This window comes from Rutidosis leptorrhynchoides, chromosome 2, assembly GCF_046630445.1.
Source record: "Rutidosis leptorrhynchoides isolate AG116_Rl617_1_P2 chromosome 2, CSIRO_AGI_Rlap_v1, whole genome shotgun sequence".
NCBI lineage: Eukaryota > Viridiplantae > Streptophyta > Magnoliopsida > Asterales > Asteraceae > Rutidosis > Rutidosis leptorrhynchoides.
In genome coordinates this window covers 24309828-24381916 of record NC_092334.1, presented here as the reverse complement: position 1 = coordinate 24381916, position 72089 = coordinate 24309828, and the positions used below count along the sequence as shown (strand labels likewise).

Below are 72089 nucleotides of genomic sequence, written 5' to 3'. Positions count from 1 at the left end.
GTACGATTAGGTACACTGCCTATAGTGTTGTAGCAATGTTTAGGTACATCCACTCTATAAATAAATAAATAACTTGTGTAAAATTGTATCGTATTTAATAGTATTTCGCAATAAAAATATAACTATTTCGTACCCCTCTGCTTTAACATCATTCTCACTACTCTATGCTACTATCTGCTTTTGATTACATGTTACTTCTGTTTGTTACTGTTAATATTGGCATGCTATGTACTGCTATAGATGATCTAGACTGCTGTAGTTTTTATGCCCGATTACATGTTTGCCATATGTCTTACTGACATGGAAAAAGTTATTTTTCCTTGTTCAGATGTCGGACATGCCTCCCATGACCATTGACTTCGAGAGTGATTCAGATACGTCCGCTACTTCGCCTACTATTGTTGCTGACTCATCGCTACCCTCCGGCGACTCTGGCAATTCTTCTTCTGGGGATAGTAGACACGCGCCAGACCTAATGGACATCTCAGACAGAGACGAGGATCCCGAGGAGATCCCAGCTCCACCCAGCCCTAGACTCCCGGGGCCACAGCATCATTCCGATGGTACTGTGGGAAACAGGGTCAGTCCCTTCTGTAACGAGCGTAGACATTGGGTTAGACGCACCGCTGACGGACGAGTTGTGCCGATTCCACCTGGCAGATACCGGGCCATGACCACCGGCCAGACGCTTTCTCCCGCCCATGATGTACCTGCACTACCTTCAAACGATTTAGACGGATCATCATCTGATGACACTAGCGAGGAGGATCCCGAGGAGGATTCTGAGGAGGACCCCGAGGAGGAGCCCATGTAGCCACCCTCTACCCCACCGAAGAAGCGGTACCGTTACGATGGTACTGTTATTCCAGGGGTTAATGGAGGTAAACCGTTCGTGAACGCACATGGGCAGTTGGTTAGAGTCACAGCCCGTAAGCGGGTTGTGCCGTATCCTGCTGATCCATTTGTGCGTAAGGTCGCCCGAACTGTGCCATCTACTTCTAGTACTACATCCGCACCATCTGCACCACCGGCACCACCGGCACCACCCACCATCGAGGAGCTGACGAGGGAAGTGCATACCTTACGTGCTCGGGTGACTGAGCTTGAGGACCAGGTGTCCCACATGATGGACATCATTTACCCACCCTCACCCTAGGACTGTTGTATTAGATTTCATTATGTATTTCCATTAGTAGTTTCATGTTTTTCATTCTTGTATTGTACGAACTTTATGAAGTTGTATGCAATTTTCTTACTATGAATGGAATTACTGTTGTTTGAATTATTGTACGACATTTTATTTAAGTTATTGCATGTTGGCTTTTGTGCTATCTGCTGCTTGTTTGCCATGCTTAGTTAACGTGTATTGTGTTGCTTCCATGTTGTTTACCTTATGCTATGATGTTGTTGGTTAATGGATTTTGACGTAAGTCGAAATTTTTGTTTGGAAGATCAATGGCAAACGGAAGAGGTCCACGAGAAATGCCCATCGCAGCACAAATTGAGGAGATGATAGATGCTCGAGTAGCCGCAGCTATGGTGAATGCCAACCCTGCACAAGCTCCAACGACGAACCGGATTGCTCAGAACGGGTGCACTTATAAGGAATTTTCAGAGTTGCAAGCCCCACAATTTCAGTGGAACAGAAGGGCCAGTTGGGCTGACGAGATGGTTTGAAAAGTTGGAATCTGTGTTCCGTGTGAGTAACTGCTTCGAAGTGAATAAGACCAAGTTCGCATCCTGCACGTTGTCAGACAGCGCTTTGACGTGGTGGAACACGTTTGCCCAGGCTCGGGGAATTGATGAAGCGTATGCAACACCCTGGGAGGATTTTAAGAGGACTATGATCGAGGAGTACTGCCCCAGAACTAAAATTCAGAAAATGGAAGCGGAGTTTTAGGAACTGAAAGTTGTAGGAAATGACCTTGATGGCTCTAACCGAAGGTACTTAGAGTTAGCCTTGATGTGCCCCACAATGGTTACTCCTGAGTTCAAACGAATGGAACGATATCTGTGGGGACTCCCCAAGGACATCCAAGGAACTGTCACTTCTTCGAAACCAGCGAATGTCCCGAAAGCTATGCGCATGGCGCACACCCTGATGAATCAAATTACACGCCAAGAGCCAGAGAAGGTGAAATCGGAATCGGGAGCTAGTAATGGGAAACGTAAGTGGGATGGAAGTAAGGGAAAAGGTTTTGATCAGAACCCAGTCAATAGGCATGAGAACTTTAAGGGAAACAACGACTGGAGGACCCCTAGCCCTAACCCTAACTACAAAGGTAGTCTTCCTCAGTGTAAGAGATGCTACAAGTATCATACTGGATACTGAAATGTAGTGTGTGAGAAGTGTAAAAGGAATGGACACATCGGCAATGATTGTAAGATCACCGCCCCAGCTGTTGTAGCGACCCGACAAAATCATCATTGACGGCGCCGTCTACTTAGGTCCTGTTACGTGGTCATAAGTCTTTAAAACAACGTTTGACCAAAATATGTCGCATTCATTTCATATGTAAAGATGTTTCAAAGTTTACAAAGTAGTTCAATGACCAATATGATACAACATTTTTAAGTACAAATGAAACTTATGCGACACGGTTTAATGTAAAGTCAAAAGACGCTCCATGTATGCAGTATACTTGACATCCAAGCAAGTATCAAAATAGAGTGCGGAAGCATGTAACACATATCGTTTAAGGACCTGAGAAAAACATAGAAAATCTGTCAATGAAAACGTTGGTGAAATCATAGGTTTAGTAAGTGAGTACGTAAGTAAGTAAGTTGAACCACAAGATTTATAACATTGAAGTAATAGTAAAATCATTCTAAAAATTGCTATCACGAGCACCCAATTATCAAGGCTTAACTAACGTTACCCCATCACATAGTGTTAGAACCTACACTTATTCTCGAAAATATATTTCATCCGCATAACGGTAGCGAACCGTCCGAATGAGGGTTTGTCAAACCTATATGGCCATACAACATAAGTTCTCGCTTACACCCGGCAAGTGTAACTAATGATAATCGAATTGAGGCATTTTTGTTCTAACTCGTACGTAGAATGTTTGTTTTCGTACTTGTGTTCACTTTGTAAAACGAAACGTTTATGTTTTCTCATCTCAAATATAAGTATAAAAGAGTAAAAGTGGGACTATGATCTCACCTTGAGTGTACGAGAATAAATATACTTCACAAGGTTAACGTGTGTAAGAACGGATGTTAGTCTTGACCTAAACAAATAGGTTGAATCAATATCGGTAAACACGGTCGGTCAAAGTTGTTCAATTAGTCCTATGGCTCGTTAGGACTCGATTATATATAGCATGTGAATCACGTTGTCAAGTTTCATGCAAGATATAAGTATAAAAGCACGTTAGAATGATTGCATAAGTGTATGGTTAAGTTTGACTAAAAGTCAAACTTTGGTCAAGTCAAAGTAAATGAAAAAGTCAACACATTCAGGTTGGGTCTCGGACAATTTTTCTGAGCTAATTAATCATATATAAGCATCTTAGAACAAGTTGCATGTTAATTGGAGGTGCGTAGCATAGTTAGAATTAAACGGTAAACTACCAAGCAAAGCAGAATTCTACAGTTCATCTGGACGGCGTCCAGATTAGCTGGACGGTGTCCAGAAATAAAGGGCAGGACGGTGTCCAAAGGTTGGGACGGCGTCCAAACACCTGGGCAGTTGCAGTTTGCTGAAATTTCACAAGTCTCGAACCAAAACTCAAACAAACATAAATTGTGAACCGAAAACACTTAAAACATGTATCTTATACCGTTGGAAAGGTATTTTGACAAGGAAAAAAACCAAGCACATTTCATCAATCAATCCATCATTTACAGCAACCAAAATTGCATTAAATGCTCATCATTTATTACATTCAAGTTCATTAAATGCATTTCATGATTCGGGCAACCAATTTACATGTATGATATGCCATTTCGAAGGTACTTAAACATACATTGCAACTAAACATTTACAAACAACTTTGCCAAGCATTTAATTGAAGACTACCAAAACCCTAACCAAAATCACAAACTCATTAGTCATGTTATTGAAGTTTTCTTAATCAACCTACACATCAAAATGAAGCTAGTGATGCTAGTAACACATTTAATACATGCACTTTTAACTTCTAACAAAATTAAATTAAACAAATCTCAAGATTAAGCAAGTCATCTTCAAGTTTAAGCTAGTTACATCAAAATAGCAAGAACAAGCAATTAAATCACATAATCATGTTAGACTTGAGCCATAGACACTAATTAACACACTTTTAAGTTTTAAAGATCAAGAACAAGAAATCTAGTATTTTTAGAAAGTTACCCAAATGAGATGAAGTTGGTATGGATTCAAAGAGAAAGATGCAAGGATTCCGAATATGTAATTTGTTTTGAAGAACGCTTGCTAAATCGGATTTAGATGATGAATTTGTGTTTGAGGGTTTGAGAGCAAAAGGAGTTGGAAGTATTAAGTTGGGAGGTGATGAAATGAATGGAGGAGGAAGGAGATGACTAGTTGACCTAGTCATCTCTCTGGTCACTTGGCAACTTTGGTCCCTCAAGTTTAATTGCGGGTGCGTGAATTAACCGAACGAACATTTTAAAAACGCTAGAGCAAACAAGAGATGTTATAATTAAATGACAAAAATATTAAGAATGTTAGCTAATGGAGGATACGAATTTAGATAGTGAAAGATATTATCAAAATAAAAAGACGGCGTTAAAATAATTTAACGAAAAAATGCGGGATGTTACAGCTGTGAGGACAAACCCGAATGGACCAAGGAAGTGTTTTGAGTGCGATCAGCAGGGCCACTTCAAGAATGAATGTCCTAACAAGAAGAAGGATGGCGGGCCAGCACGTGGAAGAGTCTTCAACATGAACGCCAGAGATGCCCGCGAAGATCCTGACTTGGTTATAGGTACATTCACTATCAATAAACTATTAGCTTCTGTCTTGTTCAATACTGATGCCGATAGGAGTTATGTATGTAGACAATTTTGCTCTAAGATAGATTGGTCATTAGTACCTTTGGATGAGAGTATTCTTGTTGAAGTAGCCAATGGAAAACTTGAGAAAGTTGACCAAATTGGCCGAGGAGGTATTATAAACTTAGCTGGTGTGGATTTTGAGATTGATTTTATACCCATTAAGTTGGGGAGCTTTGATGTGATAGTCAGAATGGACTGGCTGTCCAAGGTGAAAGCAGAAGTTATCTGTGGAGAGAAGATTCTTCGTATACCTCGCGAAGATGGTGAGCCACTAATTGTTTACGGGGATAGATGTTACCCAAAGCTGAACCTTATTAGTTGCATGAAGGCACAAAAGGTCATGTGAAAAGGGCATTTTGCTGTTTTGGCACACGTGAAGAAGTTGGAAACTGAGGAGAAGAGCGTGGATGATGTACGAATTGTGAACGAATTTCCCGACGTCTTTCCAGAAGAGTTTCCAGGATTACCCCCGCCGCGATCAGTGGAGTTCCAGATCGACCTAGTGCCGAGAGCTGCACATATAGCTCGCGCACCTTATCGACTTGCACCTTCCGAACAGCAAGATTTGCAGAGTTAACTACAGGAATTGCTAGACCGTGGATTTATTCGACCGAGTTCATCGCCTTGGGGCGCACCTATTTTATTCGTCAAGAAGAAGGATGGATCTTTACGCATGTGCATCGATTATCGTGAACTGAACAAGTTGACGATCAAGAATCGGTATCCCCTTCCCAGGATTGACAAACTTTTCAACCAGCTGCAAGGATCCAGCGTTTACTCCAAGGTCAATTTGCGATCAGGATATCACCAGTTAAAGGTGAAGGAGAGTGATGTACATAAGACGGCGTTCCAAACTTGTTATGGTCACTATGAGTTTCTGGTGATGCCATTCGGTTTAACTAACACACCTGCCATGTTTATGAATCTCTTGAATCGCGTATACAATCCATACCTAGACAAGTTCGTTATCGTCTTCATAGATGATATCCTAATCTATTCCAAAAGCGAAGAATAACACGAACGTCATCTTCGACTCATGCTTGAACTCTTGAGGCAGGAACAACTCTATGCCGAATTCTCTAAGTGTGAATTTTGGTTGAAGGAAGTTCAATTTCTTGGCCACGTTGTTAGTAGCCAAGGTATCAAAGTCGATCCTACAAAGATCGAAGCCATCAGCAAGTGGGAAACCCCCACTACTCCTACTCATATCCACCAATTTTTAGACCTCGTCGAATTATTACCGTAGATTCATCGAAGGTTTCTCTCTGATTGCACGTCCCTTGACCGCGTTAACTCACAAGGGGAAGAAGTTCGTTTGGGCAACCGAGCAAGGGTCGGCATTCCAAACCCTGAAGCAGAAGTTAACCAATGCACCTATCTTATCCCTTCTCGAAGGCAGTGATGACTTCGTTGTGTATTGTGATGCCTCCCGACAAGGTTTTGGGTGTGTATTGATGCAACGGAAGAAGGTTATTGCTTAAGCCTCCCAACAACTGAAGACTCACGGGCGAAATTACATGACTCACGATCTCGATCTTGGAGCTGTGGTCTTTGCACTCAAACTGTAGAGAAATTATCTGTATGGAACCAAGAGTACTATTTTCACCGACCACAAAAGCCTCCAACACATATTCGATCAGAAGCAACTGAACATGAGACAGCGACGGTGGATCGAGACGTTGAACGATTATGATTGTAAACTTCGTTACCACCCTGACAAGGTAAATGTAGTAGCTGATGCCTTGAGCTGAAAGGAAAGAATAGTACCTCTTCATGTCCGCGCCTTGAACATCACCATCCACACCAATCTCAATAGCCAAATCCGTGTAGCTCAAGAGGAAGCTCTCAAGGAGGAGAATATTTCTCATGAGCACTTGAATATTCTCGTCTCTCGATTCGAGGTTAAGGAAACTGGACTCCAATATTTTGCTGAAAGAATTTGGGTGCCTAGTTATGGGAATTTACGAAGCCTTATTCTTGACGAAGCCCACAAGTCAAGGTATTCGATTCATCCAGGAGCTGGTAAGATGTACCACGACCTCAAGGAGCACTATTGGTGGCCAAACCTTAAAAAGGATGTTGTTGTTTACGTTGGAAAGTGTTTAACTTGTTCCAAGATCAAAGCTGAACATCAGAGGCCATTCGGATTACTTCAGCAACCTGAAATCCCGTAATGGAAGTGGGAAGGAATAATGATGGACTTCATCACGAAGCTACCGAAGACGGTAGGAGGATATGATACCATCTAGGTTATTATTGACCTTCTTACCAAATCTGCTCACTTCCTAGCCATGAAGGAAACTGATACGATGGACAAACTCGCGCAATTATACATAAAGGAAATTGTATCTCGTCACGGTGTACCCTTATCGATTATTTTAGACCGAGATGCCCGTTTCGCTTCTAGATTTTGGCGTTCTTTGCAAGAAGCTTTGGGAACACGTTTGGACATGAGTACCGCGTATCACCCGCAAACCGATGGACAAAGCGAGCGCACGATTCAAACCTTGGAAGACATGTTACGAGCTTGTGTTATTGATTTCGGGAAAGCTTGGGAGAAGCATTTGCCTCTGGCAGAATTCTCCTACAACAATAGTTACCATTCAAGCATTAAGGCCGCACCTTTCGAAGCTTTGTATGGCCGCGAGTGCCGTTCTCCTATCTGTTTGGCTTAAGTAGGTGAAAAGCAAATCACCGGACCCGAACTCGTCCATGAAATAACCGAGAAGATTGTTCAAATTCAAGCGAGGCTCAAGACTGCCCGTGATCGCCAAAAGAGTTATGCCAACCTTAAATGTAAAGATCGCGAATTCCGAATACGTGACCGCGTAATGTTGAAAGTCGCACCATGGAAAGGTGTAATCCGTTTCAGAAAGTGTGGGAAGCTAAATCCACGATATATTGATCCTTTTGAAGTCCTGGATCGTGTTGGACCCGTTGCTTACCGTTTGGATCTTCCGACTCAGTTGACCTCAGTTCATCCCACTTTCCACGTGGTGAATCTGAAGAAATGTCTTGCAGAACTAGAACTTGTCATACCTCTTGAGGAGCTTACGATTGATGACAAACTCCACTTCGTGGAAGAACCTGTTGAAATTATGGACCGTGAGGTCAAAACCTTGAAACGCAACAAGATTCCTATTGTCCGAGTCCATTGGAATGCTAAACGAGGACCCGAGTTTACTTAGGAGCGAGAGGATCAGATGAAGCAGAAATATCTTCACCTCTTCACAACCTACCGTCTACCTCAGCTTAAAATTTCGGGAAGAAATTTTTCTTAACAGGTGGATAATGTAACGACCCGACTTTTTTGACTTTTATTTGTGCTTTATATTTTCACGAAACTGCGTATTTGTGCGTACTGTGTTAGATTATATTCTGGGATCTTATTTCATGTTGATTACTTTCGTTTATATTTTAGAACGTGTTATTAAGTACTTAGTTACTTAACTTGATCCTCGAATGCTTTTATGACCGTTAATGTCACTTGACGTTTAGAACGAGCTATGTATTTTGGTACACGTTTAACTTTTGTCATAATTGGAATATTAAGACTACGTAATACTAATTGTTATTTTCTAATGACAATTACTTGGCTTTTTGGTTGCTTAATTACGCTTAGTAATTTACTTATGCTCACTAGTTAGTTTTAGTGAACTTTCTACCTTATTGGACTTAAGCACACCCTACTCTAGTTAATGGACTCTTAAGTTAGCCCAAATTAAATGGATTAATGACCCATTAAGATGTAAGACAAAAACCCATTAAGATGAGCCAACATACTAGCATTTTTATTAACCATTGCCACATATATTGCATGGGATCCCAACAATAAGCACCACTTTTAGACCACCACTAAGCAAAAAGCAAAAAGTTGTCCCTTGCCCCCCCCCCATGTACCCACGGCCTAAACCACCCCACCACCACTATATATATCAAGCCTCATTCACCCATTTCACACATAATCTCATTCTCATTTTACACACACTTACTCTCTAATTCTCTCTCTAGTCTTTCTCACACTAAAAATTGTAAGTTTTAAATTTTCTTCTTCTTCTTCTTATAATCACGACATCATCATCATCTAAGATCAAGCTTTGTAGCTTTTTGATCTTGTTATATCTTGTAGATTCAAACTTTGATTTGAATCCTTCAAGAACATGAAAGATTCAATCTTTCTAGCTTTGAATCTTCATTACTTTTGTTGGATCTAAGTTTTCTAGCTTATGATCTCTTTATTTTGTTATAAAGATCAAAACTTGTGTTTATGATCTTCATGAAACTTGAAGATCTAGCCTTTTGCTTTAAGGATCTTTAAGAACATAAAAGATTCAAGCTTTCTAGCTTTGAATCTTCATTACTTTGATGGATCTAAGCTTTATAGCTTAAGATCACTTTGTTTTTGCTAAAAGATCAAAACTTGTGTTTATGATCTTCATGAAACTTGAAGATCTGGCCTTTTGCTTTAAAGATCTTCAAGAACATAAAAGATTCAAGCTTTCTAACTTTGAAATTGCATAATTATATGTTAAAGGATCCAAGCTCTCTAGCTTAGGGTTCCATTACTTTGATTGATCAAATTTATGTCTTGCTTGTTTGATTGAATCAAATTTTGTAGCTTTAATCTTGAATAGAACTTGTACTTGTGTTAAGACTAAGAACATGATGTAACATTGGTTCATCATCCTTCTAAAACTCTTAAGTGAGTTGTATTACTTCTTAGTCTTGACATTGTGTGTTGATGGTTGAAACTTGGTCAAAGTGATGCTAAAACATCAAAGACTTGTACACTTGAAGCTTACACGCATCAAGGATGAGAACCGTGATGAGCATCAAGCACCAAGAAACCCACTGGAGCACTTTTTTACTGTTTTTCGGGGTCTGATCAGACACCTGGGACTTCTGAAAAATTGATTTTCATATAGTTCGGTTCGAGTAGATGACTTTTTTTTTAAGACTCGCCTAAATCCGATATACGGTTTAGGATTTATAGCCTTCCGAAAATCACTACGCCTTCATAACGACGTGCTGAAAAATTCTGACCTACTCGCGCTTGAACCGTCTTCACGGTCAAACGACGTCGAGTTAGGATCTAAAAATTGGATAGCGGTACGAGGACTCACATACGGAACCTTGGGCACTGACCACGCTTCTTTTCGGTTTGTATAGAGGTCGTAGCAGCTGTCCGAAGTCAGCCTTTTGTTTCGATCTCTATTCTTGTTGAAAACTTACTTTATCTTTTACGAATGATGATGATGATGATGATGATGATACTTAAGATTTAATTTATTTACTTTAAAACCTTTTGGGACAATATACTGACTTAGTAACCTTTGACTTAGGTTGAGGACCTTTCGGACCGGCTTACTACTTGCATACTTTTCATATCGACTTTTACCGCATTTATCACTGTGAGTTATAGCTCCCTTTCTACTTTACTATTTTTGGGACTGAGAATACATGCGCTTTTTATGTTTTACTTACTTGACACGAGTACTTAAACTTTATAATGTGTGGGTTATATAACGGCATAAACTTTCCCCTTAGCACGGTAACGTTTAACTATTGGTTTTTGAACCGGAAGACTCGAATCTTAGATATGGATCCATAGGGTTTGACAACCCCACTAGGGCTAGTCGCGCTAGCATTTAATGGGTGTTTAATACTTCGATAACATACGCACTCGCCAAGTGTACTTTTAGGGGGTAATATATTATTTTTACGTTAAGTTAGTTACCGGGTGCCCATGGATAAGCATATACTTTTCATACTATTTTGAAAACGAAATCTCGTAGTCTACATTACATTGTTGTTTACAAAAACTATAGCTCACCAACATTCGTATTGAATTTTTAGCATGTTTTATTCTCAGGTAACTAAGACGCTTATTGCTTCCGCTGTAATAGACTGATGTGTTAGACTTCCGCTGCATTGTTTAGAGATGTCTCAATCATGGAACTTTTATCTTGCATTCACAACTTATGTTATTTTTGAATAATGGCTTTGTAACGACCTTTGAGTCACGTACTTATGTTTATGCTTTCTATTCGTAGAAACACGTTATCTTTTGTAAAACGTCATCTTTCCATGAATGCAAAACTCGTTTTTAAACAGCATATAGTGTTTGACCTTGTAATGATCCTGTTGTTGATGATCCGTACATGTTGATTTTGTACGGGGCGCCACAAATTCAGGAAGATGTTCCAGCTTGTGTCTTCTGCTGTAGAACTTCCTTCCCTCAGTAGGTACACCCAGAATTTCACCAAAGGTTTCGAGGGGGTATTCCCACCATTTCTTGTTAAGATGAAACCTCACAACCTTTGTTTCAGAGTTAAAACTGAAGTTGGCATAGAATTCTCGTATTAGCTCAGGATATATAGGTCCATTGATTAGCACAAAAGACGCTAGATTTCTTTGAAACAACTTGTCGATTATTTCAGGGAATGCTTCAAGGTTTACAATTCTTCCTTCTACGATTGTTCTAGTTTTGAGCGATTTTTTATTGTATAGTGTACGTTGTCATGCATCAGCTGGAGGATTATATCTTTCCTCACCGCCTCTTGATTGAGCATTCCTGGTTCTTGCCATTTTCTACACAATGATGAGTCAAATTAATTCAGAGTGTATGATCCAATTGTAGGAAACAAGTTTTACAAACTTTAATTATCATCAATACTTAGATGTTTTGATGTTAATGTTCTTCACATTTTCACTCTTCATTAGTGTTAATGAGTTTGCAACTAGATTTAGATTTTCACAAAGTTCATACATGTCTTAGACTTTTGAGATCATCATCAACACATGTTTTGACATCTAACATTATCACACTCAATTTGCAACAATGTTGTTTATATCATATGAACAATGATTCTATGAAAATCTAACCTAGATGTATAATGAACCCTAGAATTATCTCATGTTAAATCAATGCATAGATATATTACAATCATTACTACAATTGTTTCTAAATTGTTCTTCAAGAACAATTTTGATTGTTTGCATCAATTTGAGTTTTGAGTCATTCTAGTTAGGGTTTCTTCATAACCCAAATTCATTATACAAACACAATTGAATGCTAGGAAGGCAAGGATTAATCATACGGAAAGTAGGAATTGAGATGGAAGGAATGCGTGTTCTTCTTCGTGCGGTCGATCTCCTCAGCCGTGTGCAAGGTGTGTGTGTTTTGAAGTGGGTTTGAAAGAAATCAAAGTGAGGGTTTTATTTAAATTAAAGCAGATCAGACAACGCACGGTCGAAGCACGGTCGACTGTGGTGTTAGCCGTAAAAGAATTTCTAAACGTATAAAGCAGGGATCTGCAGTTGAGTATACGGTCAGCCGTGTTCCAGCCGTAGATTCTTCTGATCACCAATTTCTTCACTTCTTCTTTCTTTGAGCGCGTTTTGACGATTCTTAGATTCTATAGAATACTTGAGGACAAGTTTTATTTTCCTAACATTGAATGATTATATATATATATATATATATATATATATATATATATATATATATATATATATATATATATATAATATATATATATATATATATATATATATATATATATATATATATATATATATATATATATATATTCAATCATGCACATAGTATATACAAAACACATCAATCTTGTATTTAGCATGCAATACATAGTTTCACATAAGCACACAATCCTAATATAATTAAGCTTCCTTCAATAATCTTTTAAAATCATTTTTCCAAAAACATTTTGCATTTGTAAGAAAAACCTTTCATTAATACAAAGTCTTTTAAAAAAGTTATTCTCATTAGCATTTTGATCATTGGTTTTGATTGATTTTAAGATTACTCAATCCTTGACTTATCCCTACCATTGAATTGTTAGCTTGATCCATTTTCCCCATGTTCTCAGTTCTTCTAATAATTGACAATGAACTTTGATTACATGATTTGTGTTTGCTAGAGTCGTGACACACATTCATTACAAGTTTATCTTTTGATGAATCATAAATAGTTATCCTTTCAAGTTTTCTTTTCAAGGTGTTATTTTCATCAATTAATACTTTGTTAAGTTGTCTAACTTTGTGTAATTCTTTCTCCAAAAGTTTTACTTTGTCACGACTACTATCATACACAAATTTAATAGTCTTGCAATCATCTAACAATTCTTCATAATTAGAAGGACAGAATACATGTACCTCATTGCAATCCATGCTTGAGACATCATCTTCTTTGAAGGGAGATTCAACTTCTTCCTCACTTTGACCATCTTGATTTAGATCATCCCAAGAACTCATGAGGCAAAAGTCTTCATTCAAACCATTTGCTTGAGAATCACCAAGCTTCTCCAAATCCTTCCCTATTCCTTTACCCTTTAAACTCCCAGAGTTTTCTTCTTCTTGAGAACATAGTGAATCCCAACATTCCTTTGCGCTTTCACATGAAATTATCTTTATTCTTTCTTCACTAGGAAGAATTCCATGAAGTAGTAAAATTGCATCAAATTGTTTCAAAACATCATTGTTTTGAAATGCTGACTTCACTAGTCTTGAACTAGCTTGTGGAACAAAGTCTCCTAATTTGATTATTCTCCACAAATAGTAATCTTTGGATTTGAGATAAGCCTCAAATCTCAATTTCCACACATCAATATCCATCTTATCAAAGATTGGTGCTTCTTTCACCAAAATTTTTAAGTATCCCATAGTTTGAGTTGATCCGAGAATCGTTGACTCAAGTTTTTGCACGAAACGAATTTTGACACTTTCAAAAACATTTATAGAGCAATGATTTGAGCAACTGCAGGTACGAAGGATGCTAGGGGCAAGGGAGGGCCCCGGCCACCCCACATAATTTTGTCCTATATAGCAATTTTATAATGTATATGTGCTGAATATGAAAAAGTATATAGTTGGGCCATCCCATTTTTTATCCGACTCAGAGGGTTTTAGTTGTTTTTAATTTCACTTTCCTGCTCATGTACTGTTACATTTAATAACTACTGTACATCCAACATTTGTTATACCTGATATGTTTGTTTCTACTTTGAATTCAGTTATAGTCTTTAATTACTTTATTCTTTTATTAATTAATTTAAGTTTAAACTTTGGTTATAAATAATTTTATTATAATTTTGAATAGTTATACTTTTAATTAGAAACTTTATATTACAACATTTATACTTTGAATTAATATACTGATTAACTACATGTTTAATTTAAATAACAAGAATAATTATGTACTGATCTGTAGCGTATTTTTTTATTTAATGAATTTTATATATATGCATAAAAGTCGGCCACCCTCGTGTTTTGCTTCAAGCTCCGTCTGTAATGACCCGGACTTTTTCGATCAATTTATACTTATAAGATTAATATTTACATAAATTAAACCTTACCAACATGATAAGCAATCTAAATTGTTGAGATTTATGTTTTTGAAAAGAGTTTTACACAACGTTTGACCGTCCAATTTGACCGATGATATCACGAACTATATAACATACGATAATTATACGTTTATGTATATATATGTATTTATATATATTTAACATGATCTAAGGATGTTTAACATCTCATTGGGTACTAATAACAATGAGTTATAAGTATATTTTGAAACTACTAACTTAAGTTTTCAAAACGATAACTATACGTAACGTTCTTCGACATAAATACTTATAACCTATAATACTTATACATGCATCGTATAAATATGTATTTTATCACTTTTAAAGGGCTTACATACATAAAACAATATAAGTATATTTACAAAAGATAGCTATATTTGAATCCTCGTTCCGTTTTCTCAAAGATTTCTACACGTATATCTAGGGTATATGTACCCGTATCATACGCAGCTTCTAGATGTATTTACTATTGGTATATACCAATAAAAATCTGCTCCTTAGCAGCCTTAAATGATTAAGAAACATGTGGAACCAACCATTTGTCAAGTAGCATGAATTATTTAGCAAGAAAACAAAGTTAGGTATCTTTTTTTTTCCTTTATAACCTAAAAACGTTTTTATGCATGCACACCATTTCTTCACCCCATTTTCTCATACTTACACTCCCATTTCTCTCTCAAAATACTCTTAACTTCATACTTGATCATCTCCAAGCATTTTCCCCATCATTTAGCTTCAAAAACAACCCTTAATCATCATAAGAAAAACCATACAAGAACACTTCAATAATCCTTTCAAGAATACAAGTTTACTTCCAACCTTTCAATCCCACTCCACCAATCTTTTATCCCAAGATTATTTATTATATTTTCTAGTAGCCTTGTCCAAGTAACTTGAGGTAGTAACCTTGTTCATAATTTTATTCGATTCATACTTATATAGCTATCTTATTTTGTGATATAAAATTTTAATAACAAGAACATAGTTTGAATGATTTCAAACTTGTTTGCAAACTAAATAGATCCTTCTAACTTAACTTTTAAAACACTTTAATACCTGTAATATATCATAATGATATGCTAACTTAACAAGATACAACTTGTTTTTACAAAGAACACCTTAAAACTGAATCTACGGTGTCGGAGTGTAACCGGGGGCTGTTTTGGGTTGGATAATTAAAAACCATCTTGAACTTTGAATTAGAAGTTCATGTTCTGGAAAAATGATATTTCTTATAAATATGTTAACACATAAAAATTTCATGATTTAACTCAAAGTATAAGTATTTTTAGAAAAATAATCATTTAAGGTTGTTTACATGATGGAAAATGATTAACTTCATAAGTTTCACCAAAGTTTGACCTATGACCTGTGATTTCGAATACAAACTAAGGTATTTACAGTTCACATTCTTAAAGAAGGACTCGATCCAAGGAAGTGGCAAGTTGAACCAACGAAAACGGAGTTGTAACGAAGAAACTATGACCAAAACAAAATCGGATATCCAAGTCTAGTTTAGCCACGAAAATAATTGGAGAAAAATTAAATAAATCACATCTTTTTAAAATAACATGATATTTTATATATATGTACTCATAATTTAATTTTATATATTTCAGGACCACCCGTAAACAATACGAGAAGATTAATCATAAGATCCCATGATTGTACGCAACACGTCATTTGACAACACCGGTACTTTATGTACGCAACACGTCATTTGACAACACCGGTACCGTGGGTCAAGATTAATCCCGACCAATACAAATACGATGGGGTTTTATTTATTTCGATGGGGGTTTTATTTATTAAACACCTAAATATGAACCATTAAAATTGAATTACTAACATCGGACTGCTAACTACGGACTAAGAAATTATTAAAACTATTAAAAGTATAATAAGTATATATATGTGACGATTGTTTAAAATAGAAATATATTGATAAACTATATATGGATAGGTTCGTGATATCAATCGGAGACCAAGTCGAAATTACATATCTTCAAGACAAAAGTGAGTATATAGTCCCACTTTTAAACTCTAAGTATTTCGGGATGAGAATACATGTATTTTATGTTTTACGTTATGGACACAAGTAACTGAAAAATATATTCTACGTTGAGTTGTACCACTGGCATACTTCCCTGTAGCTTGGTAACTGTTATTTACAGCGGTATTGTAAACGCGAATCCTGTTGATAGATCTATCGGGCCTGACTACCCCAACCGGACTGGACGACCAGTATTCAACGGTTGCACAGTACTTCGTTTCGTAACTACACTTGGTACGGTGTAGTAAGATTTCATAATAAAGGGAATATGCGACGTGATTAAATGTTAAGTATGGTTACCAAGTGCTCAACCACTTAGAATATTTTTATTAAAATGTTTATATATGAAATCTTGTGGTCTATATATATATTGCTACCGGCATTAAACCTATATCTCACCAACTTTATGTTGACGTTTTAAGCATGTTCATTCTCAGGTGATAATTAGAAGCTTCCGCTGCAACATGTTGAATTTAAACAAGATCTTGAGTATGCATATTTGTGTCAAAAATAAAACTGCATATCGGAGGATTTGTAATGTAAAATATGCTAGAAATCGTATTGTTATCATCACATGTAAAGTTTGTAAGTCTAAGATTATCGCTAAACGATAATCATCTTTATATTGTCTAAAGCTTGTATTATCATAAGAGTTATGGTTTGTAATGTAAAATAAATGCAGTTGTTCTTTTAAAAATGTCGCATATAGAGGTCAATACCTCGCAATGAAATCATACGTTATCTAACACGTTCTTATGGTTAAGGACGGGTTATGACATGTGGTATCAGAGCGGTGGTCTTAGCGAACCAGGTTTGCATTAGTGTGTCTAACTGATAAGTCGTTAGGATACATTAGTAAGTCTGGACTTTGACCGGGTCTGATTTAAAAACTATTGCTTATCATTGTTGGTTAAAATTTATATGTAAATATTATGTAGTACTAATGGGTTAGTTGTTGTGTGATAGATGTCGGGCTCAAAACTTGTCATCACATTCAGCGACTCCGAACCAGAATCTTCAGATGGTGTTCCAGTCATTAACCTATCCGATGACGAAAATAATATCTTTGGGGAAGACTCACAAATTCCGGATGAACCGACTATAGAGAACCCGGAAAGTGAACCCGAGGAGGAAAGTGAACCCGAGGAGGAAAGTGAACCCGAGGAGGAAAATGAACCCGAGGAGGAAAGTGAACCCGAGGAGGAAAGTGAACCCGAGGAAGAAATACAGGAAATTACAAAAGACGAGTTCGAGATAGGAAAGAAACGAAAGGCTAATGAATTAGAAAATTCAAATCCCGAGTTTAGTAAGGATGATGTGGCACCAACTCCACTAGACACTACCACCCCTATTCCCGCTATTCCTATTCGTTCTATCCCGGCATCCAGTTCTTCAGTCCCACAGCCAAAATATAGGCAGACAGCCAGGATAAGCGTTAAGCGATTCTTTGAACCAAAACGTCCTAGAAAATAGACCAAACGATGCGCTGCCGTATTAAACTATGGGATCATATAATGTTTTATATAATATTATTAGTGTGGTTTGCTTAATGTTCGATGTAAGATAAGCATATGTAAAATAGTGAAGTGTGAAATGCAATAATTTTCCATGGTTAAGTATTATTTAGATGGTAGTAATTGATTCTGTACTAAGCTATTAAGTATGGACATTAACGGGTAGGTACTACCCTAGATATAATTATAAAACGCTAATAAGAAGAAAAGGCTTTTATAATAATACCTGGTTCATATTATTAATAAGCTATAATGTACTGTAAATATACACTACATCTATAATATTCCATGTGAATAATTATTTTCTTTTCATTCTTATAGAAGAATATGGCGCGATTGAACCGAATGACGGAACAAGAAATCCAGGAACTCATCAATCAGCGAGTGAACGACAGAATTTTATGGGTCGAGGCTGCAAGAGGTGCTGCAGTTAACCCAAATCCTCGTGTGGGGTGCACTTACAAAACTTTTCAAGCTTGCAAGCCCTCATCATTCAGTGGAACAGAAGGACCGATCGGTTTAACCCGATGGATAGAAAAGATGGAGACTGTGTTTAAAATCAGTGGTTGTGTTGAAAAGGACATGACCAAGTATGCATCATGCACTTTACAAGATAGTGCACTCACGTGGTGGAAAAATTATGTGAAGGCTGTAGGAGGAGATGTAGCTTATGATACTCCATGGGAAGAATTCAAAACAATGTTAATCAACGAATATTGTCCAAGGAACGAGGTTAGGAAGTTGGAAGATGAATTACGAAGTCTGAAGGTTGTTGGTACTGAAATCACCAACTACAATCAGCGATTCATGGAATTAGTTTTGCTATGTCCTGAATTGGTTCCAACCGAAGAACGGAAGATTGAAATGTACAAAGATGGTTTGCCCAAAAAGGTCAAGGCAAACGTTACAGCATCGAAACCTAAGACAATTCATGAAGCTATAACCATGGCAAACGAGCTAATGGATCAGGTCATCATGGATAAGAAAGCATCCAATACTGATGTGAAGGTATCAGGTAACAAAAGAAAGTGGAATGGAAATTATGATCGAGGTAACCAACAACAATCTTTTAAGAAACAAGAAACCATGCAAGGTGCAGGTAGTAGTTCAAGCTTTGGTTACAAAGGACAAAATCCTTTATGCAACCGATGCCACAAACATCACTCTGGCTACTGTAATGTGGTATGCAACAAATGTAATCGAAAGGGTCATCTTGCTGAAGATTGTAGGGCTCTCGTTACAAATACAAATGGTACCAAGACTCCTGCCACCAATGCAAATAGAACTGCTTTGGCTACCATTACTTGTTATGGGTGTGGAAAACAAGGTCACTATAAGAGCCAGTGCCCGAATCCAGAGAAAAATATCGGACCTGCACGAGGGAGAGCATTTGTTATTAATGCTAGAGAGGCGTGTGAAGACCCGGAGCTTGTTACGGGTACGTTTACCATTAATAACTTATCCGCATCTATTATATTTGATACTGGTGCTGATAGAAGTTACGTGTGTAGAGACTTTCACGCTAAATTGAATTGTTCATCATTACCTCTAGATGCTAAGTACATGATTGAGTTAGCTAATGGTAAACTAATTAAAGCCGATAAAATTTGCCGTGATTGTAAAATAAATTTAGCCGGAGAAACGTTTAAAATTGACTTAATACCCGTAGAATTAGGAAGTTTTGATGTAATAGTCGGCATGGACTGGATGTCCAAAATAGGAGCTGAAGTTGTGTGTGCCAAGAAGGCAATTCGCATTCCTCGTAAGGATAAAACGCCAGTAATGATTTATGGAGAGAAGGGTAACTCAAAGCTAAAACTCATTAGTTATTTGAAAGCTCAAAAGTGCTTGAAGAAAGGGTGCTATGCTATCTTAGCACATGTTAATAAAGTCGAAACGAAGGAAAAAGTGAAGAGCATCAATGACGTGCCTGTGGCAAGAGATTTTCCTGAAGTCTTTCCGGAAGAGTTGTCGGGATTACCTCCATTTAGATCTGTAGAATTTCAAATAGATTTAGTACCAGGAGCTGCACCAGTGGCTCGTGCTCCATATATACTTGCACCGTCCGAGTTAAAAGAACTTCAGAGTCAGTTAAAAGAATTACTGGATCATGGATTCATACAACCAAGTACTTCACCGTGGGGAGCTCCGATTCTATTTGTTAAAAAGAAAGATGGATCTTTTAGGATGTGTATAGATTATCGTGAATTAAATAAGTTAACTATCAAGAATCGGTATCCACTACCGAGAATTGACGACTTATTTGATCAACTCCAAGGATCATGTGTGTACTCAAAAATTGACCTAAGGTCGGGCTATCATCAATTACGTGTCAAAGAAGAGGACATTCCGAAAACTGCTTTTCGGACACGTTATGGTCATTACGAATTTTTGGTCATGCCGTTTGGGTTGACAAATGCGCCAGCTGTATTCATGGACCTCATGAATCGAGTTTGTAGTCCATATTTAGATAAGTTTGTTATCGTTTTCATTGATGATATTCTTATCTATTCAAAGAGTGAGCAAGAGCATGAGCAGCATTTAAGGTTGATATTAGAGTTGTTGAGAAAAGAACAGCTATATGCTAAATTTTCTAAATGTGCTTTCTGGTTGAAAGAAGTGCAATTTCTTGGCCACGTTGTTAGTAGCAAAGGAATTCAGGTTGATCCAGCAAAAATTGAAGCCATTGAAAAATGGGAGACTCCTAAGACACCAACGCAGATACGCCAATTTTTGGGTTTAGCCGGTTATTATAGAAGGTTTATTCAAGATTTTTCCCGAATAGCTAAGCCGTTGACAGCATTAACGCAAAAAGGGAAGAAATACGAATGGACCTCGGAGCAGGAGAACGCATTTCAATTACTGAAGAAGAAGTTAACTACGGCGCCTATTTTATCGTTACCTGAAGGGAACGATGATTTTGAAATATATTGTGACGCTTCGCGACAAGGTTTTGGTTGTGTTCTTATGCAACGAAAGAAAGTTATTGCATACGCATCTCGACAATTGAAGATTCACGAGCGGAATTATACGACGCATGATCTAGAACTGGGAGCAGTCGTGTTTGCGTTAAAGATATGGAGACACTACTTATATGGGGTTAGATGCACTGTGTTTACTGATCATAAAAGTCTTCAACATATTTTCGATCAGAAACAGCTAAACATGAGGCAACGTAGGTGGGTCGAGCTGATAAACGACTACGATTGTGAGATTCGCTATCATCCCGGGAAAGCGAATGTAGTGGCTGACGCATTAAGCAGAAAGGAACGAGAACCAATTCGAGTACGAGCGATGAACATAAAAATTCGCATGAATCTCAACTCACAAATCAAAGAAGTTCAACGAGAAGCACTTACTAAAGAAAATATAGGAAATGAAATAATGAAGAAGTATGAGAAGCAACTCGTTATGAGGGAAGATGGAATTCGATATTTTGCAAATCGTATTTGGGTACCGAAGTTGGGTGGATTAAGGAAGTTGATATTGAACGAGGCACATAAGACAAGATATTCGATACATCCTGGAGTTGGAAAGATGTACCAAGATCTTAAGACGCATTATTGGTGGCCTAATTTGAAGACAGACGTTGCAACATATGTTGGGGAATGTTTAACTTGTTCCAAAGTCAAAGCAGAACACCAGAAGCCGTCAGGGTTACTTCAACAACCAGAAATTCCAGAATGGAAATGGGACGGTATTACCATGGATTTCATCACGAAGTTACCAAAGACTGCCTGGGGATACGACACCATTTGGGTAATTGTTGATCGTCTTACCAAATCTGCACATTTCTTGCCTATAAAGGAAACAGATAGAATGGAGAAATTATTACGATTATATATAAAGGAAATAGTTTCAAGGCATGGAATACCTATTTCCATTATATCTGATCGTGATAGTAGATTTACCTCAAAGTTCTGGAAATCACTACAGGAGGCACTAGGAACTCGTTTGGATATGAGTACCGCATATCATCCGCAAACGGACGGGCAGAGTGAAAGAACAATTCAGACTCTTGAAGACATGCTCAGGGCATGTGTGATCGATTTTGGAAACGGATGGGATAAGTATCTACCATTAGCAGAATTCTCGTATAATAATAGTTATCATGCGAGCATTAAAGCTGCACCATTCGAAGCATTGTACGGAAGGAAGTGTAGATCTCCTATCTGTTGGAATGAAGTAGGAGATCGACAATTAACTGGTCCCGAGATCATACATGAAACTACTGAAAAGATAGTACAAATCAAGGAGAGATTGAAAACAGCCCGTAGTCGCCAAAAGAGCTACGCCGATGTTCGAAGGAAACCATTAGAGTTTCAGATCGGTGACATGGTTATGCTAAAGGTCTCACCTTGGAAAGGTGTAATACGTTTCGGTAAAAGAGGTAAACTGAACCCAAGATATGTAGGCCCGTTCAAGATCATCGAACGCATTGGACCGGTAGCTTATCGACTCGAGTTACCGCAACAACTCGCCGGAGTACATAATACATTTCACGTCTCGAACCTTAAGAAGTGTCTTGCAAAGGAAGACCTCACCATTCCTCTTGAAGAAATTCAAGTTGACGAGAAACTACAATTCATAGAAAAACCAATCGAGATCATGGATCGTGAAGTTAAACGGCTCAAGCAGAGCAACATACCGATCGTTAAAGTTCGTTGGAATGCACGAAGAGGTCCCGAGTTTACTTGGGAGTGAGAGGATCAAATGAAACAAAAATACCCGCATTTGTTTCCCGATGACGCAAAATAGGTACGATTTTAAAATTTCGGGACGAAATTTATTTAACGGGTAGGTACTGTAATGACCCGGACTTTTTCGATCAATTTATACTTATAAGATTAATATTTACATAAATTAAACCTTACCAACATGATAAGCAATCTAAATTGTTGAGATTTATGTTTTTGAAAAGAGTTTTACACAACGTTTGACCGTCCAATTTGACCGATGATATCACGAACTATATAACATACGATAATTATACGTTTATGTATATATATGTATTTATATATATTTAACATGATCTAAGGATGTTTAACATCTCATTGGGTACTAATAACAATGAGTTATAAGTATATTTTGAAACTACTAACTTAAGTTTTCAAAACGATAACTATACGTAACGTTCTTCGACATAAATACTTATAACCTATAATACTTATACATGCATCGTATAGATATGTATTTTATCACTTTTAAAGGGCTTACATACATAAAACAATATAAGTATATTTACAAAAGATAGCTATATTTGAATCCTCGTTCCGTTTTCTCAAAGATTTCTACACGTATATCTAGGGTATATGTACCCGTATCATACGCAGCTTCTAGATGTATTTACTATTGGTATATACCAATAAAAATCTGCTCCTTAGCAGCCTTAAATGATTAAGAAACATGTGGAACCAACCATTTGTCAAGTAGCATGAATTATTTAGCAAGAAAACAAAGTTAGGTATCTTTTTTTTCCTTTATAACCTAAAAACGTTTTTATGCATGCACACCATTTCTTCACCCCATTTTCTCATACTTACACTCCCATTTCTCTCTCAAAATACTCTTAACTTTATACTTGATCATCTCCAAGCATTTTCCCCATCATTTAGCTTCAAAAACAACCCTTAATCATCATAAGAAAAACCATACAAGAACACTTCAATAATCCTTTCAAGAATACAAGTTTACTTCCAACCTTTCAATCCCACTCCACCAATCTTTTATCCCAAGATTATTTATTATATTTTCCAGTAGCCTTGTCCAAGTAACTTGAGGTAGTAACCTTGTTCATAATTTTATTCGATTCATACTTATATAGCTATCTTATTTTGTGATATAAAATTTTAATAACAAGAACATAGTTTGAATGATTTCAAACTTATTTGCAAACTAAATAGATCCTTATAACTTAACTTTTAAAACACTTCAAGACCTGTAATATATCATAATGATATGCTAACTTAACAAGATACAACTTGTTTTTACAAAGAACACCTTAAAACTGAATCTACGGTGTCGGAGTGTAACCGGGGGCTGTTTTGGGTTGGATAATTAAAAACCATCTTGAACTTTGAATTAGAAGTTCATGTTCTGGAAAAATGATATTTCTTATAAATATGTTAACACATAAAAATTTCATGATTTAACTCAAAGTATAAGTATTTTTAGAAAAATAATCATTTAAGGTTGTTTACATGATGGAAAATGATTAACTTCATAAGTTTCACCAAAGTTTGACCTATGACCTGTGATTTTGAATACAAACTAAGGTATTTACAGTTCATATTCTTAAAGAAGGACTCGATCCAAGGAAGTGGCAAGTTGAACCAACGAAAACGGAGTTGTAACGAAGAAACTATGACCAAAACAAAATCGGATATCCAAGTCTAGTTTAGCCACGAAAATAATTGGAGAAAAATTAAATAAATCACATCTTTTTAAAATAACATGATATTTTATATATATGTACTCATAATTTAATTTTATATATTTCAGGACCACCCGTAAACAATACGAGAAGATTAATCATAAGATCCCATGATTGTACGCAACACGTCATTTGACAACACCGGTACTTTATGTACGCAACACGTCATTTGACAACACCGGTACCGTGGGTCAAGATTAATCCCGACCAATACAAATACGATGGGGTTTTATTTATTTCGATGGGGGTTTTATTTATTAAACACCTAAATATGAACCATTAAAATTGAATTACTAACATCGGACTGCTAACTACGGACTAAGAAATTATTAAAACTATTAAAAGTATAATAAGTATATATATGTGACGATTGTTTAAAATAGAAATATATTGATAAACTATATATGGATAGGTTCGTGATATCAATCGGAGACCAAGTCGAAATTACATATCTTCAAGACAAAAGTGAGTATATAGTCCCACTTTTAAACTCTAAGTATTTCGGGATGAGAATACATGTATTTTATGTTTTACGTTATGGACACAAGTAACTGAAAAATATATTCTACGTTGAGTTGTACCACTGGCATACTTCCCTGTAGCTTGGTAACTGTTATTTACAGCGGTATTGTAAACGCGAATCCTGTTGATAGATCTATCGGGCCTGACAACCCCAACCGGACTGGACGACCAGTATTCAACGGTTGCACAGTACTTCGTTTCGTAACTACACTTGGTACGGTGTAGTAAGATTTCATAATAAAGGGAATATGCGACGTGATTAAATGTTAAGTATGGTTACCAAGTGCTCAACCACTTAGAATATTTTTATTAAAATGTTTATATATGAAATCTTGTGGTCTATATATATATTGCTGCCGGCATTAAACCTATATCTCACCAACTTTATGTTGACGTTTTAAGCATGTTCATTCTCAGGTGATAATTAGAAGCTTCCGCTGCAACATGTTGAATTTAAACAAGATCTTGAGTATGCATATTTGTGTCAAAAATAAAACTGCATATCGGAGGATTTGTAATGTAAAATATGCTAGAAATCGTATTGTTATCATCACATGTAAAGTTTGTAAGTCTAAGATTATCGCTAAATGATAATCATCTTTATATTGTCTAAAGCTTGTATTATCATAAGAGTTATGGTTTGTAATGTAAAATAAATGCAGTTGTTCTTTTAAAAATGTCGCATATAGAGGTCAATACCTCGCAATGAAATCATACGTTATCTAACACGTTCTTATGGTTAAGGACGGGTTATGACACCGTCCCTGAGCAACTGCTCTGATACCAATTGTAAGTAACTAGAGAGGGGGTGATAGTTACTTAATACGTGTTTAACACTTTTTTGATTGATCACCAAATTCGATTAACTATGATCAACCAATTCAACTCAAACTTGATGTGTGTAGTGTATATGTTCAAAATTATGAATGAAGTAATGTAAAGAACATAGACACAAGGATTTATAGTGGTTCGGGTGGATGTTAACTAATCCACCTAAATCCACTCCCCGATTACACTAATCGGGATTTGTTGCTTCACTAAGCACTTTTCTCCAAACCCGGTGGAGATCTGATTTACAAGTCTTCAACTTCTTTGGTAGACAACAAACATAATCTTTCTATCCCTTTAAAAGATCAACTCCAACCTAGATCAACTTGTCTTCACCTTAAATAAGATTAATCAACTTCCTAAGTCCCTTTAAGGAAGTAGATCACTAAGCTAGCCTATGCTTCTACTAATTGAAGTTACAAGACTTATACACTTTGTAATGATGATCCTAAGACAATACTAGGACATACATTACACTAAGTAAACTTACAAGATTAATGATTTTGATTAGTAAGTTTACTATAACCAAATTCTATATCTATAAGATTATAGAATCTTCTCTTGCTTGATCACATTTGAGTAGTAATTTGAGCCCTTGTGATCTCTGGAATTAAGCTTTTGAAATATGCAAGAGGGTCAACTTCAGATGCTCTTAAATGCTTGCCTTTTATAGTAGGATTCAAAATATAGTCGTTGACACACGGTTGCCAGCACGGTCGACCGTGGTTCGACCGTGCGTGCTCCAGTCCAAAATTGGTATCTGATGTATAGCCGTTTGACTCAAATTTGAACACCACATTTTGGCACCTTTACTCCTTCTAGCACCTGCAAAAGAAACCAAACATCCTATACAAGTACCATATGCATTAAGTGTGTGAGATCTGTTCTTATTGCATGAAAGTGATATAACACTCCATTAGTGGTAAACCCAACATTCTTGGAGAAGTGTCTTGATTGATATTTTGAGAAATCTCAGATTGGTCAAGCCTTAGTTAGTCACTTTAATGCATTTGGTTCAATTCTAAAGACTAGTCAATATGTCATTAACTTCCTAGTTTCAATTAAGCACAAGTCATGTTTATTTTAAGCTTAGGTAGATTAATTGAATGATGTCTTTCTAAGATGATCATTAAGTATATAGAGACATCAAAGTTAAGTCATACTTGAACAAGCAATCACAATTTGTTACTTAGACAAGACCAAGTAAACAATTGATCATAATTTCATTGTGAATCAATTTACACTTAATTGTTGGAGTAGACTAGTTACTTGAATCCTAACTAGTAAGCACATAGCAATCATGTTAATCAAGTTGACAAATTTATGAGTATTAAACATATTAGCAAGTAGCAAGTAATACTCACACATAGCAAGAGATAGTTACTATAAGATCAATCATATAGATATTTGCACAACTTGTAATTTAAGCTTTTAGCAAGCTTACTTGCAATATAACATATTGCATGATTAATATGTAATCACACATTAATGTTCAACACATGCACAAGGGAAGAGCAATCTCTAGTTGGGACTTAGTGACCATCCTAAATGTATCTAAGTGTATTTTAGGATTACAAGTCTTTACTAGTTACACTTGAAAGCATTGTTCTTTGTTTTCCTTTAATTAATCACTAAGTCATCTTTAATAGTAATTATTGTTCTAGTGACATTGGCTTAAGTGTGTTGGTACTTGATAATCATACTAAGGATGTCTAGATAAGAATCAAGATCACAAGTTATTGATTAACACTTATGTATTATGCCTAATCTTGGTTAATTTGTCATTAAGATGTCCTTAGGCGTAATTAACCACGATTAGTGTTTTTATGACCAAAACATAATTGAGTATGGAGAAGGCATCTATTCTAAGCGTGTTGAGAAAGGTTTCATGAATTATAGATGTCGGGAACTAGTCAAACTTTATTTGGTCAAAATTGGTAACAAAGAAAACTGCATTCGCACTGCAGTTAACTGTGATGACGACCGTGCAACTTGTTTTCACAAAACTGCGTTGCAATTCAGTTTGGAGTTCTACGGCTGGCTATGCGGTCGACCTTACCTTGACCGTGTATTTAGCTGAACTTTAATTATATTCTTTAAGCTATGTTTGACTTGGTCATTTGCAAGATAAAGTATGGATTAGTGACCTTGCGTGTTTTATGTTAAGATGTCGGTCATTACTTATACATATGTATGTGTCATCATCAAAACATATTATGTGGTTAATCATACTTAAGTTTGTCGTTTAGTTCATTAACCAACATTCAACCAACACTTAGGATAGGGTATAGTTTAAGGATATAACGAAGCAAAATAAATAAACGAAGAGAAAGAAACGAGTTACTCCCCTTGGGTGCGGTTGTGAGCTGAGGATCTGAAGGTAGACTGAGTCAGAACCATCTTTCGCTGGATTCGAATCGGTCTTCTTGAAGTGTACTCGAGCTCATTAGGGTGTTCTCATCCTCTATACACCATCCACCAATAACTTGCAATGAAATAATCAACGGGTTTCCTTGTCATTTCATCATTATTCAAAGATCTCAATCACAGGCATCAATAACTGTCTATTACTTGTAAAAATGGAAAAGATTAATCCTAGACAGATGATTAAGCTTTAGGTCATAGACTCACTAATTTGCGTTTTAATGATAAATTTATTTGAAAACTTGAGGGTTTCAAAATTAGGTTTTTTGAAAATTCAACAAATCAGTGTATGACTAAAAAGCTTAATCCCACAATTAACGTGTTGATTGCCTTTAATTTTAAGACTTTTGAAATAATGTAGCAATTAATTCACTTAAGCCCAAGATAAGTAGGAGAACTGAATTCATCCTAAGAAACGTTGAAAATTTTATTTTAAGTTTCACTTTCTCATTTATTCAATTAACCTAATTATCCTAATCTAACTACTACTAAAGCTATAGAAAAATAAACACACGGGTTGCCTCCCGAGAAGCGCTTGTTTTTGTTCGAGTCACGAGCCTGACTCTAGCCTTATTTCTCAGGAAGTCTAGGCGGCTCCCTTACATCCATCGGTAACAAGAGGTAAGCCGTTTAGCAAGCCGTTTGCAGAGCCCGTTTGCCAGCCTTGCCCGTTTGCTTGAACCATGTGGCAGGACATTTGCCATAGTGGCAGGCCGTTTGGTAAGCCGTTTGGCAAGCCGTTTGTCCTGCACTATTTTGCTGAATTCACTAGATCGTAACTTGATTTCTGATCTTTCACCGTTTTCGCTCTAGAATCTTCATTTTAGCTCCGATTCTGACGACTCTTGCGCCCACGCGTTCGTAATTAAATATCCTACAACATGAGATTAAGTAAATAAACTTTTATAAAAATTATAATTTAAGTTATTTAAACGCGAGTTAATTGTCTTAGCCGATTTTGCTCGTTTTTCATTCGTTTTTAGTGATTCTTGAAACATAGCCTTCGTAATGACATAATCTACCAAATGAAGCAAATAAATGCTTATTTAGATGATAAAGTCAATTACTTTATCATAAATGGGCTAATATCGGGGGTAAAAACGTGACTTTTTAGCCGATATCACATCTTTTCTCGTATTACTTGGTTTAAAAGTACTTCGGTTTCTTTTAGCCAAAATACAAGTTTCACAATTTAAGGTAACATTTGATGAAAAAAGACTCGAAAATAAAGCATGCAAATATCCGGATGATGGGTGACCCAACCTCCTATGCCATAACCAAGCTTCCCTAGTAGGTGTTCCGTGAGCAAGCATCACAGTACCTTGTTGGGTAACTTCGTTCACATAGTACAACCCACCCCGTTCGGTACCACGCCCAATAATCACCCCAGTCTTGATATCTTGAAGGATACAAAAGGTAGGGTGTAATAAAACAGAACGATTCAGTTCTTTTGTAACGTGGCTAACCGATAACAATTTATGAGACAGGACAGGAATATACAAACAATTAGATAATTTCATAGTCGGAGTAATTTCAATTCTTCCATCCCCTTTCACTTGTACGATCCCTCCATTGGCAGTTTGGATGTTATTAACCCGGGGTTTTGATTCGGAACAAAAATCAGATTTTTCAAAACTCATGGTATGGGTAGCACCACAATCAAAAATCCATTCGTTACTTTTTATGGTATTTGAAATAATATTAGCTTTTCCGGTAAAACTTGGGTTTTTAATTAAATGTTTATTTTCGGAAAAATAGTTTTGAACCGGTTTAATATTTTGATTCTTATCATGTTTTCGGGTTTGGGCCTGAACAGAATAATAGTCCAAATTCTGATCTGAATCACTTTTATAAAGCCCACCAGTAATACCATTTTTCTCTGTTTGGGCCAAACCACTTTCCAGCCCATCCCCTTTTTCTTTATGGACTAAACCATTGCTAAGCCCACCCTTATTATTATTAATACCCTTATTATTATTATTATTATTATTATTATTATTATTATTATTATTATTATTATTATTATTATATGGGCTGAATAAGTTGGGCCAAGACACCAGGCCACATTTTTTCCCTTTTTCTTTATGTTTTGGCCGATTATCCTTGGTACCAGGTGTGCTCACCTTTTGGTCGTTCATCTTCCCAGACTGAAATCTAGGGTTCATAACCCTCTTTTCTCTTCTGGTCGATTGTTCAAAATTAGGGTTTAAACCCTCTTTTTCTATCAAGTTTTGTAAACACTGGAACCGACTAGGGTTAATCCATTATGTTTTTTCATCTATTGGTTTCGAATTCGGTCTTGGGGAATAGCAATTAACGATGGTCTTGGGTTTTGAGGATGTTACCCTCACCCATTTAATCGTTATTTCAGATGAATTAGAGTTTAAAGGGTTAGAAAGACCTGTATTCGTTTTTCTACTTGTTGTTGGTAGCCTCACGGATCTGGTGACCTCACGGTTGCCATCAGTGACTTCTGCTACCACTTTGCAAAGCTTTTGTTTGTGCCACCAGTTGGGGTACCCAATAAGTTTAAAGCAGTTAATTACTGTGTGTTCTTGCATTCTGCAATAAACACACCTCGGAGGTTGTGGTGGTCGATGGTGGTCTGTGGTGGCAGCCTTTGATTCAATACAAGGAGGTGTTTGACGTAACACATTCAGGTAAGTTACTTTGCTACCGTCTTTTCCTGACATGGCAGCTTGATTCGTAACTTCATCTTGATTCACGAAGCTAATATTTTGCTTCTTCAAAATTGAGCTACTGTCAATTATTGACATGGCAGCTTGATGTTGATCTTGGTACATGATTGAAGCTAAAAATCGGTTGTATTGATCCCTTGATCTACACCGTTAGCTCTGATACCATGTTAAATCAAAGATTAAAAAGGCTAAATGTATTTGTATTGATCTGTTTTGTATTTTGCATAAACTGAATTGATACACTAACAATTAAAGAGTGTAAATATATACACTTAGCTCCTAACGGCTATTTCTACAAAAGGAAGGATACAATAAACATTTTGGAACCCCTTTGATATAAAAGGAAATATGCAGAATGTTGGACCCGTTAACTTGGCAGCTAGTTGGTCCCGTGATATGTTCCAAATGGGAAAGGATGAAATGAACTTTCTGATCCCAAGAAGTCAAATTACCATATGAGGTAATTTGACTTTAGATTTGCTGCTATATTCTAACATGTTGTGTTATGTTCGCGTTTTGTTGATCGTTGCCTTGACCAGGGGCGGACCTATGAAGGGTCAGGGTGGGGCACCTGCCCCCAGTGAATTTGCAATTTTTAGTGTAAATTTTTTCGGTTTTTCGATTTTGACTCCGGTGGAATTTTTTTTTTTTGCCCCAAACCCTTCATAGTTTGTCCCAAAACCGCCATATATTGCCCCAAAATCTTCGTATTTTGTCCAAAAATCTCTAAATTTTGCTCAAAAAATTCTATATTTTGCCCAAAAACCTCCATATTTTGCAAAAAAAAAAAATCTCTACGTTTTAAAAAAAATTTTCGCCCCTGGTGAAAAAATTTCGTGGGGCCTTGACCTTGGTTGGTTTGTTTCTTTGTCGAACTCGTTTGTTACTCTCAATTTGTATGTTTTTAGAGGTTTCATCTTTGATGAAACCTATCTTTACTTAAAAAAATCAAACCATCTCTCTTAAAGATTTTCAATATAACATTTAAAGTAAAATACTACTCAGTATTACAAGGTAAAAATGACTTTCTTTTTAACTTATTGATGAAATGAAAAACATGATTGATTGATGGAATTTGTCATTATGATTGATTATGATTACTTTGTTGGTTTTATTACATTTGTCCTTTCTTCATCCATACAACTTTCATTGTACGTGCATGTATCATTCCCATCCATTCATTACGATCGATCAATGTTTTTAGAATTATCCTGTAACGTTTTGTATAAATATCGGTAAATATTAAGGTAATTAAAATTTACACGTATTCAGGGGCGGAGGGAGGTGCAACTGGGGTCAGGTGCCCCCTACGACTCAAATTTGTGTAGTGTATTCATATGCCGGGTTTAGTGAAATAACTGGTGGATTTGTTAATTTGCCCCCACTTCTCTTATCGTTAAGCTTTTCTTTGATTTAAATGGAGAACGAAAACATGAAATCATGAGAAAAATAGAAGAGAAAAGTGATGGTAAGCTAGCCATGAAGTTTCTGCTGAAAACTTTTTAGGTGAGATACATACAGGGAATAGGGTGAGGAAGACAATAAATTTGGTCCACTCATTTTTTTTTAACTTATTCTCATATGCACTGTTTACATTCTTAAGTTTTACAGTAGTTAACTAGTTGTGGAGCCCTCGCTTCGTGCCGGGGGCTCCGTTTTGAATGCGAGTTAAAAAAAAAAGTCTTGATCTATTTTGTAAAAAAGAATTTTTTTCGACATCTAACATTGAAGGGTTGTTCCTTTTGTGAAAGTTGCTTCTTTTAGCGTTCGGGTTTTATTTATAAAAAAAAAGTTAGTAAAGTGGGGGTTCATTTGTATTTTAATAAAAGTTAAGGGGTTAAGTTTGTGAAATTTGAAAAAAATATACGTATAAAGTGGGAGTTCGATTTCTATTTTAATAAAAGTTAGGGGGTTAAGTCTGTGAAAATTGAATATTAGTAAAAAAAAAAAAAAAGTTAGTAAAGTGGGGGTTCGATTTGTGTTCTAATAAAAGTTAGGGGGTTAAGTTTGTGAAATTTGGGGAAAAATATATGTATAAAGTGGGGGTGCGATTTGTATCTGAATAAAAGTTGAAGGGTTAAGTGTGTGAAAAGTGGAAAAGAGAATAGTACTATTCATTTGGGCTTTGTCTTTTAGATATAGGTATATAATAAAGTGGGGGTTCGATTTCTATTTTAATAAAAGTTAGGGGGTTAAGTCTGTGAAAATTGAATATTAGTAAAAAAAAAAAAAAAGTTAGTAAAGTGGGGGTTCGATTTGTATTCTAATAAAAGTTAGGGGGTTAAGTTTGTGAAATTTGGGGAAAAATATATGTATAAAGTGGGGGTGCGATTTGTATCTGAATAAAAGTTGAAGGGTTAAGTGTGTGAAAAGTGGAAAAGAGAATAGTACTATTCATTTGGGCTTTGTCTTTTAGATATAGGTATATAATATACATATTAACCCTTTTTTTTTTTTTTTTGAAAAGCAAATTATCTATTATTATAAATGAAATATGTACAAGATGGCGGGGTAGCCGAAATAGCTACCACCTCCGGACACGAGATTTACAAAGCAAGATACACGAGGAAAAACAAATACACGATACACGAAACATTACTACGAAAAGTAAGCTTTTCAACCCGGATCAAAAGTTGAATCTAATGCGTTTGTACCCATGAGCCATTGTTGCCACGTTGAAGCTGGTTTTCTCGAACGATTTAGTATCCACTCGAATGATTTCACTTGTATTTCGCAAATGATCTTCGGAGTCGCCCAAGAATCGTTTTTAAAAACTTTGAGGTTCCTATTTTTCCATATCATGTAGCATGTTACCCACATAATCGCTTGCCAAACTTTCCGTTTATTTGTATTCGATGTTGTAAAGCACGTTCCATTGATCAATTCGTCGATAGTGGCTCCCGAAGGGAAGGGAAGATTCCACCATTTAAAGATGCCAATCCATATATCTTTAGCGGATTTGCATGAGTAAATGGCGTGATCTACCGATTCAACCACATCATTACAAATGGGGCATAATAATGTGTCTAAATCGATCCCCCTCCGATCAAGTTCCACCCTAACCGCGATTCGTTTCCTAAGGACTCTCCAAACGAAGATTCCAACTTTAAGTGGAACCAGGTTATTCTTGATAGTTAGAGTACTTAACTATTAATTTTTTGAGCTGATTCTTAATTGTTGATTATTAACCTTATGAAATATACGAGTGCTGATTAGATTAATATTAAGGTTATGTCTTCTTGAATTTATTGGAGATAATAATAAAGACATTTATACCTAATAAAATTATATTTTTCACAAATAAATATGATTTATACAATAAACAAAACAAATTATTCGAATACGTTATAATGTCTAAGCGAATAAAACACTATAAAGTTTGTTGATTTAAGTTATTTTGTATGTGTATCAATGTTGATTGACATGGTGTTTTATCGTTCTTTTGTAAGTCACAATTTTACGTGATATTTTTCGCCCCCATTGTAAAATGTTTCTGGATCCGCCACTGCACGTATTAGCTCATATTTAGTATATTACCATTACCATTACCATTACTATTACCATTATTTTTTTTTTATCATACATACTAATGACGAAAAATCTATGAATAGTAAACTACATACGGAGTATATTACTTCTAAGTCACCATACATGCTAACGACGAAAACCCACGAACAATAGCTCACATATTTTCTTTTAAATCATGTCAAGTTGTCAACATATTACTTATTTACATTTACAATAACTCACATATATTTTCTTAAAATCATGCCTACATATTAATTATATTATATTATTATAATTATAATTATAATATTATACTAACAAAGACATAAGTGAATGTTGACCCTGACTGATCGGTGTACTATTCACGTCTTATTTTTTTTTTTTAATATTCACATTTTTTGTTATAATTCAGTCTTTTTTTTCATCAACCAAACGTATGCATTGTTCACGAATTCTTTTTTTTACTCTTCATATTTTTTTAAAACCTTTTTTTTGTTTCCTTAGTAGGTAGTACGTTTTTTATCTTTTAAGGAAGGTGGGTGAGATAACATTTTATCGTTTGAGAAAGTGAGTGAGATAACGTGTATGAACACATAGAACAACAACTCGTGAATTTTTTTTTCTGGTTCACGATTTTTCTAAATGTTCTTTTATGCTTCACATTTATTTTACTTTTTTTTTCTTTTTCTTAGTACGTCTTTCATACTTGGAGAAGGTATGTGAGATAGCATATATGAACAAATAGTATGCCTTTTATCACTTGGAGAAAGTGACTGAAATAACATTATATGAACACATACAACAACTTACTCCTGATTTTTTTTTGTTACAATTTTTTTAATTAAAATTATTCTAACAAAGCGGAACCCTCACAACTCTTGTTATTTATATTTACAACATATAATGAGGATAGCTTCAATGGTAATGGGTTGCTTTATGAGTTTGTTTCTATTAGTGACGAAAACAGGAAAAAAAAATCATCGGGGACCAAAAAATTTTAAAAGCATAGCAACATTTTTTTTATTAAAATATAGAGGTAAAATGTGAAGGCTTTGGGGCAAAATAATGAAAGTTTTTGAGCAAAATATGAAGGCTTTCGGCTAAATCTGAAGACTTTGTGGCAAAATATAGAGATTTTTGGACCAAACAAATTCCACAGGAACCAAAATGAAAAAATCCAAAATTTTCCGCTAAATAAAAAATCACTGGGGCAGGTGCCCCTGCCCCTACCTATTTCCGCTGGTTGCTACCTTGAAAACAAATAGAGCTAATATAATACTCCAATTTAGCTAAAGATAACTTAAGTTATAAATTAATTATTACTGTACCATACATACTAATGATGAAAATCCTATGAACAATAAATCACTCGTATTTTTTGCTTTAAGTCACCATACATACATACTAATGATGAAAAGCCATGAACAATAACTCGCATATATTTTTTTAAATCATATCCACATATTAATTATTTACATTTATAACATATAATTGAAGTGAGGATAGTTTAGATGTAGTGCCGGAACTAGGATTTTTTTTACCGTGAAAAAAAAAAAAAAAAAAAAAACCATAACAATTTTTTTGGACAAAATGTGGAGGTTTTGGGGCAAAAAATTGAGATTTTTGGGCAAATTATGAAGTTTTTTTTTTGGCAAAAGTTGAAGTTTTTGGGCGAAATTTGAAGGTTTTGGAGCAAAATTTGGAGAATTTTGGACAAATTCAAATGTTTTAGGGCAAAATATGTTGATTTTGGGGCAAAAAAAATTCACCGGGGGCAAAGTCGAAAAACTCAAAATTTTAACACTAAAAAAAAAAATTCACTGGAGGCGGACGCCCCCCTTGCCCCCATATATTTTCGCCACTGCTTGGATGATAATGGGTTGCTATATGTGTTTGTCGCTGCCCAAAGAGCTAAAAGCTGATAACCAGAACTTATGTTGAAAACAAAAAGATCTAATATATTACTCAAGTTGGCTAAAAATAACTTAATTTATAAATTAATCATTAGAGCTTATTTTTCAATAAGCTATTAATTAATTTATCGTTTGAATAATATTAGAAGTGGAACATATATAAAAATAGTCTTAAACTCCTATCCATGGCGCGTAACTAATAGTGACGATGCAACAAATAAAATGGTGGTATCATGTGACACCACTACTTTTGAGTTTTCTGCAAAATATTGTTTAAATTGTATAAAACAACATTAAATTTAATAATATGAACATATATGTTAGTTGTATTATTGATTTATTTTAAAGAAAACATTCATTAAATATAATTAGTACATATAATAACTATTTGAGTTTTAATTATACATTCACTGAGTGTAGACAATGTTGAAAAAGTCGTAAGACGGGGTCGAGACGGTTGTGACCTTAAAGGGTCGAGACACGGTCGAGATGAACATTAACTTACGTGACTTTAATATATATATATATATATATATATATATATATATATATATATATGTGTGTGTGTGTGTGTGTGTGTGTGTGTGTGTGTGTGTGTGTGTGTGTGTGTGTGTAAACACATAAAGTCAAAATTTTCGTTGACCAATTTGTATCTGGAATCGTTGTTACAACTAATATAATACAAAAAGTAACATTAAACTACGTCAATTTTGAATGATTTGACCGACTTTAATCGAATTTTTTTATTTTGACCGTTATTAACCCGACCTTTCCTGCCTTTGACCCGACTATTGACCGTTGGGTGACTTATTAAACGCTGAGACGGAGTAGAGACGGGGGCTAGTCATCAAAATGCTTCGACAGACACCATTTGTAACTATGAGTTTAGTTAACAACCATAATATTACTTACTGATCAAACATATTTTCGTTAAACGTTAATTGGATAGGTTGCCGTTAATAAGCTTGAGTGCAAAGATAACTTAGGTGAAGTTGGGGGTGACTAGGTGTTCGCTCTCCGGTCCGGATACCGTGAATAACCTAGTTGGAGATGAGGATCTCTGAGAGGTGGCGGACAGCTAGTTGATGTATAAGTGAGTTTGACTCGGTTTTGACCGAGTGCTGAGTTGATAAGCAAGTAATGAGGGGATATTTCTAGAGAGAGAAAGTATTTGGACTCATTATTAGTGATGTGACTTGACTTGCTTCAACATGTTGTTTTGGGAAATAACAGTAGCATAGGGTTTATGCTGTTCTTGGGCCTTGTTATGCCGACGTGTCATTCCTTATTGGGCTTTGGCTAACATTAGGAGTTGGGCCCAAGTCGTATTGTTTGTGTGAAGCTTACGTGGCACACGCATGCCCTGTGTGCGTACTGTCGTGTAGCTGAATTTGTACGTGCCAGTGTCCTTGTACCAGACAGATAGTGTCATTGCACTGACACGTGTACAGACTTTGTCGGGTGATGGGCTTACACATATACATCCCCATGAGATGGCCCGAAGTGTACAAGTTGCCTAATGACGATCTCACGTCTGTAGGTTGTGACGGCTCACGCATACGTACTATCGGATGCTTGGTCTTATGTGCACGCACTGCCTATAGGCGGGCTTATGTGTACTTACTGTCGGTTGGTGGGCTTACGTCAGTACACTGCCTTCGTCCAGGGCCGTTGACAGGTCATGTACGATAATTCTGGTCTTACGAATGGCTAGGTTGATGACGTTGTGTAAACGCCATCTAACTTTCATCTGCCATAAGTAGTGTACTTGTGTGATTTACGTCTAACGAATTGAGGTATTCGTTATGCGTATCATTATTGACTTGTCATATACTTAGAAAAAAGTAAATATATACCAAACAAACAATAAATATATTGGAGAGAGAGATGAGGGACCAAATATTTTTCCTTAAATACCAAACTTCTAAACCATTTCTTCTCTACTCTTAGTGTGTGATATAGAGTGTGTAGTGTGTGAGAGATATATAGATATATTATATATACATATATATACAATGGGTGCATGGAAAAAAGGGGTGGTGATTGGGCGGAGATCTGTCGGAAGAAGAAAAATGAAGGCGGCTTCATTGGTGGCATTAAACAAAAATGAAAGCCGCAAGTCCATGGAAAGAAAACTAAGGCAGCTACAGAGGATTATACCCGGTGGAGATGTTGGAGCTGCTGACGTGGACACCTTGTTTCACAGAATTGCTGCTCACATCATCCTACTTGAAGCTCGCGTGGATCTTCTCAATAATATTTACTCTGCTTTTAGCGACCTTTGATAAATTAAAAAAGTATTTAAGAGTCAAAGTCAACGCAGGTCCATGATGTCAAGTTTTTATGTATTTTAACGTATATTTATAATTATAATAATCTCATATATATGTTGTTTGGGTAATCAGATGACTATGGTATAAATGCATATATGTTGTTTGGGTAATCAGATGACTATGGTATGATTCGAAATTATGGTATAAATGCATTTTGTTGTTACTGGTATGTTAAATCCAATTATAATATAACTATTTATAGAATTTGTATAGTTGATGTTTATGAAATGTCAATGTGGCAAAACTTTACAGCTTCAGCTAATTTAAAGTACTACAGTATTATTTGTATATTTTGTATGGGGCTTATGAAAAGAAGTCTTGTTACTTTTCAGTAGAGTATGATTTTCAGTAGAGTATATATCATTGTTTAAATCTTACATTATCATATTTCCTATTCAGCAGATATTTAAACCATCTTAAGATTATGACATTATGTGTCTTGTATTATTTCAAAATCATAATTATCTTAAAGACTTAAAACCACTTATTGTAAAGAACACCGATTACTCTCCGATTACTTTTTTTTAAGAACAATCTGTTCCGATTTTTCAAAATTTGTTTATATAGTCGGTTAACATATGTTAATTGATCAAAATTAGATTTATTGATTAAAGTCATTCAAAACTGAAAATAGGTCATAATTTTTAGAGTTTTTGAATAAAGTAAACGATTTTAGACAATTATATTAAAGTTTATGTTTATGGTTTAAAGTACAATTTGTTAGGATTTAGGACCCAAACAAGTCAAGTGATTGATCATAATCACTAACCCACAAACGGCAAACGAATAATAAATCATAAAGATAAAGATAAATGACACAGGATTTAACGTGGTTATATCCCAACTCCAAAACATCGAGAAGGGTTTACTCCACTGGCGCAAACCAGAAATTTTTCACTATAAATTTCGTGCACATATGTTAAGGTTACGATAGGGTGTTTAAATAGGCAAAACTCAACAAGGAAACTACTTAACGAACAAGAAAACACGATTATGGAAGTTTCCTCCGGTCAGAACCATTTTCGCGACTGCAATGAAATTCTGGTGGTCGAGAGTTTTGTTTTCTCAGCAGACTCTTTCATACTTGCGACCATAACTCTAAACTAGCGGTCACAAGTTTCACAGATTCAGCAAACCTTGTTTAATTCGAACTTCGCGATCCAACATAATTTGATTAATCCTCGAATTGCCGATTACTCATTATAAAATACCGACCGATAACTCCCGAATAGCGAATTTTGCAACCTTGCCTTAAAACAATGAAAATTCATAACTTCATAATAATTTGAGTAGTAAAAAGCCTCAGTTGGTTGTGGGCATGTATCCTTGAAAAAAATATGTGCAGGTTCAAATCCGGGGGGGAGAGTTTTCTCCAAGGTTGTTAACCTAAAGCATTCCGGGTACGCTTTGCGCGATGGATGCGAGGAGTTTCTTCCTAACAGGTGCGTGAGTGGCAAATGAGAGGATTCGATGCCGAAATTGCCGTTCTAAAAAAATACCGTAATTAATTTAAGTATATTTGTTAGAGAAATAAATGATTGGTTAATGGGCCATATTATATTTGGATGGGCCTAGAACAACCCAACAAAATAAATATACGAAGCCCTAAACAATTAGACGTGGTTCTTATTTCTCTTATGTTTATGTCAGGTCCAAAAGATGAGCATGATGCTATACTGGTATCGCTATTGTCGGTTCAATATCTGTACGGTAAAAATAGGTATTATACATGTATGGTACCAAATTAAATATCAAAAAAATAAAAAATATTAAAAATACTAATTCATGCATATTGTTAAAAAGCTTAAGGCCTATTAACGTCTCAATCATAATTCAAAATTGCTAACAAAGTATAAATAGTTAGTACTTTTTCAAACCATCACACGAAAACTCTACATATAAGTAACATAAACATGGAAAATTGTAAGTTGTATGTACTTTAACAGAGTTGGAATCCATGGAAGTGTAGAGCATGCAAAAACTACACCAGTCAAAATTTAGAACAACCAAAACACGGCAACCTTATGGAAGCTAAATATATTAATTTATGCAAGTTTAAAAACAATCATAACCAAAGTCGATCCATGAACCAAAATAAATAACAATTAAAACCAATATAAGTATTAATTAACGTCAGCCAATTTATAATATGAAAGTTTTAAAGCATAAAATGACTCGCTTTCAAACTATGTAAACTGATACTCCGTAATATGTATATGTATATGTATATGTATATTTATATGTAACGGATCTTTGGGGTGGCAGGGGTGGGCAGTGGCCCCTCCAAAAATTTGTTCTCTTAGTGCAAATTTTATTTTTTGGGATCAAATATATAAATATGTTATATAATAGCCCCTCCAAGATTTTAGAATTTTTCTTATATAAGTTTCTGAAATGATTTTGGCCCTCCCACTAAAATCGTTCAAGATCCGTCCCTGATACTGTATATGTATATGTATAGCTATAAAATATGTATGTATGTACTATATCGATGAATAACTTATCTATATATATTTGCAAAATGCGCTGCCGAGTACTAAAACGGAAAAATACCGCTATTGTACCAAAATTGCCGCAGTAAAAATATAATTTAATATATAAGTATCGAATATTGTACCGATTGTAGTGGTACAATAACGGTTTGGTACGGTACGGTACGAATACGGTATCAAAAAATCGGGCATCAATGCTCATCCCTACAGAAAATGTTTACGCTTGACAGAGACATCCAGACCCTGTGTTTTCTATAGAAACTCGCCAGCTCCACCCCGAAAAAGTCAGATCCCGGAAAATTACCTCAACCGGGTTCCCACACATGTGACAAGAGCAACCATGATCCAACTATCACCAAAGTTGTAAATTCTTGTCACGGGTGGCGATTGAATATGCACCATCATTAGATCAGCGCTTTCACATGGTGGATCCTAGCTTTAAAGATATCGGGTACTAATAATTTATTGCTACATTACTAATCATCAAATATTATATTATATCATTAATTAAAATAAAACTGTTACTCCGTGTAATTTGGCAATATCATAATCATAGATATTGATAAAATAAAAAAAAAAAAAATGGACATTTAGTGATAAAATTACGAGAAGTATTTCAATTTGGTCATTTTTTAGGTGCAGTTGCTTGATACTAGTCATACTAGTATACTACCATTGAAACATAGATTTTATAGTTTTGGTTGGCTGAGATATCCATTGTTCAAGGAACCCTATACATTGCCGGAGTAAAGGATAGTCAACAAGGGCGTTCTAGTGTGTTTTAGATTCGGTGCTATGCATTTTGTGGTGATTAGACAAAATGGGCTCGCCTTCTTGCTCTAGTCTCTGATACACTTAAAGATAAGGCGCTAGGCTACTAATAGTTAGGGCTAGTTTATATGCCATGTCCAAATTCGGTGTTGGCTAACGTTTAAACCTTCATTAGACCATTACACTGCAAGGCACATGAACAACAGAACAAGAAGACAGATCTGTTGATGATTCGTCTACTTATCATACACTTGAGCGTTTTTCTCTTGGCTAATGCTATTACAGCTAAATCTGTTGTAATATATAGTAATGCTAAATGTTTCTATTAAATATTAGAGCTGGTACATGTGATATGGTATTAGTAAGTTATTGCTCTTAGCTTCAGTCAATGGCAGATTTAGAATTGGTGGTCACTGGTGTCACCAGTTAAAACCCCAAATTTTTTCTATTAGATGACTTATTTCAATGTTGTCACACAAAAAAATTTACAGTATCCACTGGTATCAATGGTTAAAAACCTAATAAATTTTCCACTATATTGCATATCTCAGTGGTGTCCCGTGCAACCACCGGGTATACACTACATCCGCCCCTGGCTTCAGTGTTGTTGTTTTTGGTAGACATGCCTTACTACGTAAGCATATAACGACATCAAGAAATGTAGCAAAAACAATCAGACATCAAATCACCGTCCATAAAAATGGTGTCTTATTTTCCACATATCTTTCAAACATAAATAAACATGATAGAAAAAATTCAAAGCAAAAAACATCATATCTGCTTCCTTCAGATGATACCTGTGAGATTACAATGGGCCTGGAAATACCCCATTCTCCCTCTGTTCGTTCCACTTGTCAACCTGCAACACCAACACAAAGAAATTGCTTAATATAATAAAACTAAAACCCAGTATCTACATAAGAAATAACTAACACTTGGTCAAAAGTGAAAAAAATTTAACTTAAATCATGCCAGAAATGTTTCCCAACAATTTCAACCCACTTATTTATCTCAAACAGGTCAAAAGGTTGAGTTATGTTTTGGGTCTACACAAATTGACAATACCAGATATTGTCCATTTTGCCCACCCAATTTGCCGCCTCCACGTTTGAACAAATAATTATGGTATTTAAACAAATTACCCATGGGAATCAGCAAATGGGCTGAGTGGGGCTCACCATCTCTGTACTTGATAAAAAAAGATTTATATACACCGGCAAAAGTAGCAAAAAAACTCACCCATTCACCAGGGCAAAGAGAACGATAAAACTTAGCAAACTTCTCACATTCAGAAGCATCATCACCCTTTGCCGCCACACATCTGCAGTTAATCATAAATTAAAAAAGATAGCAAATTGCTAAAAAAAAAAAAAATTGTATCGCGTCATATACAGGATAGAATCTTATCACTATTTTCAGGTGGTAAGAAGATAAATGTGTTCATAACCAATGGAATTTAAAGAGAGAATTAAAAAAAATTATGTATGAGCTCATCATAGAAAAAAATAAATGCATATCCAGGGCTGAGAGCTTGTTACTTGACTAAACTTTTTGCCAAATAGTAACTTTCAGCAGGTTATACTGAGGATAACAATCTGAAACTTAATTTAAATCTAAGTAACATGCTTGTGATATCTTAACTACCTGATGGTGAAATAGGTACTAGTTGATTCAAATACACATGGAGGACCTCAAGTGAGATGTAACATAGATCTATTATTTTATTTACAACGCATTCTCTCTAGAAATTAAAATAATACACATATGGGTGTTATAGATTAGTCTTCACAATATTTGACCAAAGTCCTTGTATAGGGTGTTCAGTTAACTTTGCAGCTACTTCTTTCTATCTAAAAAAAAAAGGTAAAACCGACCCTATGACGGCCCCACACGGACCGGTCCCACTTCCAGCATGTGAGAGGATAATCGCGTAACCCATGCTTAAAGGGACATGGGGCTGGAATTGAACCCATGACCACCGCTTTATGCTGCAAGTCCCCTAACCACTAAACTACCATCACGGGGAGTCGGGGACTACTTCTTTCTATCTATGTCATCATTATCACTGCATTTTTGCTTCTCAATTTGTAACTTTCCTATTTGTTTTCAGTGCACCTTAAATACAGTTTGGGATACACTATTCCAAACTACTGCAACCTGAAACGTATGGAGTACCAATAAAATCCTTCAAATTGTGTGATTAAACGTAGTTCATCATTCAAGTATCCAACACTTTCATGATAGTAAAACCATGGTTTAGCCAAAGCATATCCAGCACATATAATAGACTTTGTATATTAAGAAGTTATATTGTAATATGATTGAGTGCTGATGTACTAACATACCTGTGAAACTCTACATAGCGTGTGAAACAATGTCGGCTTTGGTTTGTCGTTGGGAAACGATAGTCGCCAGGCGCAGTCTTCAATTCGATCTAAAGACAAGATAAAAACAAAAAAGTCAAATAACATGATACTGAGAGTGACTAAATCCAGGGAAATCGATAACATATTTAACATAAAGGTCCAAACACTAATTACTCGAATGCCTTCAGGTACCAAATCACCAATAATTGAGCCAGGTAGATGTTTATAAAAGCCGAAAAAATGCACTAAAAAGAAAGCTGAATTGTGCATAATATGAATTTGAATATTCAGTTAGTATTATGACAATATAATACACAAAGTGTTCAAAACTATACCTGGATCCTAAAACTAAAAGCACAGATAATACATTAAACATAAAAAATAAAGGTAATCGTACAGATCAATAAACGATAAATAATCGAATCGTGAATATACGGATCATTAAAAAATTGCAGATTATAATCCACGAGTTCACATAAACGGATCAAAATAAGAAAACGAAACACTATTAATGTACGTATAAAACTAAAAAAGCAACAATGCAAGTACGGAAATGAATTGAATACCTCAGCCATGAATTTGATTTTTTGATTTGAAAGAATGAATAAAAAGGTTTAATTCGAGCGTCTTGACTCTTGAATTTGGGGAATTGTGTGATTTTGACAAAAAGGACTGTAAAAAATTAAAAATAAATAATTTAAACGTATTACATTCTCAACCCTTTTAGTTTGAATGAATGAACACTTGAGCCTAAATATTTTAGGTGTATTACAACTACAAGACAGGTGATATTTGATCTAGTCATTATCGATTTTAAGGATTTTCTTTGGTTAAGTCAAATATAAACCAGATCCTAAAACGATCTTCTTGCTCACTACTCCAGTATGACATTGTAAGTGTAATAATAAATATAAATAACAAATAAATAAAAGAAAAGGTTAAACTAGATTTATTTGATCGAGTTAAAATTAAACTCAGTTTTAATTTGAGCTAAACGTTTTACAAATCTAAAAGGTTTGGTGCGTTTCTTTACTTATTTATTATTTTTAGGGTTTTGCTTAATGGACTCTAGATTTTGTTCTCTAGTTTTATTTTGAATTTGAAGGAAAAAGAAATAAAGTAGATAAAAATGGTTGAATTTGCCAACGGTGTGAAAGTAATAGCTTTGAATACCGAGAATAAGAATGTAGGTGTTGTTGAGATCTTTTGCCGAGACTCGACTTCAGAACCTGCGTTGATTTTCAAAGTTCTCACTTATCATATATCTTTGCAACGTATATTGCGAATATGGGTTTGTTTCTACTAAACAATATCCTTTCATATTTAGGATGTTTCTACTAAAAATTTGAAAATTTTCAGAATATACTCATTCTACATAAAATGAATAAACGTACCAGAACTAAAATGCACTAAATGTAATACATAATGAGTAGAAGATAATTGTTAAAAGTGAGTATATCAAAAAATCTCTACATATTGAAACTACTAGTCAAAAAAAAAAAAACAACCATGAGATCGAAGAACCAAAACTAATGATCCAAAAAAGAGACAAGCTGCTAGCAGAAAATTAAAGCAACCTACTTTTCTCTTTGACTATTTTGAAAGCTTTGCAGCTAACCTCCCTCGAACAGTTTTCATATCCACCTGACGCTTTTGTTTCTTTCTTTGGCGTGGCGGTTTCCATGGTCGATTTCTTGATAATCTTCGCTTACGAATCTCGGGATCAGCCCAACCTTTTCCCCATTCTGAAAAAGATGAAAACGGTTTTGGCGTAGTTTGGGAGAGCAACATATCTGCTTCTGGACAAACATACAACGGTTGCTCCGATTTTGTCCTCAAATATTCCAACCCAAGTTTTGTTAATTCAGGATATTTAATCTGAACATGAATCTGTAAATGCAATTAAAATGAATGATCGGCGTAAAACTTTATAACCTAGGGTTAAAAAATAACAATTCAAAGGACTACCAATGCAAAAAAAGAATTCAGGGACTACACGTGAAAATTTGGGTATACCACAGGGACTATCTGTGAAAATTTGTGACTTATGAAATCTAAATGAATGTGTGTATGATTTAATCTATATTACCTTCTCATCTGCCTCTCTAAGAAACCCTTTGTCTTCCAGGATACGTACGAGACCTTGCCACCATAAAATATCAGTAGTTGCAAACTTTATATCCTGTGCATTACACAAATGGTTAACAGAAATAAAGTTCATGTCACATAATAATAATAATCATATATTACAGATATTGAATTTCCAACAGCTAATAATTATAACCTACCTGTTCCCTAATTCTACTAACAAACATCTTAACATTTGGCTTTGCAATGCATATTTGCCTTCTATTGTCATCATCATAGGAACAGTCTTCCAGATAACTTCTATTTTCCTGGAGGTCAACATGTCCATTAGTAATTCTTTAATTTAATAAAAGAAAAAAAAAAAAAAAAAAAAAAAAAACAGTTGAAAATCCATATATTAATCATAGTTAGCATCATCATCATCATCATCATCATCATCATCATCATCATCATAAAACTAACTAAAAAACAATGAAATTTTACAGTATACTCACATTATGAGCAGCAATGATCTGCAGGAGAAGTGTAGCTTCATCCTTCACATCTTGCTTTTCAGGAGGTCCCTTAATACAAACATCACACCTGAACAATACCATAAATATTCTTGTAAGAAACCAATATACGACAATGATTTAAACGTTACTAACAAACATTTCAACAATCTATTTAATCCAAGCTCCAAAGATACACTTTCTTAGTATGTTGTAATTATACCGTATTTCATTATACAAATTTATTATTCATCTATAAGCAGAGTTAATCACATAAAGAAAAGGAAAGCAGTTAACATACGTATGACAATCATGATCGGTAAAATCTTCCCCAAAATATTGTACTAGCATTTGGGCTCGACATTTAGAAGTATGCACAGCATATCTGCAAAGCATAAAAACGTATCGTAAACTACAACGTCAATAGATGATAAAAGCAGAGACCTTGTAAACGATAAATTAAATGTGAACCTGAAGCAATCAGATAACATCTTATAAGCTTGTCTAGTCTGTTCTTCATTTCTTCGACTAGGAAGAAGCGATGGCATTCTTGACAAATTTGCATATAGAACTATTCATTGAAGCACGGAAAATTAATAAAAAGGGATCAGAACTCGATTCAAGAAATAAACATCTTAATTGGTATGAAATAAGAATCATTATGTCTCAAACTATAACAGATATTACTTCTTAGACCTTGTTTACTTGACAAATATAATCTTTCTTGTAAAAGCTCAAACATTTTGTTGGAGTTAAAAATTTGACTGCATTTACGGAAACAATGTTTATATTTTTCTTGTAAATATTAGAATGTCACACGCACCTTACAAAAATTTGAAAAAATAGTCAATTATAGGATTCATAATAAAGATGAAGTCCCTCACCACAATTAGCTAATTTTCCATCCCTCCCGGCTCTACCTGCTTCTTGGTAATACGCTTCCAAACTCTGTAGACCGAAAAAGTGGCTATAAAAATGTTTGTGAATGATAACAGCTACTTTGCTTAATGTGTATATTGCATAAAGTCAGGAATGTAATATATAAAAAAAAATGACGATGGGTTGATTAACAGAGATGAGTAAAATGGGAGTATACCTGAGGCCAACCATAGTGAATGATCCTTCGAACATTTAATTTATCAATACCCATACCAAAAGCAATTGTTGCGACCACAACCTGAAGGAAATGAAAACAAGATATAGTAGACTGATTGTGAACATTTTCCTTTTGCTCAGTTACATATTTAATATATACATATGGACATTGAAGTAAAGGTTACTTCATTTTTAAAGGCATTGTCATCATTTGTTTAAGTTCTAGCAAATAATCTCTTCACATAAAGGTGGACATCATTATAATAAACAAAATGTCACCAACTGAAAAAAAAAAAAAAAAAAAAATATTCTTTCCAGTTCATTAATATGATACATACATGTAAAGAATCCTCATGAAACTCCTTGTGCACCTGTCTCAGTTGTGTTTTTGGCAGCTGAAATGTAGACAGAAAAATATCATGTTAATATAACAGTACGCAAACAGATTATCTATTAGCACACATCAGAAGAAATTCATATCAAGTCAAGATTTTAATATTCGAGTGTTGACGCACATAAAGTTTGCTTCATAGTAGGTCGTCCAAAAATGGTGGCACTAGGAGGTCAATTAAAAGATAGGTGGGTAACAGCTCAAACATTCAACACCGGTTGAATTGGGTTGAGTAGAGCAGCAAACATTTTTTGTCAATCTCTTAAACATCAAAGATATATATGTTTATGTATTATATACGATTACAGAAAATGTATACTCATTACTGATTAGTTACAATATAAACTAATTTTTTGTCCAAGGTTAGAATGTCTACCCATTTGACCCCATGCAGATAAAAATATACAGTAAAATATAACCTAATTCCATGGAGAAGAAAATATGAGCAGAAATTCACCTTGGCATGATAAGCAGCAGCTTTTACACCGTATCTACAGAGATACTTTGCTATGCTTACTGTATCTTTTCTGGTCGGGACATAGATAATGGTTGACCCGAGGTCAACTGCCATCTCCCCTTCTGCATGACTAGAAGAGGCATGATTATTTACTTCATTTGTGGATGACCGTACATTAAATTCTCCACAAGTAACTGCAGTAATGTGGTGAATGAATATAATCTTAAGTAAATACATGTTTAACAATAAATTAAAACATTGAATTGAACAAAGATGATGTAATTTAAGAAAGTTACCATCCAAGTCATCAACATCGAGGGATAGGTCACACTCATCTTCAAGATATTCAACTGACAGTTCTTTAATCTTTGAACCGTCATCCCAACTTTTGCTTGGATCAGTTATATCATCATCGCTTTCAAAAGAATCCCCATCATCGGTACACTCCAACCAATTCTTTTCCCTTTCTTTTAATATATCATGTTTATTTTCATTTTTATTTTTATTTTTATTTTTATTTTTAATGCAGTTCTGGTCACTGCTGTATGCTTCAATCAACTCACAAAAGTCCCTCTCATACGAGGATGCAGATGTTCTACTATGCTTCACCTATATTAGCAGGCAATATCTTGTAATCACATAGATGGTACTCCAAATAAAACTCTTGAACAGATATTAATACTAATTAAATATATATTCAAAGAAATGTGCATATAATGTAATGCAGAATAAAAAACAATGAACTTACTGAGAACCGAAGGTTTGGGCGGAAAAAGGAGGTGAGAACAATCTTTGGATCTTTTGACATTCGCAATGAGTTTAAAATATCATCCCGGACTCGAGTGGTGGCAGTAGCAGTTAAAGCCATTATTGGTATAGGAAACTTTAAAAAAGGAAACTTTTCAGTATTGAAGTTCTCTCTCAGTGCAGATAATCGCCTGAAATGTAAGGAAATTATATAAGTCGACAGTTTGTATCGACTTACACGTATGCAAGTAGCGAAATAAACCTGTAGTCGGGTCGAAAATCATGACCCCACTTTGAGACGCAGTGAACTTCATCGATTGCAAATAAAGCAATTCCACGGCTTTCTGCAAGGCTTTGAAGTGGTTTTATCAATCTGCAGCAGTCAGTAGACCTTTATTAGTCAGAAGACCTTTATTAGTCAGAAATATTTGATAAATGTGAACCCATAAATTATATACTCATGGACGATTAAACAACCTTAAGATCGTCTCAGGGCATACGTAGATGATTTGATACATCCCACCCATTGCTTTCTGCTCGACAGTATGATCAATCTGTCCAGATCCAAGGAAACAGGCTGAGACACCATGCTTTGCTAGTTTCAAGCACTGGTCATGCATCAAGCTTATTAATGGGGATATCACCACTACCACCTTCCCCGTTAATAAAGCTGGAATTTGAAAACATAACGATTTACCTACAAAAGAACTAAAGACAGCTAAGATAGTAATTTTCCAAAAACAACGTCACATAACGTAGTTATCCTATAACAATAGTAGTAAAAGTAAATTGTAATTGTAATTGTAATAATAATATTCTGGAAACGATTACCAGATCCTGTTGCAGCAAGAACAAGGCAGTCTTTGTGGGCCATCCAAGCTTCCAATGCTTCCTTTTGAAATGTCTTAATCGACGCGTAACCAAAATGTTGCTGCAACAACCTATTCGCTCTAACTTCCCAATCTAGTCCCACATCTTCTTCTATAGAGCACGACGATAATCCTACAACCTTTGCTCTTGAACCTGATGCATCAGCTTCAACAGACGTCTTACTAATCTTCGATTTTCCTGCAGATTGCAGATGATCCAAGATAGTCGACTGTCGCATTCGCCCAACAATTGATTGTTTTACTTCTTTTTTTCTAGTAACTTTCTTGCTACTGCCATTATCTTCATTTGTATTGGAAGCATTATTATTGTTATTTTTGTTTAAAATGAAATCAATTGCATTGTTTAATGATGGGCCCACTTGTTTAACAGCTTGTGAAGCATCTGAAATCTGAAACCCCATGCTTATGAGTTCAGCAATTATTAGGTCAGGATCAAATTTGCTCCCATCCATGTTACCGTGTATAACGTAACTGCGTTACAAGATAAAATTACTATAATACTCTGTTAAATCGTTTAATTAGGGTTTTAATTTTAAAATTGACAAATTCTTTACTTCAATTTTGAATAAAGAGAGAAAACAAGGAATTGTAATGCAAAAGATATTTGTAGATTAGAAGTATTTTACCTTACAAGATGGATGGAAGTGTGCAAAGAATATGAGCAATTGATTGGGCGCGCATTTGTGAATCAAACGAAACCAAATCGGAAGACGACTATAAACGGGCGGGTTTTATTTTTCTGATCGGGTTAAATTAAGCATATTTTCAACCCGGTTTGTTTGTGTGTGTGTGTGTGTTTGGCATGTAGATTGTAAGGCCACATATTCATGGTTTTATCACAACTTTTATTAGCCACATCGCCACAAATCCTTTAACATTTCTCTCACATTTCTTTCACTAGACTCTCACTATCATACATTTCATTTCAAACTTTAACTAATTTAAAATAATTATTTAAATACATTAAATAATAAATACTTATATATTACACATGCATACAAATTACATCTATATTAATAGCTACTTATCTTAACACACCTTTTATTCCAACCACCCAACATACCCGCCAGCATCTCTTCCATCCAATTGCATCAGTGACTTCTTTACATAGCTTTGAATGCTTTAAAGATTGCACGTTTTCCCAATTCCCACTTGAATTTTTACCAAAAGATTCAATCTTTACCTGCAACGATGTGAGTTTCAAACGATGTTTCAATCTGGCTCTGGACCTCGAGCCGCCGGAGATCTACAACCACCGCCACCAATCGGAAAACCCAAATTGACGCCACCGCCACCACCACCTGCTTCAACAGCTTGTAATCTCCATTAATAAACGATCTGATGTATGGATATGTATCTAGAAAAAAAAAGTCAAAACAAAAAAAACAAAATCAACCGTTAAAAAAAAACGAGTAGGCCCCACAATTCAGGCCGTTACTCTCGTTGCAGGTGCCACTGGCGGAGCCAGTGGCGATTTACTGTCGATGGTTGTCGTCGGGTGGCGACCGTTAGCTGTTTCACGGATGATTGCATCCGGCCTAAAAACTTAAGAAATTTTAAGTTCTAAATTATATATTTAGTTTTTTAGAAGAAAAAAAAAAAAGCTTATTAAAATTAACTCTAGAAAAGTGAGTTTCATAAATTAACTTTTAATAAAAAGTAGAGTTTACTGATTTAAAATTACTAAAAAAGCCTTCACTATTATTTAAATAATTATAATTATGATATGATTGTGATCATTTTTAGTTAATTTACATGAATAAGCTTTAGTTCTAGCTACTTCATCAAACACTCATGAAAAATAATAAACTCCAACTTGCAAACTCTAAAAATAAACTTCAACTCCAACTTCAACTGACTCCAGTTATAAGTTTCAGCTCCAGCTCCAGCTTTCCAACTCCAGTTGGATTCGTCCAAACACATCCTAAATTAAAACTGAATAAATTACACATAATCAAATATATTTTTATCTATTTTAGTTGTGAAAAGACGAATTCAACAAATAACCATAAAGCCTTAATAATAATCAACCATACTCCTTAATGTCCAACACCCTCAATCACGCATGCCGTAAATATTACATAAAAATGTATATAGAATTCAAAATTTTGCTAACATGAATTTTTTTTATTTTCAGTTTTCCAAAACGAATATAGAGTTGTTTTCGGTTTGCTTTTGATTTTAAAATTTAAATTCCATTTCAGTTTGACTTTTGTTTTTAAAAACTTTAAGATCAAATAAAATAAAAAAAATTGAATACTAAAAATTGAGCCGATGAACACCTTAACATAAACCAGGCTCTTTAAGTATATTCTTATCCGAGCTCAATAGTCAAAATAATTAATATTAAGTATACACAAGAAGTAGAAATAGTCTTTTTATTTAAAACCAAAAAATTTATTTTTTTAATACAAAATAACGAATACTATTAAAAAGGAAACCTTCATCTAATGATGAAAGACCCAAACAATTACAAATAAAAGAACTCGTAAAGGCTTGAAACAAGTAAGCGCCACACAACCGACGATAACTCCAACCGAACCCAACCGAGCTATTACACGCTAAAAACTAAACTTAGCAAAATAAGACACAAACAAACAAAGATTACTTGAAAAGAAGAAAGTACAAAAAATAAGACTAGTAACGAACAAAACTAAACTTCAAAACCCAAAAAGAGACAGGAACGTTCAACCATTTTTGGAGGGATTGTTTTCCGTTTCTTTCATCCGGACGGTTAGTGATCTCGTTCACTTTGTCTATGTGTCGACCTTTGCCCTTCCGAGACTTGAAGTTGTACGAGAGAACATTAGAAGAATTGCCTCCGATTATAGAATGGGAGGTCCCGCTAATCACATTCAATTGTTTCTTCTTGCTGTCAATTCGGCCCACTTTAGTAGGCCCAATATCCGTACCTTGATCCTCACCCAAAGGAGGCCCATTATTATTAACCACTGGGCCCTCTTGAAGCCCATCAACAATGTTAATTTCCACAACATGAGAACCAAAAACACCATCATAAGGAACATCAGCAGCTCGATTAACAGAGGCAGCATGAAACGATCCGTCCATATTACAATAAACGCAGTACGTTATTCATTGGTCCCATAGCGAGGTATTTGACCTCTATATGATACGTTTTAGAAAAATATTGCATTCTTTTCATAAAAAGCACACTATTATTATACATAATGCATGTTTTAAACAAGTGAGCAATTATTTAAGAAATAATCCCCATGATACATCGGTTTCTAAATACTACACACGTGACATAACAATCGAATATAATACATGACAAAGGTTTTATTGAATGCAACACTTCATTTAAACAAAAGCATGAGACTCCATGCACAGCTTGCTCAGATAATGCAACAACGGAAGACTTTCTTAAGGACCTGAGAATAAACATGCTTAAACAGTCAACATAAAGGTTGGTGAGATATATAGGTTTACCATCGATATAAATATAGACCACAAGATTTTCATAGTTATAAATATATGTACACTCGCAAGTGTATAAAAGTATTCTATAAGTTGTTGAGCGCTTCGGTAACCATACTTAACCATTAATGTGACATATTCCCTTTATTATGAAATCTCCCTACACTGTACCAAGTGTAGTAAAAATGAAGTACTATGCAACCGTTTACGATACTAGAGCGACTAGCCCGGTTGGGGTTGTCAAACCCGATAGATCTATCAATAGGATTCGCGTATACATGTTCTTACAACATGTAAATATTAGTTACCAAGCTATTAGGGAATATATGCAAAGTGGTACAACTCAACGTAGAATATATTTTAAGTACTTGTGTCTATGGCGTAAAACATAAAATGCATGTATTCTCATCCCAAAATATTTGTAGAGTTTAAAAATGGGACTATATACTCACGGTAGTTAAAGTATAGTAATAATAAGTTTTTAACTTATTAAAAATATGGCCGTCGTCTTTGGATTCACGAACCTATAATAATAATAACGATTAAGATAATAATACATGTGAACAAAATTAATATAGCAAGTTCATATCATATATTCAATCACATGTGATTGTTTAAGTTTATATTTTCAATCACGTATGATTATTTATATTTTCAATCACATGTGATTATTTAAGTTGTCAAGTTTAGTAGTCCAAAATAGTCCGAAAAGTCCAACAGTCCAACAGTCCAATAATCGGTATATATATATATATATATATATATATATATATATATATATATATATATATATATATATATATATATATATATATATATAATAATAATAATAATCGGTGTATATATATATATATATAATCTTAGAATTACCCCACGGCGTATTGTGTACGTATTGTCTTGCATCAATCCAGAGACGTATTGTATACGTATTGTCTTAGAATTAACTAAGACGTATTGTGTACGTATTGTCTTAGGATTTATCAAAACGTATTGTGCACGTATTGTCATGGAACGTACCAAGATTATTATATATATACAATCTCGAAATTAATCAAGATTATAATATTTTATTATACTAATGATAACATGTCCAAATATATATAGGATATAGGAAAAGTTAACAAGGATATGGTTAATATAGTTTTTATAATATAAATTTTGTCCATACCACGTTAATTTTAGCAGATTTTGTTTTGCTCGCCAAATATTCATTACAACTCCGTTTAAAGTGAATCAAATTGCTATGGATTCCTTAAGAAGTCAATTTTACAAAACCAATTCGAAAAGTTCATCCGAAGTAGTAATTTTTAGAGCTTTACCCTCTTTTTGTGTCGATGGACAGATTTGGAAAAATCCCGGCATCCACCCAATATATGATTTTTGATAAAATACTTCCACTTTGTCTAAAATCATGAAAAAAAATACTGAAAGTCTTATTTACATATATTAACATATTTCCAAAGTCTTAGCCTCGAACTCAAAGTCTAAGATAGGTTTTTAATTCCCAACCCAAAACAGCCCGCTTTTTACTGAATGGAGATTAAAGGATATATGTTAAGTTTCAAGGTGTTCTTCATATGTACAAGTTATAAGTTTTTATATTAACTTAATATAACATCATAATACATATAAATAAGTGTTATTAGAGTTAAGTTAGAAAGATTAGATTAGTTTTTCAAACAAGTTTAGAATCAACTAAACTATGTTCTAGTTTATAAACTCTTATATAGATAGCTATAAATATATGAATTGAACAAGAGTTGAAGTAGAGTTTTTACCTCAAGTTTAGAATGTAAAATTGCTGGAAAGAAGTAGTAGAACAAAACTTGAGAGAGTTCTTGCAAGTGTGTGTGAAAATTGGAAGTAAAATTTGGAAAATGAATGTGTAAAAATGAGTTAGAAATGGTGCTTATTTATAGGCTTGAAAATTTGGCCTTTAGTGAAAATATCTAAGATAAGTTAAAATGTATTAAGTCAAGGATGACATATTAAATTGATTAGGTCATGGATAACATATTACACAAATAATTGCAGATTTCTATTGGTATATACCAATAGTAAATACTTCTAGAAGCTGTGTATAATACGGATAAAAATACCGTATGAATGCGAGTAGAATTCTTGAGAAAATTGAACAGAAATACGAGTATAGCTATCCTTTATATGTATTGGTATATTATAAAGTGTATTCAATACTTGTAAGGATGTATTTACACTCGTAATACATTATATGTAATTACATTTTAACATAAGTTAATTACGTCGTTTAAATAGTAATATATATATATTATTCAAAAACTCTTTAAATTAGTAGTATGAAAATATATATACAATACTTTGTTAATATACTTAATGAGATATTTAATTATCATATTTTCAAGTTATATATATATAAATCCATATATATACACAATAATTAAACAATTAAACAATTAAATCAAGTTATGACGTTCGTGAATCGTCGGAATAAAAGGGTGAACAAAAGCTTGTGTAAAACTCTTTCCGGAGGTTCAAGATTTATTAAAAATTCATTGCTTATCAAGTCGGAATTATATAAAGATTAAGTTTAAATTTGGTCGGAAATTTCCGGGTCGTCACAGTACCTACCCGTTAAAGAAATTTCGTCCCGAAATTTGATCGAGGTCGTCATGGCTAACAATAAGAATGTTATTATGACGAATATAAGTTGATTCATAGGGTTTTATCATGATTGATAAATATGGATAAAATAATTCGATTACTCGAAACGTATGAGTGAAGCTATCGTAAAAGAGTGAAATGAGAAAATAGGGATTCGTCTTATCTTTTGACGTCATCACGGTTAATCTCCAGATTAAAGAAAATCTTTGTAATCTATATAGGATTTGATTCTTCGGTGATTAAGGAAATTATGATCCTCTTCGATTTAATGCGATGATTCATCTCGATTTTTCTGTCGGATATTTCACTATAAATCCACCTCCTTCGTTTCCTTTTAATTCACACCTTCTATTCTTTCTCCCTCAATTCTTACTTTAAAATTATTCGTCAATATGCTTCATCCAGTGCTGATTCTCGATATACTCCTCACTTTCATATCTGTCGTTCTTCTTTTTCATCTACCTCCGGAAGAATCTATTTACTTCTACTATACTCTTGGTTTTATAGTGTTTTTAGTTCTCCCGTGTCTTTATATTGCTATATGCATCGATATATACGGTTTATAGTTTTTGGGTTGTTGTTGGGTTTTATATCTTCCCTTATATTTCGATATCCCTGCTTCTGTCTTCTATAATCATTGTCATCCCCAATTAATGCTCTCTTTTATTTGCTGCGATTTATACCCCAATTTCTATTTCGGAGTTTTGTCCTTTCATTTCTTCTTCTTGCGATTAAGCACCGCTTGTAATGGTCCAGAATTCGCATATATGAATTTCGGAATGAACATTGTTAATGTTCTAAGAAGGAAATTGTAATGGCACTATCTTGACTTGTCAAATTACTAGAATACCTCGGAAAAGGCCGAATCATCAAGAAATATTTTCTTGATATTTTAGAGGTTAAAGAGAATACAAGAGTCGTGTAACATAGCACACGATGACGTTATGATCTGTGAATCATCACGTTTCATTTAGAAACTCAGCATGACTTACTGTAATATAATCACGTTGATCAAGTGTCATTATATTATACTAGTTCATGCTTCAGTTCCCAACACTACTTCAAAAATATTCCTATTTTAAATTCAAAAGTTTCAGAATTTAGAAACTAAAATAGTTTCTTTTATGATGTAATATACAGAGAGCGCGAAGAGGTAAATGATTTCAGATAAGAATAATTATGAAAATATCTTCAGAAATATAGAGGATATTTATAATGAAAGATACGATGATATCTTAGAATTTCTAATATCAGATGATGATGAAGAATATTGTCCGTAAGGGTTTAGAGTCAGGAGCAAGGTATTTGATAATGACTTCAGCAGACACGGAATCATTTGGATTCTTTGAAGGTAGATTTCGTCCTTGTGATTTATCCACAGCCTTCTTCATGGTTTGCTCAATCCGTATTTTTCAGTACCAAATCTTCTCTTTTTCTGAGCTTTGCCAACACACTACTCTTTATCATCAAAATTTTTACTGTTAAGGTCGTTTATAGTTTTTGCTGCTTCATCAGCATTTCGAGAACTAGTTCGCAGTTTAGGATGGTTTTTAGAAACTTCACATTCAAAGTATATAAGTTCAGAAGATAGACACATATAATTATTGGCGTAGACATGCTACGAGTTTTCAAAATACTGATTGCTAATTCCCGATGATTCGTATGGCAATTCTCGTTACAAGATGCAGATGAGTAAATGATGGGGTTTTGATAAATATAAAGATTTTCGGAAAGTCAAAGATCAATGAAGTTGTTAATAAGTTTACTGCTAATGTGGCGAGATATGAAAGGTTCCCCGGTAATAATGATGAAGGGGTAATCATTATAATAAGGCTTATTCGAATGAACAATTGAAGTTGATTTACAGGAGCTGTGACAAAACCGTATATTTTTAGAAGGGATTGAAAAGTTATTTTAGCTAGTAAATGCCAAAAGGTCTGACATGGATACGTGTTAAATTATGACTTTGGTTTCAAGAGTTTTTCAGGTACGTAACTGTGGATAACATGTGGTTGGATCATCATCTCGATTGTTCATTATTTGAAGTGTCTTCAGGTATTTCGAAGGACTTGAACACAGATTATAATCGTTAATATACATAGTTTTGAAGTCAAATTATAGCTTTGAAAGATGTAAGAATCTAAGAGTGGTGATACCGGTTATATCTTGAAGTGAATTCGGCGATTTCAAAATCAGAATATGTAATTAGATTTTTGAATGAGTATGGTTGATAAAAGAATGTATATTGTTGTGAAAGTAGGGAGTATAATGGATGATTTTCTGAATCAGATTCGAAGAATGTAACATATTCATTGTGAATTTATATATCTCTCGAGTATTACCTACCCGTTAAAAAAATGTCACAATTAATATTTTGTACAAAAGAATTTTATTACAGTCTTTATGGAAATATATGTGTATATTTCTTCAGATGTAATATAGATTTAATGAGTTAATATTAAATTAAACTCATTTGATTTATGGTTAAGGCTAGGATAGATAATTCTTAAACTTTAGAAATTACATAATCGTCGTAGAATGTTTTCCCAATGAAATTCTGAATCAATACTTCATCGTTGTGGTTGATAATGCTAAAAACGAACATATATTTCATAGCATTATCCCTCAAGAAAGACAAGCTTTTAGTTGCAATTGTTCTATTTACAAGTGATATTCGTTTAAATATTAAAAGGTGAAGACAAAAGGCAGATTCGACGAATTGAAGACGCAAAGGTCCAAAAAGCTAAAAAGTATAAAATACAATCAAAGAGGTTCCAATTATTGATAAGAAACGTCTCGAAATTACAAGAGTACAAGATTCAAAACGCAAAGTACAAGATATTAAATTGTACGCAAGGACGTTCGAAAATCCGGAACCGGGACATGAGTCAACTCTCAACGCTCGACGCAACGGACCGAAAGTTACAAATTAATTATGTATATAAATATAATATAATATATAATTAATTATATAAATTATATATTTATATTATATTTATATTATTAAAATCCGTCGGCAGACTAGGATCCAAACTTGTGTGAGCTGGATTTACGAACTCCGCGACTTGCGGAGTTTGAAGATCAAGAGTGCCGCGACTCGTGGAGCAGCCAAATTCGAAAATGCCTATAAAAGGCAACGCATTCTGAAAGTTTTATATATCCTTTAATCTCTCTATCTAAATGTGTGTGTGTGTATATATATATATATATATATATATATATATATATATATATATATATATATATATATATATATATATTTTTTAATTTCTAATAATAAGGGTATGTTAGCGAATGTTGTAAGGGTGTAAGTCGAAATTCTGTCCGTGTAACGCTACGCTATTTTTAATCATTGTAAGTTATGTTCAACCTTTTTAATTTAATGTCTCGTAGCTAAGTTATTATTATGCTTATTTAAATCGAAGTAATCACGATGTTGGGCTAAAAATACTAAAATTGGGTAATTGGGCTTTGTACCATAATTGGGGTTTGGACAAAAGAACGACACTTGTGGAAATTAGACTATGGGCTATTAATGGGCTTTATATTTGTTTAACTAAATGATAGTTTGTTAATTTTAATATAAAGATTTACAATTGGACGTCCCTATAAATAACCATATACACTCGATCGGACACGATGGGCAGGGTATTTATATGTACGAATAATCGTTCATTTAACCGGACAAGGGAATGGATTAATAGTCTATGGAATTATTAAAACAGGGGTGAAATTATGTACTAGGACACTTGGCATAATTGATAACAAAGTATTAAAACCTTGGGTTACACGCAGTCGATATCCTGGTGTAATTATTAAACAAAGTATTAAAACCTTATTACAGTTTAAGTCCCCAATTAGTTGGAATATTTAACTTCGGGTATAAGGATAATTTGACGAGGACACTCGCACTTTATATTTATGACTGATGGACTGTTATGGACAAAAACCAGACGGACATATTGAATAATCCAGGATAAAGGACAATTAACCCATGGGCATAACGCTAAAATCAACACGTCAAACATCGTGATTACGGAAGTTTAAATAAGCATAATTCTTTTATTTCATATTTAATTTCCTTTATTTTATATTTAATTGCACTTCTAATTATCGTACTTTTATTTATTGTTATTGTATTTAATTGCACTTTTATTTTATCGCACTTTTATTTATCGCAATTTCATTATCGTTATTTACTTTACACTTTAAATTAAATCTTGTATTTATTTTTAATATTTTACATTAGGTTTTAACTACGACTAAAGTTTTAAAAATCGACAAACCAATCATTAAACGGTAAAAACCCCCCTTTATAATAATAATATTACTTATTTATATATTTGTATTTTTATAAATTAAAACTAATATAGCGTTAAACTTTGTTTAAAAGATTCCCTGTGGACGAACCGGACTTACTAAAAACTACACTACTGTACGATTAGGTACACTGCCTATAAGTGTTGTAGCAAGGTTTAAGTATATCCATTCTATAAATAAATAAATATCTTGTGTAAAATTGTATCGTATTTAATAGTATTTAGTTGTAAAAATAAAGCTATTTTATATACACCTCGCATAACATCAAGTATTTTTGGCGCCGCTGCCGGGGAACGCCGAAGCGAAACGCCACATATAAAAAAAACCGAAAAAAAATATATATATATAAATCTATTTTTAAGATTTTTATAAAATTATAAAGTATTTCTATTTTTATTTTAGTTTTTAAAACATAAGTTTTTATTTAATTAATATAAATATTTTATATAAATATTAAAACAGAAAAATAAAAAATATAAATAAAAAAATATTAAAAACCGAACGATTTTGGCCTGCACCTCATTTGAAAATTCAATCACCGCGACTTGCGGAGTTTTCTGGTACGTGACACCACGACTCGCGGAGCCACCCTGACACGCGTGTCCAACAACCCTAATCAGCATTAATTACGGGGTATAATTTATTATAATTAAATTAAAACCCTAATTAGGTTTTTAATTTTTAATTAGTTAATTTAGTTTAGTTTTAATTATTTTATATATTTAGTTTAATTAGTTTAATTAAATTTTAAAATTAATAGTTTTATAAAATAAATAATATAAAAATAATATTTTTATACAAATTGTAATTTTTACAACTTTTAGTATATTTTTATATTTTATCCCTTTTTAATTGTTTTAGCGTAATTTTTTGTATTTTTCGCTCGTATTTAGTTTTAAATATAGTTTTTGCCATAGTTATTTTTATTTCTAGATTTTTAGGTTTTGCTGTAAAATCCCTTAAGTGCTTTTTCTTTAGACTAAGATTTAGGTGCTTTAGAATTTTTCGACGCCTTTTACCTATGTATCAATTATCACTCCAATTAGTAATCTCAATTTGCAATTTTAATTTTAAGTTAGTGATAGTAATAAGGTTGGGTTAGTCGAGTGTTTTAAAGTTTTATAAGTCACTCTTTTTCTTTCTTATTTTTCGACGCCTTTTATTTTTCAACCCTTTTCTTTTTCGACCTTTTTCGACGCGCTCTTTCTTTTTCTTTCTTATTTCTCGCCATTCTAGTTTTTAGGACATAGAATTTTTTTCTACTTCTTCTCTAAATTTTTTAAAATTACGAAAATTTATTTTAAGTGGTTAAATTGATAGACATCAAAATTTTCTGGTTCGTAGTAATAGTTGGATTTGTACGTGGACCTGGTTATTGGAGCTAAACAGTACTCAATTATATTGAGACCAAACGAATCCTGCCCCTCTGCTGCATCTTTTGGCTATTCGAAACGTGGGCAAAATCAGAAAAGTCTATTAATTGAATAACTTATATAATTTTTCTTTCCTTTTAAAAACTAATAGGATATTCAGTGAATGCACCGAGCAAGACGTTCACCACCTTTTGTACGTTCACCACCTGTAACTCGATCAAGACATCTAGCAAATATTGTCGCCGTTGATTTTTCTTTAGAATCGTCATCCAGTCGACCAAGTACTCCAATTCAAATTTCCGATAATCCATTTTTTGAACCCGATCTCACAATTGAGAATCCGGAGAATATTCAGGGACGATTCATAGATCCTGAACCATTAATTTTTCCTCCGGAACCACCAATCATTCAAACAGAGATTGTTGAGGAACGAACCATTAAATCAGAATCCTCTAGTGATTCAGATTCAACAAATTCAATCATGGAAAATCTGGAACCTCTAAGTATGGAAGACCGAATGAGAGCTAAACGCACTAGCCAAGGTCATGCAATTACTCATCCAGACATTAATGCGCCAGATTATGAAATCAAAGGACAAATTCTACACATGGTGACTAATCAATTCCAATTTAGTGGTGCGCCGAAGGAAGATCCAAATGAACATCTCCGTACCTTTAATAGGATCTGCACACTATTTAAAATCCGAGAAGTTGAGGATGAACAGATATATCTCATGTTATTTCCCTGGACTTTAAAGGGAGAAGCCAAAGATTGGTTGGAATCGTTACCTGAAGGGGCGATTGATACATGGGACGTTTTAGTTGAAAAATTTCTTAAACAATTCTTTCCGGCATCTAAAGCCGTAAGACTTCAAGGAGAAATTGTTACGTTCGCACAGAAACCAAATGAAACTCTATATGAGGCGTGGACAAGATTTGGAAAGTTATTGAGAGGATGTCCGCAACATGGTTTAGACACTTGTCAAATAGTACAAATATTCTACCAAGGATGCGACATCACTACAAGAAAAGACATAGATATAGCAGCTGGTGGTTCTATTATGAAGAAAACAGAAACTGATGCTTACAAAATTATTGATAACACTGCTTCCCACTCACATGAGTGGCACCAAGAAAAAGATATCGTTAGATCATCTAAAGCAGCTAGCGCCGATTCTAGCCATGACTTAGATTCCATTTCCGCAAAGATAGATGCTGTCGAGAGACGAATGGAAAAGATGACTAAGGATATACACTCAATACAAATTAGTTGTGAGCAGTGTGGAGGACCACATTTGACAAAAGATTGTCTCAGTATTGAGCTAACAATGGAACAAAGAGAGAATATTTCATACATAAACCAAAGGCCTGGAAATAATTATCAGAATAATTATCAACCGCCAAGACCAATCTACAATCAAAACCAGAATTATAACCGAAATGTTCCATACAACAATCAACAAGGTCCTAGTAATCAACAAGTATCCAACAATACTTACAACCAGCAAAGACCTAATTTTCAAAACAAACCACCACAAACCGATGATAAAAAGCTAAATTTAGAAGATATGATGACGAAGCTAGTTGAAACTCAAACGCAGTTTTTCACATCTCAGAAACAAACTAATGAACAAAATGCTCAAGCATTTAGAAATCAACAAGCTTCTATTCAAAATCTGGAACAAGAAGTGAGTAACCTAGCAAGGTTAATAGGTGAAAGAAAACCGGGAAGTTTACCTAGTGATACAAATGCTAACCCCCGGAATGAAACAGCTAAAGCCATTACCACAAGAAGTGGTATTACACTTAAACCACCTGAAATACCTGTAATTTCTGAGGACGTTATTCCTACTCCACAAGAACCACAACCTGAACAAGATAAGGAAAAAGAACCGGTAGTTGAAAAGGTTAATGAGGATAACACAGTTAAGGCTAAACCTTATGTTAAACCATACCAACCACCACTTCCTTACCCGAGTAAAATGAAAAAAGAGAAACTTGAAGCCGAGCAATCCAAATTTTTGGATATGTTTAAACAGATAAATGTAAATCTTCCTTTCATTGATGTAATTTCAGAAATGCCTAGATATGCTAAATTCTTGAAAGATCTAATCACAAATAGAAATAAAATGGAAGAACTCTCGGCCGTTACTATGAATGCTAATTGTTCAGCAGTGCTATTGAATAAGATACCAGAAAAATTATCTGATCCAGGAAGTTTCACAATTCCTTGTTTTCTGGGTAGTCTTAGTTCAATAGAAGCATTGGCAGACTTAGGTGCTAGTATAAATCTAATGCCGTATTCACTATACGCTAAACTAGACCTTGGAGAATTGAAACCAACAAGAATAAGTATACAACTAGCCGATCGATCAATAAAATATCCTAGAGGGATAATGGAGAACATGCTAGTTAAAGTTGGTACTTTAGTATTTCCAGTAGATTTTGTTGTTCTGGACATGGAAGAAGATTCTCAAGTTCCTCTCATATTAGGAAGACCATTCTTAAACACGGCTAAAGCAATGATAGAGGTGTTCGGTAAGAAACTGACCCTAAGTATAGAGGACGAGAGTGTTACCTTTTCAGTTGATAGAGCAATGCAACAACCGCAATCTGCAGATGATACATGTTATTATATTCAAACTATAAAATCACATGCAGAATTGTTAGAAGAATTTCTAGAATTACAAGGAACAGGAGAATGTTCTTTAGGAGAAGGAACTGAACCAATTGATGAAACTGAAATGTTAGCTACACTAATAGCTAATGGATATGAACCAACAACAGAAGAAATTCAAATGCTAAAAGAAGAAGACAGATATCGATATAAATCATCGATAGAAGAACCTCCGACATTAGAGTTAAAGCCACTTCCAAACCATTTGGAATACGCTTATTTACATGGTGAATCTGAATTACCTGTAATAATATCGTCTACTCTTACTGAAAATGAAAAATCTCAACTCATTTCTGTGTTGAAAGCTCATAAACCAGCTATTGCATGGAAAATTCATGATATTAAAGGAATAAGTCCTTCGTATTGCACACATAAAATCCTTATGGAAGAAGGTCATAAAACGTATGTGCAACGTCAACGAAGACTAAATCCTAATATGCAAGATGTGGTTAAGAAAGAAATTATTAAACTGCTAGATGCAGGTTTAATTTATCCAATTTCTGATAGTCCATGGGTAAGCCCAGTTCAATGCGTACCTAAAAAGGGTGGCATGACTGTCATCACAAATGAGAAAAATGAGCTTATTCCTACTAGGACTGTAACAGGATGGCGTGTGTGTATTGATTATAGAAAATTAAATGACGCCACCAGAAAAGATCACTTTCCCTTACCTTTCATTGATCAAATGTTAGAAAGATTAGCCGGAAATAGTTACTATTGTTTTCTTGATGGTTTTTCCGGATATTTTCAAATTCCAATAGCACCCGAAGACCAAGAGAAAACCACATTCACATGCCCTTATGGTACTTTTGCTTACAAACGCATGCCATTTGGACATTGCAACGCCCCTGCAACCTTTCAAAGGTGCATGATGGCGATTTTTCACGACATGATAGAAGAATGCATGGAAGTTTTCATGGATGACTTTTCAGTCTTCGGTGATACATTTGAATCATGTTTAGTTAATCTTGAACGAATGCTGATTAGATGCGAACAATCAAATCTAGTTCTTAATTGGGAGAAATGCCATTTCATGGTTAAAGAAAGCATCATTCTTGGACATAAAATCTCAAAGGAAGGAATTGAAGTGGATAGAGCTAAAGTAGATATAATTGCTAAACTTCCACATCCCACCAATGTTAGAGGAGTTAGGAGTTTTCTAGGGCATGCCGGTTTTTACCGACGTTTCATAAAAGATTTTTCTAAAATTGTCACTCCTATGAATAAACTCCTAGAAAAGGATGCTCCATTCATCTTTTCAGATGAATGCATCAAATCTTTTAATATTCTTAAAGAAAAACTCACTAATGCGCCGATCATGATAACTCTAAATTGGAATCTACCGTTTGAACTTATGTGCGATGCAAGTGATTTTGCAATGGGAGCCGTTTTAGGACAAATGATTGAAAAACGATTTCAACCTATATATTATGCTAGTAAGACGTTACAAGGAGCACAAACAAATTACACAACTACAGAAAAAGAACTCCTTGCTATTGTCTTTGCTTTTGACAAATTTCGTTCATATCTCGTTCTAGCTAAAACGGTGGTCTATACCGACCATTCTGTTCTTAGATACCTATTTTCGAAACAAGATGCTAAACCAAGATTAATCCGTTGGATCTTACTCTTACAAGAGTTTGATATTGAAATCCGAGATAAAAGAGGAGCAGAAAATCTCGCCGCTGATCATCTTTCTCGTCTTGAAAATCCCAGATTAGAAGTTCTAAATGAATCGGCCATACAAGACAACTTTCCTGATGAATATCTATTGAAGATAGATTATAATGAAATACCATGGTTTACAGACTATGCAAACTACTTAGTATGTGGATTCCTTGAAAAAGGATTGTCGTACCAAAAACGAAAGAAATTCTTCAGTGATATAAAACACTATTTCTGGGAAGATCCACATCTGTTTAAAAGTTGTCCCGATGGAATAATACACCGATGTGTATTCGGAGATGAAGCCAATCAAATCTTAAACCATTGTCACACAGGACCAACAGGAGGGCATTATGGGCCTTAACTAACAGCAAGAAAAGTTTATGATGCTGGATTCTATTGGCCTACAATTTACAAAGATGCACACCTTCTTTGCAAATCCTGTGATGCTTGTCAAAGGGCCGGAAAAATAAGTCAACGTGATGAAATGCCACAAAATGTCATTCAAGTATGTGAAGTATTTGACATTTGGGGTATTGACTTTATGGGTCCATTTCCAAAATCTCCTAATAATCTCTACATTCTCGTTGCCATTGATTATGTATCTAAATGGGCGGAAGCACAAGCTCTCCCAACTAACGATGAACGAGTTGTAGTCAACTTTTTAAAACGTCTTTTGCAAGGTTTGGAACACCGAAAGCTTTAATAAGTGATCGGGGAACTCATTTCTGTAATAATCAACTTGAGAAAGTTCTCAAAAGATATGGAGTAACTCATAAAATCTCCACCGCATATCATCCACAAACAAGTGGACAAGTTGAAAATACCAACCGAGCTTTAAAACGTATTCTAGAGAAAACCGTAGGATCAAATCCGAAGGAATGGTCCATAAAATTAGAGGATGCACTCCGGGCTTTTAGAACAGCCTACAAAACTCCAATTGGAACCACACCTTTTAGACTCGTTTACGGAAAAGCATGTCATCTTCCAGTAGAAATTGAACACAAAGCATTTTGGGCTTTGAAGACATGTAATCTTGATTTACATGAAGCTGGACGTCTACGATTAAGTCAATTAAACGAATTAGAAGAATTAAGACATCAAGCATATGAAAATTCGTTAATCTATAAAGAAAGAACGAAGAAATGGCATGATAAAAGAATCAGAAGTTCAAAAGAATTTAAAGAAGGAGATAGAGTTATTCTTTTCAATTCACGATTCAAGCTATTTCCTGGAAAATTGAAATCAAGATGGTCTGGACCATTCATAGTCAAAAGAGTTTTCCCATACGGAACGATAGAATTAATAAATTCAAATGGGATTGAATTTAAGGTTAATGGTCACAGAGTTAAACACTACATAGGTAGTCAGATGGAAGTCGACAACGAAGTTAATCACAATTTCGATACCACAGCTAACTAAGTGTGGGGAGAATCAAGTCTTTAAAGGATAATATGTATTTCTGTTAGAGTTAGATTTTCTGTTTTCGTGTAGTTCTTGAAAATGGAACCCGAATGGTCTTTCCCTAGCAGACCCTAAAGAACTAGTCTTCTCCCCCCATTCTGAATTTTTATTTTTTTTAAGTTTTTCGAAATGAAGACTTCCTGTGAATTAAACCATGGTCTAATGCTACACGCTTTGATCACTAAACGTAATAATGACACACTTCCAAGTGAAATCATATCATTGATCAGAGGTAAATTGGACGGAGTAAGAAAAGAATCCAGATGCGAAGATAATAAGTTACAATTTGGTAAAGGAAAATCAAAATCCGCAGCGAAAAGAAGAGCACGACACCTTGAAAAATGTCACAAATGCGGAAAATGGTCACACGAAGGTAAATGTTCAAATAATTAAACCTATTCAAACACCGAATTTGTTACTTTATGCAGAGATGGACCGTTCATATGTTTAGAAGAAAAAACATTAAATGCTCGAGGTTACACCTATGTAGCCATGGAAAATCAATTAGTCCGACTATCTTATGAGTGGGCTAGAGTATATCACTAAGAAATCTATTTCACAGGTAAGTTTGTACAGTTTTTATTTTTATTTTTATTTTTATTTTTAACCTTTTGATAATAAACGCTAATTTGTTTGCTATAAAGTATTAAATTGGTATTCAATGAAATTAGATCTTGCGACCGAAATTATTGATATCATACAAAAATTTATTACATCACTGCAAAATTTAACGTTTATTTTTAAGGTATAAATATCTTTAATCAATCAACCCAAAATATTTCAAAAATTCGTCATGAGTTAAATTAGATCATGGAACCAAAATTACTTTACCGAAAAGAGGGGCGCATATTTTTGATAATATTTGATTGATTAAAGTGGGATAAAAGCCAAAAAGATTTTTAATTTTATTTTTACCATATTTTTAAAATTAATATTAAATTAATATTGTGTAATTTTTAAAATTAATATATTTAAAATTGTAAATATTTGAAAAATTAATATTTTTAATATAAGTTTGTATGTATAAAAACAAAAATATAATTAAGTTTGGTGTGAATTTTTAAAATATGAATTTTTAATTTTATGCATTTTTAATTTAAGTTTGGTGTGAATTTAAAAAACAAAAATTTACTTTATTTCGCTAAGTTAAAAATATGATTTTTAAAATTCGTCGTGAGTTGAAGACTAGGTCTTTGAACCGAAATTGCTTTACCCGAGGGAGGGACGAGAACTTTTATTATCATTATTTTTAATCTTATTGAATTAAAGTATGCCAAAAACATTAAAAAACCCATAAATCTTTGCTTTTAAAACCGCGCTTTAAATTGACAAATTTTAAAATTTTGTCGAGGGACGGACTAGGACATCGTTCCGAAACGACCTCGCGCTAAATAACAAGGGAAACAAAATTTTAGAATTAATTAATTAATTGTTTTATAAGTTAAGGTTTTTATAAAAAAAAATAAATAAATAAATAAATTCAAACACCGTGACTCGCGGAATTTGTAATGGGTAAACACCGCAACTCGCGGAGTTTGCGAAATCTAGAAAAAAATAAAAACGGCCGAACAGATCAGTATCCACACAAACAACCCACAAAACTGCAAAAACAAATACGAAAAACACACACAAAATCGAATTTTTTCACCATTTTTCATTAAATCTTTCACAAAATCATGTTGAGAAGGATGCTATCAAGGAATTACTCAAGGAAAACGGTAAATTTCTACACCTAAACACCATTTAATCCGAAAATTAGTGTTCTTGAACAAATTTATACCTAATTCGATTTTGATCCTTTTTAGTGTAATTATACTTAAATTGTTTATGTATTATGCTTGTATAACCTAGATTGATGCTATTTAACATGATTAGAAGCCTTAAACTTCAAATTTTGAGTAATCTAGGGGTTGTGTTCTTGAACAATTTGGGGATTTTTGATATAAACAGGTTATGGCCGATTTTTGTCATGAATTATTACTAAATTAAGTAGTGTAACATGTTTAGGTAGTTAAATGATCCAAACTTTGAGCCTAAACATGATTTTTGAGAATTAAAGTGGACTTTTTCAAGTCTAATATTCATGAACTTGATTTTTGAGAGATAATGCCATTTGAAACTTGTTTAATTGCTAATAATGATTATTTTGACATGTTATTTGAGTTGAATGCTTATGAACTTGGCGAATATTTTCGTATATGCTTATTTGAAAAAGTGTAGATTTGATAAAAATATGAAAATAAGCATAAGTTTGATATAAATTGAACATGTCATTGTAATTATTTTGATTGATGATTTTGCTGACACTAATGCATATTTGGATGCACAAAAATTGTGTTTAATATGTTTTGCAGACTGAAAGGGGTGAATCTTCATCCCAAGCTAGCATTGCTCCTCCTGAGAATGCGGAACAACAGGATGTTGATAACTATTACAAACAAGATATACCTCATCCAGTTATGACATTTTCAGATATGCACGTGAAAGATTTGCACCCGAACTTGAGATTAGACAGACGTTGGATAGATTATCCAAAATACCAAAGGGGCTTGCACACTCTTCATTCCAAAGCTGTTGAAGTACCTAGGGTAATAGAATGCGAACCGTTAGAAGCCGTAGGATTGGGCGAACGGATTAGAGAATTACTTACACAGAGGTATGGTAATTCTACTTTTAACGATTGGGTACGATTATTCAACATGCGTAGACCTGTATATAAAGTATGGTGTGAAGAATTGTTGTGTAGTATAGAAATAAATGATCGGGTGGCTAGTTTAACCGATCGAACTTTTATTAGATTTTTGTTAGGAGGTTCGATGCGCCACATGTCTCTACTAGACATGGCTTAGGCCTTACGTATATATACGCCTGAGGAGCTAGCATCTGCCTATTGTCAAGGGTTGATATTAAATGGTAGGAAGATTGATGAAAATTTTGATACACATGGTGTATGGAGTCAAATGACTAGCCATCACCGATTTAAAGGGGGAAATTACTTTTATCTTGATATTGATAGAGCTGAATTAAGAGTAATCCATAGGTTTCTAGTGAACTCGATTACACAGCGAGGTAAAAATAAGGAAAAGGTAAATGAGCAAGATTTATTTTACCACATGTGTATTCGAGACCCACAAAGCGCTGTAATTATACCTTATTGTGTGGGTTATTATTTATCGGCTATGGTTAGGGGGATGAGACCGCACAGTATAATAGAAGGTGGTATATTTATTACATTAATTATTGAGTATCTCGATGTGGATATAAGTCGGGGGGATTATTAATCGAAGAACCAGAACCCCACGATACAATTGGTTTAAATATATATCATGGTGCTAAGGTTTTGAAGAGGCGAAATAACGCCGCAGTAGCATATAATGGAAGACATCCACAGGTTGAAAGAAATCAACAGCCAGGTAATGTGGGAGGGGGAAATGAAATGACAGAAATGCAAAGGTTTATAGCTTCACAAGAATATGAAAATGCTAGACATCGAGCATTTGAAGATTGTCAAGTTCATCAAAACCACATCATAGCTCATTGCCAACATATAGGTAGAAACTATATTCCTACTCCAAAGCCCATATTTCCTCCCTGGTCTATAGAAATCCAACCACCGTATCCTACTTATAACCCAGCTGAAGCATTTTATAACACATACGGTTATGCATGGAACCCCTAATGGTATCAGTATCAACCCTAGTTTATTTAGTTTTATTTATTTTATTATTGTAATGTCACTACATTTAACACTTATGTTGATATTGTAATAGTTTTTATAATTTTCTAACTTTTATTATTAGATTTTAATAATTTTTGAATGTGGGGTAATATACCAAACTTCAAAAATATGTATATATGTTTGCAGTTTATCTTATGTACACAACAGGGTAAAACAACACATTTTCAAAGACTGGCATTAAGTTCAGCAAAAGCAACTAATTTTGACGACAAGATGCAAAATATATGTGAAATAACAACAAGACGGAATGAACAAATGATGTGCACCATTTATCATTCAACACAAACAACAATATGTTTGGAAACTTTGGTAAAATTTAATCATTTTTCTACGATAATCACTCTCAATAATTTAAATTGTTACTGAT

General features: G+C 34.4%; 2 protein-coding genes across 2 annotated transcripts; both read right to left on the bottom strand.

Annotated features, from left to right (window-relative positions):
• Window positions 1–42558: 42558 nt before the first annotated feature.
• On the bottom strand, window positions 42559–44908 carry LOC139890638 (cytochrome c oxidase subunit 6b-3). Its single transcript, XM_071873537.1, has 4 exons — window positions 44815–44908; window positions 44228–44316; window positions 43122–43203; window positions 42559–42741 (listed from the first exon to the last, which is right to left on the bottom strand). Exons 1-4 carry the CDS (start codon window positions 44821–44823, stop codon window positions 42688–42690), a joined length of 234 nt encoding a protein of 77 aa, XP_071729638.1. The 5' UTR covers window positions 44824–44908; the 3' UTR covers window positions 42559–42687.
• A 731-nt stretch (window positions 44909–45639) lies between these two features.
• Window positions 45640–51182, bottom strand: LOC139890637 (ATP-dependent DNA helicase Q-like SIM). Its single transcript, XM_071873536.1, has 16 exons — window positions 51034–51182; window positions 50349–50878; window positions 49995–50214; window positions 49780–49890; window positions 49519–49708; window positions 49067–49379; window positions 48771–48964; window positions 48261–48317; window positions 47924–48004; window positions 47712–47775; window positions 47299–47398; window positions 47129–47212; window positions 46831–46918; window positions 46537–46644; window positions 46338–46430; window positions 45640–46138 (listed from the first exon to the last, which is right to left on the bottom strand). The coding sequence occupies exons 2-16, from the start codon at window positions 50857–50859 to the stop codon at window positions 45842–45844; spliced, it is 2511 nt and encodes an 836-aa protein (XP_071729637.1). The 5' UTR covers window positions 50860–50878; window positions 51034–51182; the 3' UTR covers window positions 45640–45841.
• Window positions 51183–72089: the final 20907 nt, after the last annotated feature.

What these genes read in the sequence shown, in the direction of transcription:
- LOC139890638 (XM_071873537.1), bottom strand. An exon ending in CGCTATGTAGAGTTTCACAG is followed by an intron (nt 43,204 to 44,227) that starts GTATGTTAGTAC and finishes GATTAACTGCAG; the next exon opens with ATGTGTGGCGGCAAAGGGTG. An exon ending in CTCTTTGCCCTGGTGAATGG is followed by an intron (nt 42,742 to 43,121) that starts GTGAGTTTTTTT and finishes TTGGTGTTGCAG; the next exon opens with GTTGACAAGTGGAACGAACA.
- LOC139890637 (XM_071873536.1), bottom strand. Translation starts at nt 50,859, where the DNA reads ATGGATGGGAGCAAATTTGATCCTGACCTAATAATTGCTGAACTCATA. An exon ending in TGCCCTGAGACGATCTTAAG is followed by an intron (nt 49,891 to 49,994) that starts GTTGTTTAATCG and finishes TGACTGCTGCAG; the next exon opens with ATTGATAAAACCACTTCAAA. An exon ending in AGATCATTGCTGCTCATAAT is followed by an intron (nt 46,645 to 46,830) that starts GTGAGTATACTG and finishes GTTGACCTCCAG; the next exon opens with GAAAATAGAAGTTATCTGGA.